Raw genomic sequence first — 62234 nt, 5'->3', positions numbered from 1 at the left:
GTTGGCTTTCCCCTTTGCAGTTTTGAATCTTACGTGTGTGTAGTTTTTCCTAATTTCAGTTGTTGCATCTTTTTTTTTAGTAAAATAAATTTATAAATTAAAATTATTTATAATTTATTAAATTTAATAAAATAATTTTTTTTAATAGATAAATTTATTTATTTATTTTTGCTGTGTTGGGTCTTCGTTTCTGTGCGAGGGCTTTCTCTAGTTGCAGCGAGCGGGGGCCACTCTTCATCGCGATGCACGGGCCTCTCACTATTGCAGCCTCTGTTGTTGCAGAGCACAGGCTCCAGACGCGCAGGCTCAGTAGTTGTGGCTCGCGGGCCCAGTTGCTCCACGGCATGTGGGATCTTCCCAGACCAGGGCTCGAACCCGTGTCCCCTGCATTGGCAGGCAGATTCTCAACCACTGCACCACCAGGGAAGCCCAGTTGTTGCATCTTAATGACTACTTAGTCGTATAAAAATGCATTATTCTCTTTTGGGCTTTTTAAAAACAGGAATCAGACTTTTGAAAAACAATTTTTTTTGCTGTTTCCTTCAGTACATTTATTCCTGAGGGGAGCATTTCCTTGGTTTCTTTTAAGTGGTTCCCTCATTTGTTTAGCTCTAGTACTTTCTCTCTCTCATCCTCATAGAAAGAAATTGTCAACTATTAACTCAGAGTCAAGAGGGAGTTGGGCTGTGTCCTGTCGCTGTAGATGTTGGTTCTTACCTGAATTTGGGGGCTATTTTATACTTCTTGAATATTTGCATTACAGTTTTTAGAATCCCAGCAATCTAGAGACAATTAGCTGGAGCCATAGTTATTGTAGAGAGCTTTGCCTCTGTGCTAAAGATTTCTTTTCCTCTCTCCCTCCCTCCACACTTTTTGTGGGTACCCGTGTCAGTGACAAGGCCTGGATGTACTTAACCTGCCTCAGGGTCTTTCCATGCCTGTCTTTCCTTACTGGTGTCCTGGACTCAGCCAGTTTCCCTCAGAGAAGAATCCTGGAGTTGTATAATGATGCTGATAGGATCCCAAATATTGCTAATTGACACAGAGTGGGGAGTGTGAACAGTGTGTCCCCTGTTGGTTCACCATCCACCCTTGCTTCTAGCACTCACCCCCTTGAATTATGGGTTGTTGGAAGAGGTCTGAATGAGGGAAAGTAGTTTTCTTACAGGAGGGGGAGGAGTTTTCCAGTAGTTTTTATTTGGCTTCCTTTTATTATACCATATCAGTCCAATATCTAGTAGAAATTTGTTAGTCTCTGAAAAATATTGCTTTTTTCTGTTTTCCAGTGATTATATATATTCTATTATGTTCTCTTGGTTGTTTCAATGGAATTTTTTGAAAGTGTGGAAGGCAGTGAACTGTTAAACGCATTTTGTTTCTCTTCATCTTGTCCAGTGTATATAACTTTTGCCAACATGTTCAGTTTGGTAAATGCAGGCATAGAATTGTTTTTAAGATTTGTGTTTGCATACATATAAGGCTAATTTCATTTAATTTTGACAGCTGTCTGTCCAGAAGCTAATAGGTACTTATTATTTGCTTTTTAGAAAATGGATTCTACATCTCTGTTACCAACATTTTTAGATGTGGATCTGACAGTATCACACATAGAATGTTTTCCCAAGGACGTTCTGGTGAAATTTCAAGGCAGAAATAATAGTGAATGTGAGTTTGACTACCACATATTGCAGAGGGAAATACAGCATATTCCAAAAGTAAAAAATAATGTGGACATTGATGAATTTTGTTTGGCAGAAGAAAGAATATCAGGAGAATGGCAGAGAGGAAGAGTTGTGGAAAAGAAAAATGATCTGTATACTGTGCTCCTCATAGATCGCGGAGAAGAACTGAGAGTTGACAGTACGCAGGTTGCTTCAGCCTGTGGCAACTTATTTGATCTACCACCACGGGTAATGTTTGGCATTTTTGCCAACATATTACCAACTGGGCAAAAATGGTCTTCTAAGCCTTTGAATTACTTCAAGTCATTGATAGAACTACAAGTGAAAGGTTGTGTGCAAGCTGTTTTGCCTCTTCAGATGATGATACTTGAAGTGCCAAAAATTATATCCCAGGTTCTTGAATTACAATTAGGGAGACTTATTGGTGGAGATTCATTTTGTCTTATTGTGGAAATGGTAAAAGAATTCCCCAAACAAATGCTAGATTCATTACAACATAAAAGACCTGAATTATCATTAAGTAATAATGATACTTTACTTGATATTCAACATGTTCTGGATAATTTGCAACCATCTTTGTCAGTAGGCAGTATTGAAAGTGTAAGAGTATCATCTGCCGTGAGCCCAAGTAAATTTTATTGCCAACTAATTAAATGGATTCCAGAGTTAGAAAACTTGACAGTGTGTTTGACTTTGCATTATGATATTGTCAGTCAAGAAGGTAGTCCCGCATGTGATAATTTTGGAGTACTTTGTGTTGCCAAAAGGAGAAATGGACAGTGGCATAGAGGAATTCTTCAGCAGCTTTTGCCTAATAATCAAGTGCAAATTTGGTTTATGGATTATGGCAGTAGTGAGACTATACCCTCAGTTCACGTAGAGAAACTTAAACAAGATTTTATTTTAGAACCATTATTTTCATTTCCATGTTCTCGGACATATTTACACAGTCCAGAGATGCAAGAAAATTTCAACTAAGTGTATTTAAACAAGACTTGTTAGGACAAATAGTATATGCATACCTTGATTGGTTCAGTAAGGATGAGCATTTGTATTATGTAACATTACAAACTCAAGAGTCTACAATTACTCCTAAGTGTCTGCTAAAGACCGTAGGCACACAAGTACTTTGTCCAGTGTCTGATTCAAAAATCTAATATGTTGAGGGAGACTAGTGCCTCAGATGTAAACGGCTTTGCAGTTGAGAGTTCTATTGCAAATACTGAATGGTCGATAGATTCTTTAAATAAAAAAGACACTTTGAAAGTAGATTTTCCTATTAAAACTGTAGAAATGGAGATAGAAGCTGTCTACATAGCTTTTGTAGCATATGTATTAAACCCATCAGATTTCTGGGTACGTACTAATGAACATCAGAATGAATTTCAAGATATAATGAAAAATATAAACAAATTTTATGATTTGTGTGAAAATGATGAACTGATTCTAAGAAATCCAGGACCTGGATTATTTTGTTGTGCTAGATACAGCAAGGACAGACGTTTTTATAGAGCTGTCATTACTGAAATTAATGGTTATAAAATTAATGGTTATTTTTTGGATTACGGAAATACTGATTCCATACCATTTTTTGATGTAAAAATTTTGCTTCCAGAGTTTTGTGAGTTGCCTGACTTAGCCGTGTGCTGTTCACTTGCATATATATTTCCCGTTGAAGATTTATGGGTGAAGGCAGCAGTTGATTATTTTTAAAAAATTGTCTTGAACAAAGCAATTTTGCTTCAAGTTATAGCAAAAAAAGATGAGAAGTATACTGTAAATATTCAGAATATTGAAGCCTCAGAAAATATTGATGTTGTCTCTCTTATGTTACAAGCTGGATATGCAGAATATTGGGAAGTAGAACCAGAATGTTGTCCAAAATCTGTAAGTGAATATTCAGTGTTAAATTTAAAATCTAAAAACAAAGTAAATATTAAGAAAGTCATATCTGCCCTTCTTGAAGGACCTAAACCTAAAAAGTACCATTCAGATAAGCTAAAAGGAAGTAACTTTTCTTTGTTAAAGTCCCCAGCTGTTAACTTCCTAGATTTAAAAAACCCTTTCACCTTGTCTGTGAGACGTGAGCCACCATGGCCTTATAAAGAATGTGTGTTTAAACCAGGAACAGTCCTTGAAGTTAAGTGTTCTTATTATTATGGCCCAGGTGACTTCTCATGCCAGCTGCAATGTAAGTTAGAAGACTTAAACTTACTAATGGAACAATTTAAGGATTATTACAGTGTTCATTCTGATCCTTATCAGATTGGGCAGATTGCTTGTGTTGCTAAGTATTCTAAAGATGGGAAGTGGTATAGAGCTGCTATTTTGACTCAAGTATCAAAAAAAAGAATTTGATGTGGTACTTGTTGATTATGGTTACCAGGAAAGAGTTTTAATTAAAGATCTTTGTGCTATTAAACCATGTTTCCTTTTTTTAGAAGGTCAGGCCTTCAGATGTAGTCTTAACCATTTAGTTGAACCCATTAGTTGTATTCAATTGGACGAGAGAAGCATGCAGAGACCTTGGGAATTTTATTTCTTCATTTAGAGGGTTATTGACTTGTGTCATCTATGCCTTGCCTTAGTTCTTATATATCCAAACTGTTTATGTAATTTGGTGGATTTACAGTCTCCATTTGCTAGTGCAAGAGAATTTCTTAATAATCATGGCTCTGCACAGTATAGTACAGTATCAAAGCCATTTCCATCTTCAGTTAGTCTTCACAGTTATTCTTCCTTCAATATAAAAATTGGAAGTGAGGAAGAAATATATATATCTCACATATATAGTCCCCAAAAGTTTTATTGCCAACTTAGTAGAAATAATAAAGACCTAGAGATGATAGAAACAAAAATCACAGAGATTAGTAACCTCAATCAGTGCCGCAAATCTGATTTTAGTAAAATGAGATTGTGCATATCTAAGTATGTAGAGGATGGTCTCTCTTATAGAGCTTCAGCGATGCTGACAGGTTCATTATCTGACTTCCTGGTGTATTTTGTGGACTTCGGAAATAAGCAATTAGTAGAAGAAAGTATGTTGAGGGATGTTTCAGATGAGTTTCCAGAGTTGCTGTTTACACCTATGCAAGCTATTAAATGTTTTTTGTCAGATCTTAGAGATGTAGATATTCCAGAAGAAATCAATAGCTTGTTTGAAGATAATTTTTTGGGAAAACCATTAAGGGCAATAATATTGTCCAAGCAGCCAGATGACCAGCTTGGTGTAGACTTATATGATGGATATCAACATATAATCGGAAAATTAAAATGTTGATTCATGCTTATGGAGAAAAACATTGTGACCAAGCACAATGTGTGGAAAAGCATCCTAAAACAAATAAGAAACTTGCTGTTTCCTTGAAAGGCAAAATAGAAAACAATTATCACCATAGTACAATAAGTAAAACTAGTCTAATAACATATTCTGAAAGCAAAGTAGATCAGTTAATGAATCCCAAAAGTATATATGGCAGGCTTTTGAAACCATCAGTTTGCTATAAAGTTGAACCTGTGTCAAAAAACAAGGTGAAGAAGTCTTTGAATGATGGACTTAAAAATAAAGGTGTAAAAATTGCCCCTGGGTCTGCACATATTATTGATGAAAGTGATGTGGACCAGAAATCAGTAAGGGTTGTATCACAGTCTTTTATCAGAGAATTAAATCAGGCAGCCTCACAAAACACGTATAATCATGCTAGACCACAGATTAAAGACCTTCATTAACCTAAAATTTACTTGAATGCCGAAGTTAAAGGATATGTTTTTAATATAAGTAATCGAGCAAGTTTCCATATTCAGCTTGCTGAGACTGAAAATGTAATCATGAGCCTAGCGGATGGTCTAAATGCAAGAAGAGCCAATATAGTGAAAGAGAGAAAATCAGTCAAACCTGTGGTGGGAGATCTTGTAGTTGCAGAATACTCTGGTGACAATGCCATTTACAGAGCAGTTATTAAGAAAATTTTGCCAGGAAATTCTTTTGAAGTGGAATTTATTGACTATGGTAACACTGCAGTAGTAAACACATCAAAAATTTATGAAATTAAGAAGGAATTCTTAGCTATTCCTCAGCTAGGAGTTCATTCTTTCCTTAGTGGAGTAAAGTGGAATGAGCCTGATGAAATATGGTACAGCAAAACTGTTTTTTATTTTGCTTCAAGAGTAAGTAATAAAACAGCTTCTTGTGAGCTTTTGAAAAAGCATGAACAGAAATGGGAAGTAAATATAATTTGTGATGAAAAATGTGTCATTAATGAACTACTGAAATGGACAGCATGTTCAAAACTACAGAAAACAGTATTGCAAATGCCTAAGGTTGTCTCTCAAAAGTTGAGCCCTATTGATAAAGAAATGAAGGAAGGACTATCAAATGAGTATGAAGGTTCTATGATCCTTCAACCATCCTACCAACAGCTGGTTAATATTCCTTTTGAAGAGTTAAAACCTGGACAACTTGAAAAGGCTGAAATACTTTATGTTGCAAAATGTGGGATTTCTTATGTGAAGTTATCTAAAAATAAAAAGATTTTATCAGATTTAACAGTATTAATTACTAAAGAAGTAAAAAAACCCTCTTTTTTATCAATGGAAAATATTGAAAAAGGCTTAGAATGCTTGGTAAAATCTAAAAAAACTTTGTAGTGGTATCGATCAAAAGTAGAAAAAAAGTGTGTTGATGAGAAAGAGCTTGTTTTTTTAGTAGATCATGGTAGGTATGAAATAGTGCCCTTATGTAATACCAAGGTGCTTACTAATGAAATCAGAAATATTCCAAGACAAGCTGTGCCTTGTAAATGGATTTGGTTTGAAAATTTTAGGAACATGCCATTTGAGTCCATTGTGTGCTTAGTTGCTCATTTGGAAATAAACATTCTTTTTCTGAAATATTTAGACTCTGCCTGGGAAGTAGAAATTTTGATAGATGGCCTGTTACTTCTGGAATATTTAAATTTAAATACAGTTCATGTTGAAGAAAACAAATTTAGATCTTCAGAAGTTATTTTCAGCGTTGAATCTAAGATTCCTGTATCATCATGTACAATAAGATCATTTACTTGGGCAGAACTCCAAAATGGTAGACAATATTCTGGTATTGCCACTGCTGTTTCTGATCCATCAGACTTCTGTGTTCAGTTAGAAGATTTCTTTGACACAATGAAATCTCTCTTTATGTTGCTTTCTGATCTACCAGAAGACTTAGAAACAGTGCCTAAAGAGCACGTAATTCCAGGTTCTAGTTGTTTGTTCAAATATGAATTGGAAGATCAGTGGAATAGGGTAGAAATTTTTAAAGTCTCTGATCAGTCTTTACTTTTTGTATTGATTGACTATGGATTTTCTGTTTACATACCTTATTCAGATATAAAAAATCTTAAAGTTGTTCCTGAGGAACTTCTGAATTTGCCGAGGCTAAGTTATCCTTGCATCTTGTATGGTATCTTACCTGCTAAAGGGAAACATTGGAATGAAGAAGCCAGAAGTTTTTTTCAAGATTTCCTGAGTAAACCAGGCTTAGTTTTTCAGTTTAGGGAATACAGTTTTGAAACAAAACTGAAGGTAGATATCATTCATGAGAAAAATAATTTGGCAGATATGTTAGTTGCCTCTGGTCTTGCAATTTATTCTAAAGATTCAGATCATCTCAATGCAGTTACTGCTACTGGATCTACTAAAATCCAATATAAATCAAAGAGTAAGCCTGTTTGCCAATTTTTAGATCAAAGTTATTACAAAAGAGAAAGTATGAATTGTATGTGCACTGAGAAGCAAAAGCTGAAAAGGCAGAAAACTATAAAGAGGAAAGATGTCTGTAAGAACCCCTTAAAGAAAAGCCATATTAGTAAAAGATTACATTCTAGAAATTTAACACTGAGGAAGAAGGTTGGTAGTGGAAAACATAATCCCCGAAATACCACTGCATTTGATACATGTGCAGCAGCTTCATTTTGGGAACTACCTAATGGTTTGAATGATAACACCAATTGCATTGAAAACATTTCTGAAAAACTACCAAGTGGAGTACAGGAAACTAATACAATAGACTTGAGAACAGCAGAAAAAGCATTGCATGTTAATAAAAAAATTATATCAGAACATTTGAAAGGTAAGTAGCCATTTTTAAAAAAAGATTTTCTGTAGCTTTTGTAGATTTTTGATTCTTTAAAAGTTTGTTATTTACTAAAATTATTCAAGTTGAAAATATCCTGCAAGATTTTACTAAAAATTTTGAATAAATGGATAACTAGAAGTGATCACTTGAATTATAAAATGATGCTTCGCTATTTTTACCTCTTTTGAATGGTTACCTTTGAGAATGTAATGAAAATAGAGGGTTTGAACCACATATGCGTGCACACATGCATGACATTTTACAAATTTCAGGGGTTTCACAAAACTCCTGAAGGTCCATAGATCTCAGGTTGATCTTTCTACTATTAGAGAGCTTCCTGGGCTCATTTTGAAGAATCAATTTTCTATTATGTTTCTTATCAGATTAAATATATCTTCAGGTTTTTTGAGTGTGATTCTCAGCATAATGATAATGCAGTTAAACTTACAGAATAAGCTGACTCCAGCATATTTCATCTGAAAATTTTTAGACATCAAATTGATTCTAAAATACTGTTAAAATTTTAATATTTTACATGCTAGAGTATTGTCGATTTGGCTTATGCACATTGTATTTCATTTTCTGTATGGATTAGTTAGGATTTTGTAGGCTATAAAGAATGTTCTTTGCTTAATGAATGTTTGTTCTGCCTGTAAATTGGTATATTATTCCATATTATAATTAGTATCATAGCCGGTTACATTCTGTGAATGAATGGAGGTGTCTTGTTTTTATTGATGTATTTTAGAAAGAGGATTTCATTTGAATTCATATTAGATGTTTTATATTGAATTGATCAATGCTTTAAAATTGGCCCTTTTTTCTTATTTTTGAATCACTCTTTTATCATAGTGGCAGTTGTGGTAGAGTGCTTATTTACTGTGTTCCAGGTACTGTGTGGTGATTTGTGTGTATTAGCGCATTTAAAGCTTACCACAATTCTATAAAGTAGGTTGATATTAAGGTTTAAAATGTAGTCTAATAACTAGTATCCTACTTCTTTGCCTGAATTCAAAACCACTTTACAGAGAGACAAGGAGAAAGACAATTGATGAGCAACATACCACGTATATTAAAAAAAAAAAAAATTGATGAATGTGGCTTATACCCATGGGCAAATGGGTTTACCAATATTGAATCAATAAACTAGACTTACCCACATAGGCACAGAGGAGAGTTTCTCCATATGGGGGCTTACCCATGTAAACCTTACAGCTTGAGGTAGTTATCTCTATAAAGGGAGAGAGGGAGGAGGAAGAGGCTAATCCAACATAGGTCTTTCTCATTGTAAATGGACCAGTCAGATTGCCTCTACTACTTGTGTATAAGGGAGGAAAGAGACCAGAGAATTGTTATGCTAGGAGTGTCCCTCAATCATGAATACTTCCACATGGAAGGAAGATCGGGAATGGGAAGAAGTACCCCTCTCCCCCAAAGTTATTATCACTATTTTATGGATAAGGCTCAGGGAAATTAAGTAAATTTCCCGTGCATATAAAGCGGTAAGTAAGGAACTGAAAATTTAAACTCAGATTTCTCCAACTCCAAAGTCTACTTTTATTCATTATTTATACTTAAAAAAAATAGTTTATTTGAGGAAGAGTTTTTCTATAAAACTATTGATGATCAGTCCATACATTTTGGCACTTACATACCTTTTATTGTTCCTTTACCTGTGTATGTTTCTGCCTTCTTTGTTTTTCCTATCAAATTCTTTAAGATCCCACTTTTGGTCCCCATTCTATCTCACTTCCTGCATTCCTTAGTACACAGTGAATCAAAAAGTGAATTAAAGTGTGAAAGTAGCAGTTATAAAAGGAGTCAGAGAATCAAACAAATTATACTTCTTAAAACATCTGAAGTCCCATTTAAGGAAAAAGTATAACTTCAGTGAGACAAATAAAAGAAATATGGTTTTACGGACTAAGAATAGACGGATAAATTTGCTATAGTTATAGTTTTAAAACAAAACAAAATAAGAAAACAACATACACTGATTTATTTGCCTTGAGTATCATCCGAGCTCCTTCCACCTGTATTACTTGTCCAAGGGCAGTAGTAACCACTGCTGTTTGCTGCTGTTATTGCCTGCGGGCTCTCTGAGTCTAGAGGAAAATGGTTTTAGTAGTTCTTGTTTGAAGATAATCAATAAATATTATACTTGAGAAACTCTCTCGCCTATTAAAAATGTTACCAGAGGGGCTCTAACAGCAGTGGTTTTCAACCTAGGCTTTGCATTGGCATTAAGAAAGGATGTTTTTTAAAACTCTGATGCCTGGGTCTCACTTTTAGAGATTGTTTTAATTGGTCAGGCTATGGCCTTGCCATTAGGATTTTAAAGCTCCCCAGGTGATTCTAGTGTAGAGCCACTTACTAATACTTACTATTCTAGAAAGTATTATGGATAACTTCCTGAATTATTTTGTGAGTGAAAATAGTAATTCTGGATTTTATGTGGGGAAACTTTTAGAATCTGTCCCTTTCTGTATTTGGAATCCAGACTATACATGATGAGTCACAGTGATCCTCTGCTAAACTTAATTCAGAGTAAAAGACGTTGTGTTAGAAATGGCCTAGCAGCATTATTTTAGTTATAGAAGTTGCTGCCTCTTATATTTAGAAAATTGGCTTAAATTTCTCATAGATTTAGCCTACTATATCAGTATTTAAATATTCAAGGTCATTTTTTTAAACATCTTTATTGGAGTATAATTGCTTTTACAGTGGTGTGTTTCTGCTTTATACCAAAGTGAATCAGCTATACATATACATATATCCCCATATCTCCTTCCTCTTGCGTCTTCCTCCCATTCTCCCTATCCCACCCCACTAGGTGGTCACAAAGCACCGAGCTGATCTCTCTGTGCTATGCAGCTGCTTCCCACTAGCTAGCTATTTTACATTTGGTAGTGTGTATATGTCCATGCCACTCTCTCACTTCGTCCCAGCTTCCCCTTCCTCTTCCCCTTCCCCTGTCCTCAAGTCCATTCTCTACGTCTGCGTCTTTATTCCTGTCCTGCTCCTAGGTTCATCAGAACTTTTTTTTTTTTTAGATTCTGTTTATATGTGTTAGCGTACAGTATTTGTTTTTCTCTTTCTGACTTCACTCTGTACGACAGACCCTAGGTCCATCCACCTCACTACAAATAACTCAATTTCATTTCTTTTTATGGCTGAGTAATATTCCATTGTGTATATGTGCCACATCTTCTTTACCCATTCATCTGCTGATGGACACTTAGGTTGCTTCCATGTCCTGGCTATTGTAAATAGTGCTGCAATGAACATTGTGGTACATGACTCTTTCTGAATTATGGTTTTTTCAGGGTATATGCCCAGTAGTGGGATTGCTGGGTCATATGGTGATTCTATTTTTAGTTTTTTAAGGAACCTCCATACTGTTCTCCATAGTGGCTGTATCAATTTACATTCCCACCAACAGTGCAAGAGGGTTCCCTTTTCTCCACACCCTCTCCAGCATTTATTGTTTATAGATTTTTTGATGATGGCCATTCTGACCGGTGTGAGGTGATACCTCATTGTAGTTTTGATTTGCATTTCTCTGATGATTAATGATGTTGAGTATCCTTTCATGTGTTTGTTGACAATCTGTATATCTTCTTTGGAGAAATGTCTATTTAGGTCTTCTGCCCATTTTTGGATTGGGTTGTTTGTTTTTTTGATATTGAGCTGCATGAGCTGCTTGTAAATTTTGGAGATTAATCCTTTGTCAGTTGCTTCATTTGCAAATATTTTCTCCCATTCTGAGGGTTGTCTTTTCATCTTGTTTATGGTTTCCTTTGCTGTGCAAAAGCTTTTAAGTTTCATTAGGTCCCATTTGTTTATTTTTGTTTTTAGTTTCATTTCTCTAGGAAGTGGGTCAAAAAGGATCTTGCTGTGATTTATGTCATAGAGTGTTCTATGTTTTCCTCTAAGAGTTTGATAGTGTCTGGCCTTACATTTAGGTCTTTAATCCATTTTGAGTTTATTTTTGTGTATGGTGTTAGGGAGTGTTCTAATTTCATTCTTTTACATGTAGCTGTCCAGTCTGTGTTTGATTTGCTTTTCTTTTCTAGCTTCATGAGGTGGAGACTTAGATTATTTTATTTTATTTTATTTTTTATTAATTTATTAATTTATTTTTGGTTGTGTTGGGTCTTCGTTGCTGCGTGTGGGCTTTCTCTACTTGCAGCGAGCAGGGGGTACTCTTCGTTGCAGTGTGCGGGCTTTTCATCTTGGTGACTTTTCTTGTTGTGGAGCATGGGCTCTAGGTATGCGGGCTTCAGTAGTTGTGGCTCGCAGGCTCAGTAGTTGTGGTGCATGGGCTTAGTTGCTCCACAGCATGTGGGATCTTCCCAGACCAGGGCTCAAACCTGTGTCCCCTGCATTAGCAGGTGTATTCTTAACCACTGTACCACCAGGGAAGTATACTTAGATTATATTAAATCTCTTTTTATAGTATTAATCATTTCCATAACAAACTTGTTTTTAAGCATTCTTCAGCTGCAACCTGTAAATTTTGAAGTGTTTTCATTTTTGAAGTTATTTTCTAATATCTTTTAATTTATGTTAATTTGGTTCTAATAGTGAATTTTTTTAGTTTTTGTCTTTGATTTTCATATTTTGCTATTTTAAAAAACAGAGGCATGTTTTCATATCATGTATCCTTTTCAGGTGTGCAATTCAATGATTATTTTTGGTAATTTAAAAAATTGTGGACTATCATCACAAATAATTTTTTTTTTTAAATTTTTTAAACATCTTTATTGAAGTATAATTGCCTTACAATGGTGTGTTAGCTTCTGCTTTATAACAAAGTGAATCAGTTATACATATACAATATGTTCCCATTTCTCTTCCCTCTTGCATCTCCCTCCCTCCCACCCTCCCCATCCCACCCCTCTAGGTGGTCACAAAGCACCGAGCTGATCTCCCTGTGCTATGCGGCTGCTTCCCACTAGCTATCTATCTTACATTTGGTAGTGTATATATGTCCATGACACTCTCTTACCCTGTCACATCTCACCCCACCCCCTCCCCATATCCTCAAGTCCATTCTCTAGTAGGTCTGTGTCTTTATTCCCGTCTTGCCACTAGGTTCTTCATGGCCTCTTTTTTTTTTCCCTTAGATTCCGTATATATGTGTTAGCATACTGTATTTGTTTTTCTCTTTCTGACTTACTTCACTCTGTATGACAGACTCTAACTCCATCCACCTCATTACAAATACCTCCATTTCATTTCTTTTTATGGCTGAGTAATATTCCATTGTATATATGTGCCACATCTTCTTTATCCATTCATCTGTCGATGGACATTTAGGTTGCTTCCATGTCCTGGCTATTGTAAATAGAGCTGCAATGAACATTTTGGTACATGACTCTTTTTGACCTATGGTTTTCTCAGGGTATATGCCCAGTAGTGGGATTGCTGGGTCGTATGGTAGTTCTATTTGTAGTTTTTTAAGGAACCTCCATACTGTTCTCCATAGTGGCTGTATCAATTTACATTCCCACCAACAGTGCAAGAGTGTTCCCTTTCCTCCACACCCTCTCCAGCATTTATTGTTTCTAGATTTTTTGATGATGGCCATTCTGACCGGTGTGAGATGATATCTCATTGTAGTTTTGATTTGCATTTCTCTAATGATTAATGATGTTGAGCACTCTTTCATGTGTCTGTAGGCCATCTGTATATCTTCTTTGGAGAAATGTCTATTTAGATCTTCTGCCCATTTTTGGATTGGGTTGTTCGTTTTTTTGTTATTGAGCTGCATGAGCTGCTTGTAAATCTTGGAGATTAATCCTTTGTCAGTTGCTTCATTTGCAAATATTTTCTCCCATTCTGAGGGTTGTCTTTTGGTCTTGTTTATGGTTTCCTTTGCTGTGCAAAAGCTTTTCAGTTTCATTAGGTCCCATTTGTTTATTTGTGTACTTATTTCCATTTCTCTGGGAGCTGGGTCAAAAAGAATCTTGCTGTGATGTATGTCATAGAGTGTTCTGCCTATGTTTTCCTCTAAGAGTTTGATAGTGTCTGCCCTTACACTTAGGCCTTTAATCCATTTTGAGTTTATTTTTGTGCATGGTGTCAGGGAGTGTTCTAATTTCATACTTTTACATGTTCCTGTCCAATTTTCCCAGCACCACTTATTGAAGAGGCTGTCTTTTCTCCACTGTATATGCTTGCCTCCTTTATCAAAGATAAGTTGACCATATGTGTGTGGGTTTATCTCTGGGCTTTCTATCCTGTTCCATTGATCTATATTTCTGTTTTTGTGCCAGTACCAAACTGTCTTGATTACTGAAGCTTTGTAATATAGTCTGAAGTCAGGGAGCCTGATTGCCCCAGCTCCATTTTTCGTTCTCAAGATTGCTTTGGCTATTCGGGGTCTTTTGTGTTTCCATACAAATTGTGAAATTTTTTGTTCTAGTTCTGTGAAAAATGCCAGTGGTAGTTTGATAGGGATTGCATTGAATCTGTAGATTGCTTTGGGTAGTAGAGTCATTTTCACAATGTTGATTCTTCCAATCCAGGAACATGGTATATCTCTCCATCTATTTGTATCATCTTTAATTTCTTTCATCAGTGTCTTATAATTTTCTGCATACAGGTCTTTTGTCTCCTTAGGTAGGTTTATTCCTAGATATTTTATTCTTTTTGTTGCAATGGTAAATGGGAGTGTTTTCTTAATTTCACTTTCAGATTTTTCGTCATTAGTGTATAGAAATGCAAGAGATTTCTGTGCATTAATTTTGTATCCTGCTACTTTACCAAATTCATTGATTAGCTCTAGGAGTTTTCTGGTAGCATCTTTAGGATTCTCTATGTATAGTATCATGTCATCTGCAAATAGTGACAGCTTTACTTCTTCTTTTCCGATTTGGATTCCTTTTATTTCTTTGTCTTCTCTGATTGCTGTGGCTAGGACTTCCAGAACTATGTTGAATAATAGTGGTGAGAGTGGGCAACCTTGTCTTGTTCCTGATCTTAGTGGAAATGGTTTCAGTTTTTCACCATTGAGGACAATGTTGGCTGTGGGTTTGTCGTATATGGCCTTTATTATGTTGAGGAAAGTTCCCTCTATGCCTACTTTCTGCAGGGCTTTTATCATAAATGGGTGTTGAATTTTGTCGAAAGCTTTCTCTGCATCTATTGAGATGATCATATGGTTTTTCTCCTTCAATTTGTTAATATGGTGTATCACATTGATTGATTTGTGTATATTGAAGAATCCTTGCATTCCTGGGATAAACCCCACTTGATCATGGTGTATGATCCTTTTAATGTGCTGTTGGATTCTGTTTGCTAGTATTTTGTTGAGGATTTTTGCATCTATGTTCATCAGTGATATTGGCCTGTAGTTTTCTTTCTTTGTGACATCTTTGTCTGGTTTTGGTATCAGGGTGATGGTGGCCTCGTAGAATGAGTTTGGGAGTGTTCCTCCCTCTGCAATATTTTGGAAGAGTTTGAGAAGGACAGGTATTAGCTCTTCTCTAAATGTTTGATAGAATTCACCTGTGAAGCCATCTGGTCCTGGGCTTTTGTTTGTTGGAAGGTTTTTAATCACAGTTTCAATTTCAGTGCTTGTGATTGGTCTGTTCATATTTTCTATTTCTTCCTGGTTCAGTCTCGGCAGTTTGTGCATTTCTAAGAATCTGTCCATTTCTTCCAGGTTGTCCATTTTATTGGCATAGAGTTGCTTGTAGTAATCTCTCATGATCTTTTGTATTTCTGCAGTGTCAGTGGTTACTTCTCCTTTTTCATTTCTAATTCTATTGATCTGAGTCTTCTCCCTTTTTCTCTTGATGAGTCTGGCTAATGGTTTATCAATTTTGTTTATCTTCTCAAAGAACCAGCTTTTAGTTTCATTGATTTTTGCTATTATTTCCTTCATTTCTTTTTCATTTATTTCTGACCTGATCTTTATAATTTCTTTCCTTCTGCTGGCTTTGGGGTTTTTTTGTTCTTCTTTCTCTAATTGCTTTAGGTGCAAGGTTAGGTTGTTTATTCGAGATGTTTCCTGTTTCTTGAGGTAGGCTTGTATTGCTATAAACTTCCCTCTTAGCACTGCTTTTGCTGCGTCCCATAGGTTTTGGGTCGTCGTATCTCCATTGTCATTTGTTTCTAGGTATTTTTTGATTTCCCCTTTGATTTCTTCAGTAATCACTTCGTTATTAAGTAATGTATTGTGTAGCCTCCATGTGTTTGTATTTTTTACAGATCTTTTCCTGTAATTGATATCTAGTCTCATAGCGTTGTGGTCGGAAAAGATACTTGATACGATTTCAATTTTCTTAAATTTACCAAGGCTTGATTTGTGACCCAAGATATGATCTATCCTGGAGAATGTTCCATGAGCACTTGAGAAAAATGTGTATTCTGTTGTTTTTGGGTGGAATGTCCTATAAATATCAATTAAGTCCATATTGTTTAATGTATCATTTAAAGCTTGTGTTTCCTTATTTATTTTCATTTTGGATGATCTGTCCATTGGTGAAAGTGGGGTGTTAAAGTCCCCTACTATGATTGTGTTGCTGTCAATTTCCCCTTTTATGGCTGTTAGTATTTGCCTTATGTATTGAGGTGCTCCTATGTTGGGTGCATAAATATTTACAATTGTTATACCTTCCTCTTGGATCGATCCCTTGATCATTATATAGTGTCCTTCTTTGTCTCTTGTAATAGTCTTTATTTTAAAGTCTATTTTGTCTGATATGAGAATTGCTACTCCAGCTTTCTTTTGATTTCCATTTGCATGGAATATCTTTTTCCATCCCCTCACTTTCAGTCTGTATGTGTCTCTAGGTCTGAAGTGGGTCTCTTGTAGACAGCATATATATGGGTCTTGTTTTTGTATCCATTCAGCCAGCCTGTGTCTTTTGGTGGGAGCATTTAATCCATTTACATTCAAGGTAATTATCGATATGTATGTTCCTATTCCCATTTTCTTAAATGTTTTGGGTTTGTTATTGTAGGTGTTTTCCTTCTCTTGTGTTTCTTGCCTAGAGAAGTTCCTTTAGCATTTGTTGTAAAGCTGGTTTGGTGGTGCTGAACTCTCTCAGCTTTTGCTTGTCTGTAAAGGTTTTAATTTCTCCATCGAATCTGAATGAGATCCTTGCTGGGTAGAGTAATCTTGGTTGTAGGTTTTTCTCCTTCATCACTTTAAGTATATCCTGCCACTCCTTTCTGGCTTGCAGAGTTTCTGCTGATAGATCAGATGTTAACCTTATGGGGATTCCCTTGTGTGTTATTTGTTTTTTTCCCCTTGCTGCCTTTATTTATTTATTTATTTATGGCTGTTTTGGGTCTTCGTTTCTGTGCGAGGGCTTTTCTCTAGTTGTGGCAAGTGGGGGCCACTCTTCATCGCGCTGCGCGGGCCTCTCACTATCGCGGCCTCTCTTGTTGCGGAGCACAGGCTCCAGACGTGCAGGCTCAGTAATTGTGGCTCACGGGCCTAGTTGCTCCGCGGCATGTGGGATCTTCCCAGACCAGGGCTCGAACCCGTGTCCCCTGCATTAGCAGGCAGATTCTCAACCACTGCGCCACCAGGGAAGCCCTCCCTTGCTGCCTTTAATATGTTTTCCTTATATTTAATTTTTGACAGTTTGATTAATATGTGTCTTGGCGTGTTTCTCCTTGGGTTTATCCTGTATGGGACTCTCTGTGCTTCCAGGACTTGATTAACTATTTCCTTTCCCATAATAGGGAAGTTTTCAACTATAATCTCTTCAAATATTTTCTCAGTCCCTTTCTTTTTCTCTTCTTCTTCTGGGACCCCTATAATTCGAATGTTGGTGCGTTTAATGTTGTCCCAGAGGTCCTTGAGACTGTCCTCAGTTCTTTTCATTCTTTTTTCTTTATCCTGCTCTGTAGTAGTTATTTCCACCATTTTATCTTCCAGGTCACTTATCCTTTCTTCTGCCTCAGTTATTCTACTATTGATCCCATCTAGAGTATTTTTAATTTCATTTATTGTGTTTTTCATCATTGCTTGGTTCCTCTTTAGTTCTTCTACATCCTTGTTAAATGTTTCTTGCATTTTGTCTATTCTATTTCCAAGATTTTGGATCATCCTTACTATCATTATTCTGAATTCTTTTTCAGGTAGACTACCTATTTCCTCTTCATTTGTTAAGTCCGGTGTGTTTTGACCCTGCTCCTTCATCTGCTGTGTGTTTTTCTGTCGTCTCATTTTGCTTATCTTACTGTGTTTGGGGTCTCCTTTTCACAGGCTGCAGGTTCGTAGTTCCCGTTGTTTTTGGTATCTGTCCCCAGTGGCTAAGGTTGGTTCAGTGGGTTGTGTAGGCTTCCTGGTGGAGGGAACTAGTGCCTGAGTTCTGGTGGATGAGGCTGGATCTTGTCTTTCTGGTGGGCATGTCCACGTCTGGTGGTGTATTTTGGGGTGTCTGTGGCCTTATTATGATTTTAGGCAGCCTCTCTGCTAATGGATGGGGTTGTGTTCCTGTGTAGCTAGTTGTTTGGCATAGGGTGTCCAGCACTGTAGCTTGCTGGTCGTTGGGTGAAGCTGGGTCTTGATGTTGAGATGGAGATCTCTGGGAGATTTTTGCCGTTTGGTATTACGTGGAGCTGGGAGGTCTCTTGTGGACCAGTGTTCTGAAGTTGGCTCTCCCACCTCAGAGGCACGGCCCTGATGCCTGGCTGGAGCACCAAGAGCCTTTCGTCCACACGGCTCAGAGTAAAAGGGAGAAAAAATAGAAAGAAAGAAAGAAAGAGGCTATAATATAGTGAAGTAAAATAAAGCTATTGTAAAGCAAAGCTATACAGACAAAATCTCACCCAGAAGCATATACATATACACTCACAAAAAAAAGGAAAAGGGGAAAAATTAATATCTCCTGCTCCCAGAGTCCCCCTCCTGAATCTGGGATGATTCGTTGTCTATTCAGGTGTTCAGCAGATGCAGGCACATCAAGTTGTTTGTGGAGCTTTAATCCACTGCTTCTGAGGCTGCTGGGAGAGAATTCCCCTTCTCTTCCCTGTTCGCACAGCTTCTGGGGTTCAGCTTTGGATTTGGACCCGCCTCTGCGTGTAGGTCGCCTGAGGGCGTCTGTTCCCCGCCCAGACAGGACGGGGTTAAAGGAGCAGCTGCTTCGGGGGCTCTGGCTCACCCAGGCCGTGGGGAGGGAGCGGTACAGAGGAGGCGGGGCAAGCCTGCGGCGGCCGAGGCCGGCGTGATGTTGCACCAGCCTGAGGCGCGCAGTGCGTTCTCCCGGGGATGTTGTCCCCGGATCCCGGGACCCTGGCAGTGGCGGGCTGCACAGGCTACCGGGAGGGGCGGTGTGGAGAGTGACCTGTGCTCACACACAGGCTTTTTGGAGGCGGCAGCCCCAGCGTCTCACGCCCGTCTCTGGGGTCCACGCTGATCACCGCGGCTCTCGCCCTTCTCTGGAGTTCGTTTAGGCGGCGCTGTGAATCCCCTCTCCTTGCGCGCAGCGAAACAAAGAGGCAAGAAAAAGTCTCTTGCCTCTTCGGCAGCTGCAGACTTTTTCCCGGACTCCCTCCCAGCCAGCTGTGGTGCGCCAACCCCTTCAGGCTGTGTTCACGCCGCCAGCCCCAGTCCTCTCCCTGCGATCCGACTGAAGCCCGAGCCTCAGCTCCCAGCCCCGCCCGCCCCGGCGGGGGAGCAGACAAGCCTCTCGGGCTGGTGAGCGCCGCTCGGCACCGAGCCTCTGTGCGGGAGTCTCTCCGTTTTTCCCTCTGCGCCCCTGTTGCTGTGGGATCCGCGCTGATAGCCGCGGTTCGCGCCCTTCTCTGGAGTTCGTTTAGGCGGCGCTCTGAATCCCCTCTCCTTGCCCGCCGCGAAACAAAGAGGCAAGAAAAAGTCTCTTGCCTCTTTGGCAGCTGCAGACTTTTTCCCGGACTCCCTCCCGCCTAGCTGTGGTGCGCTAACCCCTTCAGGCTGTGTTCATGCCGCCAGCCCCAGTCCTCTCCCTTTGATCCGACCGAAGCCAAGCCTCAGCTCCCAGCCCCGCCCGCCCCGCCGGGGGAGCAGACAAGCCTCTCGGGCTGGTGAGTGCTGCTCGGCGCCGAGCCTCTGTGCGGGAATCTCTCCGCTTTGCCCTCCGCACCCCTGTGGCTGCGCTCTCCTCCGTGGCTCCGAAGCTTCCCCCCTCTGCCACCCGCAGTCTCTGTCCGCGAAGGGGCTTCCTAGTGCGTGGAAACCTTTCCTCCTTCACAGCTCCCTCCCACTGGTGCAGGTGCCATCCCTATTCTTTTGTCTCTGTTATTTCTTTTTTCTTTTGCCCTACCCAAGTACGGGGGGAGTTTCTTGCCTTTTTGGAGGTTGGACGTTTTCTGCCAGCGTTCAGTGGGTGTTCTGTAGGAGCAGTTCCACGTGTAGATGTATTTCTACTGTATCTGTGGGAAGGAAGGTGATCTCCGCGTCTTACTCTTCCGCCATCTTCTCTCCCATAAATAATTTTTATAACATTTTTATCCACCAGTATCATTCCTGCTGCACATTTATTGTTAATCCCTGTATTTCATTGTGTGAATATACTAAGTTTTGGCTCTTTCTAAGTTTCAACTATTATGATTAATGCTGTTAAAACGATGTATGCAAGCATTTATGTGAATATATATGTTCATTTCTCTTGGATATGTACCTGAGTAGAATTATTGGATCCTATGGTAAATTCATGTTTAACATTTAAAGAGTCACTGAACTGTTTTCCAAAGTGACTGTACCATTTTTACATTTCTCCTGGTCATGTGTGTGTACCTGGTTCTCTGTATCCTTGTCAATATTTATTACCTGTCATTTTCTTGCTACATTAGTATATGTGAAATGTTATTTTCTGGTTTTAATTTGCATTTCATTAACGACTAATGATATTGGGCATTTTGTCATGTGGTAATTAGTCATTTTGTATATCTTTTTTGAATAAATATGTCCAAATGTTTTCACCATTAAAGTATTTTTGTCTTGTTGAGTAACAAGAGTTCTTTATATATTCTGGTTACAAGGCCCACATCCTTTATATGGTTTACAAATATTTTTCCCCATTCTGTAGGTTATTTTTTCACTTTCTTGATTGATGCGCTTTTGAAGCATAAGTGTTTTTAATTTTGGTAGAGTTCAGTGTACCTGTTTTTTTCTATTGTCACTTTTGCTTTCAGTGTCATATATAACAAATCATTGTCTAATCCAAGATGGTGAAGATTTACATGGGTTTTTCTAAGAGTTATAATTTTAGCTCTTATATTTAGGCCTTTGACCTAATTTGAGTTAATTTTATATATGGTGTGAGGTGGGGTCTAACTTCACTCTTTTGCAGGTGGATATCCAGTTTTTACAACATCATTTATTAAAAAAAAAAAAAAAAGACTACTCTGTGACTTCCCTGGTGGTCCAGTGGTTACGACTTCGCCTTCCAAGGCAGAGGATGTGGGTTCGATCCCTGGTCAGGGAAATAAGTTCCCACATGCCTCGCAGACAAAAAAACCAAAACATAAAACAGAAGCAATATTGTAACAAGTTCAATAAAGACTTTAAAAATGGTCCACATCAAAAAAAAAAAATCTTTAAAAAAAGACTATTCTTTGTTCACTGAGTTGTCATGGAACCTTTGTCAGAATCAATTAACCAAAAATGTAAGGATTTATTTGTGGACTCTTAATTCTATTCCATTATATATATGACTAGTCTCATGCTAGTACCTCACTGCTTTGATTATTATAGTTTTGGAGTATTTTTGAAATCAGAAAGGTAAGTCCTTTTTGGCTCCTTTGGCTCCATTACATTTCCATATGAATTTGAGGATCATCTGGTAAATTTCCACAAAACAGCCAGCTAGAACTTCTATAGCAGTTGGTTGAATCTGTAGACTAATTTGGAGAGAGTTGCTATCTTAACAGTATTGAGTCTTCCAATTTGTGAACAGGGAATATTTCTCCATTTGTTATTTAATTTCCCTCAACAGTGTTTGTAATTTTTAGTGCACAAGTCTTGAACTTCTTTTATTTCTAAATATTTTCTTCTTTTGATCCTAAAGTTTTTATTTCATTTTTCCAGTTGTTCATTGTTCATCTATAGGAATACAGTTGATTTTTAATTAAGATCTTGTGTCTGGTGACCTTTATGTATTTGTTCATTTGTTCTAATTTGTACATGTGTTTATGGGTGCATGTGTGTGTTCCTTTGGATTTTCTGCATACAGGATAGTGTCATTTGCAAATAAATTAAAAATTTAATCTTCCCTTTCCAGTTTTGATGCTTGTTTTTATTTTTCTTATCAGATTACAGTAGATACAACTTTCAATATATTGTTGAAAAGAAGTTGTGAGAGCAGGCATCCATGTTTTGTAGTCTATATTAGAGGAAAGGTTTTCTGGCTTTTCACCATTATGTATGATATTTGTCATAGGTGTCTTAACTCTTAATCAGGTTGGGAAAGTCCTTTCTGTTCTGAGTTTATTGAGAGTTTTATCATGAATAGAAGCCTGATTTAACTGATTATTTTCTCTTGCTTTATTGATCACTTTTTCCTGCTTTAATTTTTTTTTATAAATTTATTTATCTATTTTTGGCTGCATTGGGTCTTTGTTGCTGTGCACAGGCTTTCTTTAGTTGAGGCGAGCGGGGGCTACACTTTGTTGCAGTGCACAGGCTTCTCATTGCGGTGGCTTCCCTTGTTGCCAAGCACGAGCTCTAGGCATGCGGGCTTCAGTAGTTGTGGCTCGTGGGCTCTAGAGCACAGCAGGCTCAGTAGTTGTGGCACGTGGGCTTAGTTGCTCTGCAGCATGTGGGATCTTCCTAGACCAGGGCTCAAACCTGTGTACTCTGCGTTGGCAGGTGGATTCTTAACCACTGCGCCACCAGGGAAGTCCTTCTGCTTTAATTTTTTAAATTACATTGTGGATGATGTGGATGTATATTGTAGTAGCTTTGGGGTTATGTTGTTTTTTTCTTGAGTTTTTTTTTTCATGTTAATATTTTATTTAAACCAGTACAAACACCATGCTTAACAGAAGACTGTCCAAAATAAACATGCAGTATGAACTCACACAGACTGAAACCACAGCTTCAGAAGTTGTGCCAGCTGTTGATTTTGTCAGACGATGACAGTAAACTGTTAAAATTCCCAAAACTAAACCATTAATGTTTCAAGCCTCCTGAATGAGATTACATTGGATCATCTGAATCAGTGGGAACTACCCTGCCATGTTAGTGATTTCAAACAATATTCAAGTAATTACACGTATATGAACTAGACTCCAAAAAGCAAGAAAGCGGTTTCTTTCACAACCTTAATGTAGTTGTTTTAAATATCATAGGAAGATGATCACTGATCTGAAGTGTCAAATGGCATAATAAGAAACAAATTTCTCAAGAGTATTCAACTTGGGACCATTGATGTTAAGTGGCCTAAAAGAGTTACATTCTTCCAGAAATACAGAATAAGATTTGTCCAGAAATGTTTGAAACACTTCTTCACATAAGATGTAAAGGTTCAAATTCTGTAGATTCCAGTATTATCAGTCTGTTGAACAAATAGGGAGAGCATCCGTACTAAGAATATTTGAATTGATAGATTACGAGTTACTTTCTACTTCCACCGAGGAAGTTTTTGTTCTGGTAGGTACATAAATTGCTAATGGATCACTTGGATTCTATCAAGATTTAGTTTAAGGACATATCTAATTCAGTTTTGTTTTTCCTCTTTATTCATGGTCCCTACTTCTGTGGCATAAGCTTTCTTGGGTCTCGACTGCTGAATGCCCAGGTTGTTTTACAGGGTGCTTATACTCTAGTTTGGCCTGAAATGCAAAATGTTTTAAGCACTTTGTTGCCTCCAGAATTTCTTCTCAATTTTAACCTTTTAACACAACCACACCAACTAGAGTCTTGCCCTATAAATATGCATCTTAGGATTTGGCTAAGGACCTGGGGAATTACCATGCAAGCCAATGGGGTTCACTCTTTCTGGCCCTCACTATGGCATCCAAATTCCAGCTACCACACGGCAGCTTGAACTTTGATTTCCACATCCTTAATTCAGCAAAATTACTGTTCTGTGCTTGGCCTACATTTCTTGAACTGTGGTCCATGTAATTTTCCTAGGGAGAGAACTTGGGTGAATGTAGGGATTCTTTCATGTGTGTCCCCTTTCTCATGGATTACAACCCTTCATGGGTGCTTGCAAACAGTTTTATATATTCTTTCTAGGTTTTGTGTCCAGTTGTTTCTAATAGGAGGGTAAGTCTAATTCCAAGTACTCTCACAGCCAAGCCTGGAATTCCCTTGTTTTTTGTTTTCCCATTGGACAGCTCAGTTTTCTGTGTTTATATGTCTGGTAGGTTAGTTATGTTTCCTGATCTCGGAGAAGTAGTCTGATGTAGCAGATGTGCTATGGGACCCAGCAGCATGTTCCCCTCTGGTCACCAGAGCCATATGCTCTAAGTGTGCTCCCTGTGTGTGCTGCATGGGCCCTTCTGTTGTGGCAGGGCCAACTACTGTGGGCACAGTGGTAGGTGGTGGTGTCCCCTGGCCCAGTGGGCTGCAAGGCTGTGTATCAGGTGGCTCTAGGCCTGCTGGAGGATGGGGTAGGCTTCCTGTGTGGTTGGCTATGTGGCCCAAGGGGGCTTGGGGCTAGTGCTGGTCCACAGGAGGGTAGTTCATGATCCTACACTGTCTGTGTGGCCTGGGGCAGCTTGGGGCCAGGGCAGGCCTTAATCCTTGCAGGGCTTTCTGTGTTGACTGGAGTTTGGGGGCTGGTGCCTGCCTGTCGGTACCTGGGGCTGGCTCCGAAGTAGCTGGCTATGGGACCTGTGGGAGCTCAGGTTTTGTGCTAGCCTGCTGGTGGGCAGGTAAGCCACCAACACTTATAGGCTAGAGGGAGGATCCAAGATGGTGCTTGCTAGCACCAGTGTCCTCGTGGTAGAACAAGGTCTCCAAATGGCTGCTGCCAGCATCTGTGTCCCCAGGAGGAGTTCCTTGTTGCCTCCTATCTCTCTGGGAGACTCCAGGATTAGCAAGTGGGTCCTTTCAGATCATTGCCAATGTGCTGGGATACAGAGCGTGTGAGATTTTGCATGTGACCTTTAAGCATCAAGTCTCTGTTTCCTATAGCTCTCTGGCTCTCCAAACAAAAACCCTGCTGGTTTTCAAAGCCAGGTGTTCTGGGGCCTCATTTTCCCTGTGCAGTACCCTTAGGCTGGGGAGCCCAATGTGGAGCTCAGATACCTCACTCCTCAAGGAGGAGATCTCTGTGATTGTAATATTCCTCTTGTTTGTGGGTTGCTGATGTGGGGGTATGGGTCCTCACTATACCATGTTTCCACTCCTCCTACCTGTGTCGTTGAGTTTCTATCTATATGTCTTTAGTTGTTGAAAATATTCTCTGCTAGTCTTCAGGTTGATACTATAGATGGTTGCTCCTGTAAGTAGTTGTAATTTTGGTGTGTCTGTGGGAGGAGGTGACTTCAGTGTTCTACTCTGCCATCTTAGCTACCTCTCCTGAAGAAATCCCTATCATTCTTTTTTTTTTTTAATATTTATTTATTTATTTTCTTCATATTTTTGGCTGCGTCCAGTCTTAGTTGCGGCATGCAGGATCTTTTCGTTGTGGCATGCAGGTTTTCTCTCTCTAGTTGTGGCGTGCAGGTTTTCTCTCTAGTGGTGGTGCGGGCTCCAGGGTGTGTGGGCTCTGTAGTTGTGGCACACGGGGTCCAGAGCACGTGGGCTTATTAGTTTGCAGCACACGGGCTCTCTCGTTGAGGCATGAGCTCAACAGTTGTAGTGTGCAGGCTTAGTTGCCCTGTGCCATGTGGGATCTTAGTTCTCTGACCAGGGATCAAACCTGCGTCCCCTGCATTGGAAGGCGGATTCTTTACCACTGGACCACCAAGGAAGTCCCCCCATCATTCTTAATGATTATAGTGAACCCAGAATAAAGACAGCACATTTCACTTTAATTCCTGGCATGCTATTAAGTCACTACAGAGTCTTTGCTCCAGTGTATTTCTTAAGTCAGCTGTGAAGAGAATGTTCTTTGGATGTTCCTTGGGGACTAGGGAATCAGTGAACAGGTCACATAATAAATACACGTGATTGTTATATCCCAATGGCTTTGGATTTCTTCTATATCAGGGGTTTTCAAACTTTTACATATATCATATCTCCTGGAGGATTTGTTACAACACAGATTTCTGGGTCCCACTGCCAGAGTTTCTCCTCCTTCTGGAGGTGGCCTGAGAATTTTAATTTTAAGCAGTCCCTAGGTAATGCTGGTGCTGCTGGTCTGGGGGCCACTATTTGAGAATCATTGTTCTATATTATACAAATAGAATTTTGGACATCTCGTTTTCAATGTAGGACACCATTGAGTCCACATTTTACTCAACCTATTGGGCAGGCTGTTAGAAGCACTCTCAGCTACTTGACCTAACACACTGCAGCAATTACACAGGCTGAGATAATTGAATGTGTTCAAAAGACTCTTGTATACTATAAAATACTTCAATAAAGGTTAAAAATACAGTATGGTAGGAAAAAGAAAGTAAAGGCACACATATGAAAGGCTTTTTTCTTTTCTCTGTCCACCAGGACACGCTTCATACTTAGATTGTGTATACATCAGAATACATGATGGTTCACAAGATCCCTTTGACTTAGGAGAGCCACCTACTCATCTGAGAAAGGATCTTTCATCTCGCTATGGTTACTTTTTATAGATCTATGTTTTGTTTCAGTGATGCAAAAATGTTAAGTTTTATTTTGCCCTTTGCACTGTTGGTTTTGTTCTGAGATTTTCCTCAAATACCTTTTTTTTTTTTTTTTTTCTGTCCGCTCATGTTGATTAATGAAGGGACTTAAAACAATGAGTGGAACTTCTCCATTCAAGGGCTGAGGGATGATCTGACAGGAGCAAAGCATTTTGTTATGTTGGTTTCTCTTTGGTCTGTTTTCCCTGCTAACAATCCTCTCATCTACTGCTTGGTGGATATATGCCAGGTTGTCAATCTGGGAGCTAAATTAGGAAACAGGTCGATGGATTCCATGTACAGAATTTCATTTTGTCTCCAAATTTTGAGCACAGTATGTTACCCAGGCCTTCTGTTGCGCTTGGCATTACCAAATTAGGAGCCTCTCTTATTTCTGGTATAATTTCTCTAGAGCAGTGGATTGGAAACTTTTGTTCTCAAGTTCCCTTTATAATCTTAAAAACTATTGCGGATCCCAAAGAGCTTTTGTTTATGTGGATTATATCTATAAAAATTCACTATGTTAAAAAAAATGGAAGATTTAAAATATTCATTATAAAATAATAATCTAATTATATTCTAATTTTATATTGTAATTTTAAGACTAACATAATTCTATGAAAATATTTCTGAAACAAAATAGAAGAATTGGCGTTGTTTTAAATTTTTGTAAATTTAATGCCTGCCTTTGTGGAGGATAGCTGGGTTTCCCTATTTGCTTCTGCATTCAGTCTGTTTCTATATCACATGTCATGTAGTTCTTGGAAAACTCCATTCTGTACTCATGAGAGAATGAGAATGGAAAAGGCAAGTCACATCTTAGTATTATTATGAAAATAGTTCTTACCTTAGCGACTGGTAAGGTAAGAAAGAGTTTCAGGGACCCATTAGTAGTACCCAGACCACACTTTGAGAACTGCTGCTTTAGAGAATAAACGTACCTTCTGTTGAGTAGTGGAGAGATAATCAGCTAGGCATTTGGGATTGGGCTTGGGGTCATTGGTCTAACTTCTTCTATACAGAATCTCAGTAAATCCTGTTTCTTTTCTTTTTTATGTATGTATGTATGTGTTTAGTTATTCCTTATCCACTCACCTCCTCCTTCATAAAAATAAAACCTCACTGTAAGGTATGCACTTGGAGATGCTATTTCAGATATTAAATGATTGGCTCTCATCCTCTACCATGATTCTGTTTTCAGAGCAGTTGGGCTAAAGTTATTATCTTCCTAGAAGAGGAAAGAGAGAAAGGGAAAGTTGGGTGGAGATGGCAGACAAACTGTAACTAGGGCTGAGATCACAGTATGTCTTTATCTCCATGGTCATCTCCTAGCAAAATCTGCCCAGATCAGACCATTGGAATAGGTATCAACTAGTTTTCTCTTTCCATTGCTGATATTTTTCTGCCCTTTGGATTTATCTTTTTATTTTTTCCCTGTTATTTTAATAGGGTTTTGAGAGGCAGCAAAGATATGTGTTGCAGACATTAGTTCTTCCGTCATTATGCGTAGTTGACAATAGTACTTTGGCCTTCTTCACCATTTATTTCTTGATAAATTAGAGGATTTTATTTTCCAAAAATGACCACAGTGCTGTCTCCTGTCCTTATTCTCTTCTTCAAAGAGTGTAGAGAAGTGATGCTGTGTAACTTCCGAGGTTTGGTCCTGAAGGCTGTGTGCCTCTAACTCGTGCGCTGGAATACTTGTGCTTAATGCTGAGGTGCCATGTAAGAGGGCTAGTTACGCTGATGTTGCCACGCTGTGAGGAAACCCAAGCCACATGGAGAAGAAACGTTTAGGCACTTTTTTGGTAGTTTCAGATTAATGACCATTTTAATATCACCTTTATATAAGGCCCAGGCATTGTGAAGCAGTGCTCTATCCTGTCTGAATTTCTGCCTCACAGAATCTGTGAGCATAATAATACCATTATTTTTATCACTAAGCTTTGGAGTAAGTTGAAATCATAACTGGAACAGGTTTTGGTACCAGAAGTGAGAGGCTGCCATAACTTTTGGACTGAGCAGTGGGTAGAAACCAAAGGGCCTTGAAGAGAGGAAACCTGACCAAGCCTCAAGGACGCTGTCAGTGAGGGCTTTGAGGAAGTTGAGGAAAATGTTGGAAGCTGGAGGAAAGGAGACTGGAAATATTTGTCAGTTAAAGAAAATTTAGCAAAATTGTTAACTGCCACAATATGGAAAGCTGAAAATGTACCTAATGAGCTTGAGGAATCCAGCTAGGCTAAAGAGATTTCCCAGCAATCACTGTATTCCTGCTGGTCTCCTTCTTTTGAATGAGAGTGCCTACAGAAGTTATTCTATGCTTGTCCCACAATTGTATGTTAAGTATGTGTGGGGTAACATGCCACTTTGTTTCATTGGTCTTCAGATCAAGAGGAGCTGTACTTGAGGAACTTCCTCTTGGGAGCCTAATCTACCCTTGGACCTGGAGGTTCAAGACTGTCCTGATGCCATAATAGATTGAGATTTTGGAGGTCTTGGGGAAGGGCATAGTGTATTCTGCATATGGGAATGCTGTGAATTGTTGTGGCCAGAGTGAAGACTGTGTTACATTGTATTATCCTGAGATTGTCACAGTAATATTTCCCATCTCACATGCTTTTATCCAGTGTGACCTTGCCATTCTTCACCACTTGGATCTGGACAGGCTTGTGAATACTTTGATCAAAACATAGGGTATAAGTGATGCAATGTGGCCTTACAAGGCTGGGTCATAAACAGTGATGCAGCTTTCACCTTATTTTCTGAAACAGTTGAATGTGGTTGCCTGGACCATCATGAAAGAAATCCAACTTTGGGCTTCCCCGGTGGCACAGCGCTTGGGAGTCCGCCTGCCAATGCAGGGGACACGGGTTCGAGCCCTGGTCCGGGAGGATCCCGCATGCCGTGGAGCAGCTGGGCCCGTGAGCCACAGCTGCTGGGCCTGCGCTCTAGAGCCCGCGAGCCACAACTACTGAGCCCACGTGCCACAACTGCTGAAGCCCACGCACCTGGAGCCCGTGCTCTGCAACGGGAGAGGCCGCCGCAGTGAGAGGCCTGCGCACTGCAATGAGGGGTGGCCCCCGCTCGCCGCAACTGGAGAGGGCCCGCGCGCAGCAATGAGGACCCAACGCAGCCAAAAATTAAAAAAAAAAAAAAAAAAAAAAGAAATCCAACTTTCAGCATCCAGGCTGGGGAGGAAACCCAAGCCACATGGAGAAACCACGTATAAGGATTCCTGTCAACAGTTTCAGAACCCAGCCATTTGAGTTGTCCTTGCTGAGGCCATGGGCATTGTGCAGGGACAAGCCAACTCCATCATGTCCAAATTTCTAAGCTGCAGGATGCACGGACTTGATAAAATAGTTGTTTTATACATTAAGCTCTGAGGTGGTAACTAGAAGCTCTGAGGTAGTAACTAGAACAACTGGATAACGTAAACACATTGTAAGAATCATTAGACCTTTTTTTGGTGTGTATAGATGTGGTAAAGATGCTCAGTAATGTATAAAGTATGAGTTTCAGTGAAAATGTTTATGACACACATTTTAGCTGCCTAATGGCTTACTTATTCATTTATTTGGTTTTGGGATAATAAGTCACGTGACTATATCTGAATTCTAGATAGTTCTTGTGCCATTGTACATTAGTCTGTACTGGTTTATTTGTAAACATTCTATTTAATTTGTAGTTCTAATTGACTAAAAATTGAATAAATATAATGATTCTTTCAATTTGCCTCCATATTTTACACATAATAGATATGAGATAAATGCGTATTGATTAAATATTAAATTTTGTCTTCTTATCAGAGGGCATAATTCATGAATTTTTAAAAATGAAAATGTTTCAGATGACTTAGGAAATAGGGAATTATGTATCAATATCAACCCCTTTATTATATGGGTTATAGTCTGTCTATTAAGGAACTTCATTCCTTGTAATCTCTACATCTAATTTGAATATTTTTTTTGAGGTAAAGAAAAATGTTTAGCAGTTAAGAAAAAGGTTTCTATAATTTTTTTGGAGGGTTTTACTGACATCTAGTGGCATTCAGTCCTATATGGCTTAAATTCCTTTTAGTTTCCTTTGTTTCTATTCATTTTTCCGTGATTGTCTTCTCTTAATTTTAAAGCCTTTTTTTTCTTTTTTAAGGAAAAAGATATTTCAGGTGCCTAAAGTAAGGGTAGCATTTTTTGAGGATGTGTGATGTTATTATACATGTACCTTATATATAATATAACATAAATGAATAAATATAATCATGTCATTCATTTTTAAGTATAGTTGTTTCCTGCACTTTTTCTTTTCCTTCATTTGCTTGGATTCCCCTCCCTTCCTCTTTTCTCTGTTCTATTCATATAATTTCTGTTTATATAATTCTTCCATCCCTGCCCTAAGGTAGGTCATAACAGCCAAATTTTCTCCATGTGCATATAATTCAGTGCATGAATGAATTTAATGATGTTAGCATATAAATACAATGTACACATTTTTGTTATGTTTTAGAAAAAATGTTCATAAAATTTTCTGCATTTTGCTTTTCTCACTTAGCATTTCTCATAGAAATCTAAGATAAGTAACCGACTACTTTTATTTTTTAAAATGTACTCATAATTTTTAAAAATATGGATATATATATTTTTTTCTCTTTTTTTTTTAAACTTTTGGGTTTATTTAATTAATTAATTAATTTATTTATTTATGGCTGTGTTGGGTCTTCGTTTCTGTGCGAGGGCTTTCTCTAGTTGTGGCAAGTGGGGGCCACTCTTCATCGCGGTGCACGGGCCTCTCACCATCGCGGCCTCTCTTGTTGCGGAGCACAGGCTCCAGATGCGCAGGCTCAGTAGTTGTGGCTCACGGGCCTAGTTGCTCCGCGGCATGTGGGATCTTCCCTGACCAGGGCTCGAACCCGTGTCCCCTGCATTGGCAGGCAGATTCTCAACCACTGCGCCACCAGGGAAGCCCTAAAAATATGGATATATTTTAATTCTGTTTTCAGCAACTTTATTGATAGACATTTATCTTTGCAGTTTTTGCTACCTTGAATACAGCTCTCATACACATCTGTGAGTGTATATCCTTACATAGGCGTAACTTTGTTTCTCCGAGATAGCTTTTTAGCAGTGAGATTGCTAATTAAAAGAAGGTATCTTTAATTTTAATAGTTGTTACCATATTGCTTTCAAAAACAGCTGAAATATCAGTGAATATTTTATGAGAATACCTTTTCCCTACATTACCATTAGTAGATTTTATAGCATTTTAAACATTTTTGCCTGTATGAGGGGTATAAAGTGATTTATTATTTTAATTTGAATTTCCTTATTACTAGAGAATTTAACAACTTTATATGTGTTGACTCTGAATTTATTCTTCTATGAAATTTCTAATTTTAACTTTTGTAGTTTGTATATTATGTTAACACTTTGTTTATCATCCAATTTACAGATATTTTGTATGGAAAAAGATATAACACAGTTTTAACTCTTCATACAATTGAATGTGTTTATCTTTTGTTTTTGAGATTGAGTTTCCCAGATGTAGTTAAGAAAGTCTCCCTTACATGTGGATTGTATTCTTCCAGGTTCCTTCCCCCTTTTTATTTTGCAAAGTTTTCATTTTCTGAGTGTTAACATTTAAGCCTTAATCCAGCTTAAATGGCATTTAATGATAGCGTATAAATACAATGGATACATTTTTGTTATGTTTTAGAAAAATAAGATAATATAATTTTCTGCATTTTGCTTTTCTCACTTAGCATTTAATTATTTTAATAAACTTTTAAAAATTGACAGATAACATGCACAGTCAAGTACAGTATTAATTATCACAAAGGGAACAGACCCATCAACCAGTCAGAACAATTCTTTTTTTTTTTTTTTTTTTTTAAAAGGATTTTCTTATTTATTTATTTATTTATTTATTTATTTTTGGCTGTGTTGGGTCTTCGGTTCGTGCGAGGGCTTTCTCCAGTTGCGGCAAGCGGGGGCCACTCTTCATCGCGGTGCGGGGACCGCTCTTCATCGCGGTGCGCGGGCCTTTCTCTATCGCGGCCCCTCCCGTCGCGGGGCACAGGCTCCAGACGCGCAGGCTCAGCAATTGTGGCTCACGGGCCCAGCTGCTCCGTGGCATGTGGGATCTTCCCAGACCAGGGCTCGAACCCGTGTCCCCTGCATTAGCAGGCAGATTCTCAACCACTGCGCCACCAGGGAAGCCCCCAGAACAATTCTTATGCCTTCTCAATTACTAAGTCTGCAGTATCATATCACTATCCTGATATCTATGATAATCACCTTCTTGCTGTGTTCTGTATTTTTACCTCCTAAGCTGGGTCCCTAAACATTATCCTTCGGTTAGTTGGTCATTGACCTTAATATAAATATGTTCATATAATATGTATATTTTTATTTTCAGTATCTTTTGCTTAATATTTTGTTTGTGAGTTTTATCCATGTTAAGATGTGCAGCAGTTCATTCTTTTTGCAGTATCGTATTCCATTGTATGACTCTGTGACTTTTCTGTTGATGGCTATTTGGATTGTTTTCAGTTTATGGCTGTATGGAATAATGCTGCTATGATCCTTCTTGTGTATTACTCTGATGCTTTTGTGCATACAGTTCAGTTGGATATATATTTCAGAGAGAAATTGATGGCATATAATATATATATGTTTATATATAATTTCTGAATACAGGCCGTTTGTTGCAAATATCTTTTCCACTTAGTGGCTTTTTTACTCTTTGTGGTAGTTTATTTTTTTGATTAACAGAAACTCTTAATTAGTTCAATTTATACATTTATTTTCTTTTTTGTTTAGTACATTTTTCTGTCCTGTTGAAGAAATCTTTACATGTTCCAAGCTCATGAAAAAAGTTTCCTAGAATAATTTTATTTGCTTTCAAGTTCTGTCTATAATGCGCTTAAAATTAAATTTTATATAAGGTATGAGAAATGAGTGAGTATTCATTTTTTTTTACATATAGATATCTGGTTGGCCCAGTAGCATTTATTGAAAAAGGCCATACTTGCTGCACTGCACTGACATATCCCCTTGGCCATAAAAATGTTTATCTATGCTAGGGTATTCTGGACTTTGTTTCTTTCATTGGACAGTACTATACAACAAGTCAATACCATACTTAATTTTACACTAAGTCATGATCTGCCAGGTATAAATCTACTAGCCTTTTTATTCTTTAAGATTATCTTAGCTGTTCTCTGGTTTTGCATTTCCCTGAACATTTTAAAGTTAAGTTTTTGTCACTACCTCTCTGTGGAGGGAGTATCTACATAAATTAGTTGGGATTCTTCTGTACAAGATATTTGCCTACTCACCCCCATTTAATTATTTATTTGATCGTTTATATCAGTATGGACTCGTGTATTTATTTCATACTTTCGATTATAATCTAATAACTTCATTGCTCAAATTGTTCCAGCTTTGGCATTAGGAGCTCTTTCAGTTGACTCTGTTCCTTTGATATAATCTCATTGTTTTGTTTTTGAACGAAACCCCTGTCCCAGCCCTAGAATCAGCCATTTCTCCATAGTGCCCTGGTTTCTTTTATTTGAGAATGCTGTATTAGACACCAAGATTTGGGTGCTGGATGAGTACATTTATTTTTATTAAATTCTGTTCTTTATTCCTTAGTTCTAATTTCTTTGGGTTTAATTTTCTATCTTTTTCTAACTTCTTGAGATATGTTAAATTTTCAGTATTTGGCTTAGAATGTTTTCTAATTTCCGTTTCTTTTTTGAACACTGAAATGTTTAGAAGTGTATTCATTTCCAAACATTTGGGTATTTTCAAGTTAGTTTCTTTCTATCTTAATTTTATAATGGTCAGAGAATATACTTGAATAATTTAGTCTTTCAAGCCACATGTAATCAATTTTGTTAATCTTTATGTGTATTTGAAAATACTATGCACTAAATGATTGTTGGATGCTGTGTTCCACATGTGTCATTTAGGTCATTTTTGTTAATTGTGCTGAGTGTTCTACATCCTTACTAATTTTCTTCAGATTTTTATATTAGTGAGAGGGATATATTACAGTCTCTCACTTTGATAGTGGATTTGTCTGTTTCTCTTTTAGTTACTGTTATGATTTGTATAGTTTGAAGATATAAAATGAGGTGCATGTACATTTGAATTATTTTACCTATCTGGTGGTTTCATCCTTTGGTCATTATAAAAGACTTCTTTTGACCTCTAATAGTGCTTCTTGCCTTAATGCCATCTTTGATGTTATTATAGTTACACCAGTTTTTGGCTTTTGTTGGGTTAGTGTTTGGATGATTTTCCATGTTATGCTTTTTCTCTTCTTCTACTTTCAAACTTACTTTGTCGTTCTATTTAAGGTGTGTATGTCATACACAGTTTAGTTATTTTTCTCCAGTCTGACTATATTTTTCTTTTAAATGGAGTATTTATTCCATTGACATTTATGTAGTTAAGGATGTATTTGGTTTGTATATACTGTCTTACCATTTATTTTTTATGTCTATTTTTTTCTTGTTTTCTTTTTAATAAAAAATCATTTATTTTCATTAGATTTTTCTATTAGCTTTATTTTTTTAATGCAAAAAATTTAAATGTATATTTAGTAAGTTCTAATTTAGTAAAAACGCAAGTGTACAGACAGAGATTGGAAGGAAATACAATTCAGCCAAGGGTTATTTGTCTCATCTCTGAGCGGTGTGATTCTTAAACAGATTTTTTTCCTTTTCTATTAGCTTTAGTTATACATTATTTCAGAATTTCTTTAATGGTTATCCAGAGGTTAACATGTGCATCCTTGATTTAGTAGAGTCTAAATTATTGTTTCTATTTCCTAGACAATGATAGTATCTTAGAACATCTTAATGCCACTTACCACCTTTACTTTTTGTTTTTGCTGTCATACATTTTAATCTCATGAAATATTATTTTGATAGTATTTAACAATTTTAGATGTATTTACATATTTACCATTTCACTTGGTCTTCATTTCTTCCTGTATTTTCATTTTCCTTCTGGGATCTTTTTACTTTCTGAAGAACTTGTTGATGTTTCCTTTAATACATGCCTTATGATGAGGACTTCTCTCATTTTTGCCTGAAATATATTTTGCCTTCAATTTCTAAGGGAATTTTTATTGGATATAGAATTTTAGAATAGTTATTTTCTACGTAGAATTTTAATAGCATTTTAGGATTCTAGAATACTTATTTTCTTTCAGACTTTTAAAGATGTCTTTCTGTTATCTTGAGACTTCCATCTTTTTTTTTAATAGATCTTTATTGGAGTATAATTGTTTCACAATACTGTGTTAATTTCTGTTGTACAACAAAGTGAATCAGCCATATGCACACATATATCCCCATATCCCCTACCTCTTGAGCCTCCCTCCCACCTTCCCTATCCCATCCCTCGAGGTCTTCACAAAGCACCGAGCTCATCTCCTTGTGCTATGCGGCTGCTTCCTACTAGCTAACTGTATTACATTTGGTAGTGTGTATATGTTGATGCTACTCTCACTTATCCCCAGCTTCCCCCTCCCCACCCCTCAAATCCATTCTCTATGGCTACATCTTGATTCCTGCCCTGCCACTAGGTTCATCAGTACCATTTTTTTTGTTTTTAGATTCCGTATATATGCGTTAGCATATGGTATTTGTTTTTTTTTTTTTAGATTCCGTATATATGCGTTAGCATATGGTATTTGTTTTTCTCTTTCTGACTTACTTCACTCTGTATGACAGCCTCTAGGTCTGTCCACCTCACTACAGATAACTCAGTTTCGTTTCTTTTTATGGTTGAGTAATATTCCATTGTATATATGTGCCACATCTTCTCTGTCCATTCATCTGTTGATGGACATTTAGGTTGCTTCCATGTCCTGGCTGTTGTAAATAGTGCTGCAATGGACATTGTGGTACATGTCTCTTTTTGAATTATGGTTTTCTCAGGGTATATGCCCAGTAGTGGGATTGCTGGCTTATATGGTAGTTCTATTTTTAGTTTTTTAAGGAACCTCCATACTATTCTCCATAGTGGCTGTATCAAGTTACATTCCCACCAACAGTGCAGGAGGGTTCCCTTGTCACCACACCCTTTCCAGCATTTATTGTTTCTTGATTTTTTGATGATGGCCATTCTGACCAGTGTGAGGTGATATCTCATTGTAGTTTTGATTTGCATTTCTCTAATAATTAGTGATGTTGAGCATCTTTTCATGTGCTTCTTGGTCATCTGTATGTCTTTGGTGAAATGTATATTTCGGTCTTCTGCCCAATTTTAATTCGATTATTTGGTTTTCTGTTATTGAGCTCCATGAGCTGTTTGTATAGTTTGGAGATTAATTCTTTTTCCATTGTTTCATTTGCAAATATTTTCTCCCATTCTGAGGGTTGTCTTTTCATCTTGTTTATGGTTTCCTTTGCTGTGCAAAAGTTTTTAAATTTCATTAGGTCCCATTTGTTTATTTTTGTCTTCATTTTCATTACTCTAGGAGGTGGGTCCAATAAGATCTTTCTGTGGTTTATGTCAAAGAGTGTTTTTTTTCCTCTGTTTTCCTCTAAGAGTTTTATAGTGTCTAGTCTTACATTTAGGTCTTTAATCCATTTGGAGTTTATTTTTGTGTATGGTGTTAGGTGGTGTTCTAATTTCATTCTTTTACATGTAGCTGTCTACTTTTCCTAGCACCACTATTGAAGAGGGTGTCTTTTCTCCATTATATGTTCTTGCCTCCTTTGTTTTAAATTAGATGACCATATGTGTGTGGGTTTATCTCTGGGTTTTCTATCCTGTACCATTGATCTATATTTCTCTTTTTGTGCCAGTACCATTCTGTCTTGATTACTGTAGCTTTGCAGTATAGTTTGAAGTCGGGGAGCCTGATTCCTCCAGCTGCGTTTTTCTTTCTCAAGATCGCTTTGGCTATTCAGGGTCTTTTGTGTTTCCATATGAATTGTAAAATTTTTTGTTCTAATTCTGTGAAGAATGCCATTGATAGTTTGGTAGGGATTGCATTGAATCTGTAGATTGCTTTGGGTAGTATAGTCATTTTCACAATACTGATTTTTCCAATCCAAGAACATGGTATATCTCTCCATCTGTTTGTGTCATATTTGATTTCTTTCACCAGTGTCTTACAGTTTTCTGAGTACAGGTCTTTTACCTCCTTAGGTAGGTTTATTCCTAGGTATTTTATTCTTTGTTGCAGTGGTGAATGGGATTGTTTCCTTAACTTCTCTTTCTGATCTTTCTTTGTTAGTGTATAGGAATGCAGGAGATTTCTGTGCATTAATTTTGTATCCTGCAATTTTACCAAATTCATTGATTAGCTCCAGATGTTTTCTGGTGGCATCTTTAGGATTATCTATGTATAGTATCATGTCATCTGCAAACAGTGACAGTTTTACTTCTTCTTTTCCAATTTGTATTCCTTTTATTACTTCTTCTTCTCTGATTGCTGTGGTTAGGACTTCCAAAACTATGTTGAATAAGAGTGGCAAGAGTGGACATCCTTGTCTTGTTCCTGATCTTAGTGGAAATGCTTTCAGTTTTACACCATTGAGTATGATGTTTGCTGTGGGTTTGTCATATATGGCCTTTATTATGTTGAGGTAGGTTCCCTCTGTGCCCATTTTCTGCAGAGTTTTTATCATAAATGACTGTTGAATTTTGTCAAAAGTTTCTTCTGCATCTGTTGAGATGATTGTATGGTTTTTATTCCTTAATTTGTTAATATGGTGTATCACATTGATTTACCTATGTTGACGAATCCTTGCGTTCCTGGGATAAATCCCACTTGATCATGGTGTATGATCCTTTACTGTATTGTTGGATTCTGTTTGCTTGTATTTTGTTCAGGATTTTTGCATCTATGTTCATCAGTGATATTGGTCTATAATTTCTTTTTTTGTGTGATATCTTTGTCTGGTTTTGGTATCAGGGTGATGGTGGCTTTGTAGAATGAATTTGGCAGTGTTCCTCTCTCTGCAGTTTTTTTGGAAGAGTTTGAGAAGGATTGGTGTTAGCTCTTCTCTAAATGTTTGGTAGAATTCGCCTGTGAAGCCATCTGGTCCTGGACTTCTGTTTGTTGGAAGATTTTAAATTAAAGATTCGATTTCATTACTTGTGATAGGTGTGTTTATATTTTCTAATTTTTCCTGGTTCAGTCTTGGAAAATTGTACCTTTCCAAGAATTTGTCCATTTCTTTGTGGTTGTCCATCTTATTGGCATATAGTTGTTCGTAGTAGTCTCTTATAATCCTTTGTACTTCTGTGGTGTCAGTTGTGATTTTTCCTTTTTTCATTTCTAATTTTATTGATTTGCATCCTCTACTTTTTTTCCTTGATGAGTCTGGCTAAGGGTTTATCAATTTTGTTTATCTTCTCAAAGAACCAGCGTTTAGTTTTATCGATCTTTGCTATTTTCTTCATTTCTATTTCATCTATTTCTGCTCTGATCTTTGTGATTTCTTTCCTTTTACTGACTTAGGGTTTTCTTGGTTCTTCTTTCTCTAGCTGCTTTAGGTGTAGGGTTAGATTTTTTATTTGAGATTTTCCTTGTTTCTTGAGATGAGATTGAATTGCTATAAACTTGCCTCTTAGAACTGCTTTTCTGCATCCCATAGGTTTTGGGTTGTCGTGCTTTCATTGTTATTTGTGTCTATGTATTTTTTAATTTCTTCTTTGATTTCTTCAGTGATCTCTTGGTTATATGGTAGTGCAGTGTTTAGCCTCCATGTATTTGTGTTTTTTACAGTATTTTTCCTGTAATTGATTTCCAGTCTCATAGCGTTGTGGTCAGAAAAAATGCTTGATACGATTTCAGTTTTCTTAAATTTTCCAAGGCTTGATTTGTGACCCAAGATGTGATCTATTCTGGAGAATGTTCTGTGTGCTCTTGAGAAGAAAGTGTATTCTGCCACTTTTGGGTGGAATGTTCTTTAAATATCAATTAAATCTATCTGGTCTCTTGTGTCATTTAAAGTTTCTGTTTCCTTATTTTCTGTTTGGATGACCTGTCCATTGGTGTAAGTGGGGTGTTAAAGTCCCCTACTATTATTGTATTACTGTCGATTTCCCCTTTCATGGTTGTTAGCATTTACCTTATGTATGGAGGTACTCCTATGTTGGGTGCATAAACATTTATAATTGTTATATCTTCTTCTTGGATTGATCCTTTGATCATTATGTAGTGCCCTTCCTTATCTCTTGTCTTTATTTTAAAGTCTATTTTATCTGATACGCTTATTGCTTCTCCAGCTTTCTTTTGATTTCCATTTGCATGGAATATCTTTTTCCATCCCTTCACTTTCATTCTGTATGTGTGCCTAGGTCTGAAGTGGGTCTCTTGTAGGCAACATATATATGGGTCTTGTTTTTGTATTCCTTCAGCCAGTCTGTGTCTTTTGTTTGGGGCATTTAATCCATTTATGTTCAAGGTTATTATTGATATGTATGTTCCTATTACCATTTTCTTAATTGTTTTAGGTTTGTTATTGTAGGTCTTTTTCTTCTCTTGTGTTTCCTGCCTAGAGAAGTTTCTTTAGCATTTGTTGTAAAGCTGGTTTGGTGGTGCTGAATTCTTCTAGCTTTTGCTTGTCTGAAAAGCTTTTGATTTCTCTGTCAAATCTGAATGAGATCCTTGCTGGGTAGAGTAATCTTGGTTGTAGATTTTTTTTTTTCTTATTTATTTAATTTATTTTTTTATTTATTTTTGGCTGTGTTGGGTCTTTGTTTCTGTGCGAGGGCCTTCTCTAGTTGTGGCGAGCAGGGGCCACTCTTCATCGCAGTGTGCGGGCCTCTCACTGTCGCAGCTTCTCTTTTTGCGGAGCACAAGCTCCAGACACGCAGGCTCAGTAGTCGTGGCTCATGGGCCTAGTTGCCCGGCGGCATGTGGGATCCTCCCAGACCAGGGCTCAAACCCGTGTCCCCTGCATTGGCAGGCAGATTCTCAACCACTGCGCCACCAGGGAAGCCCCTTGGTTGTAGATTTTTTTCTTTCATCACTTTAGGTATATCCTGCCACTCCCTTCTTGCCTGTAGAGTTTCCACTGAAAAATCAGTTTATAACCTTATGGGGTTCCTTTGTATGTTGTATTCTGTTTTTCCCTTGCTCCTTTTAATATTTTTTCTTTGAATTTGATTTTTGTTAGTTTGATTAATATGTATCTTGGTGTGTTTCTCCTAGGGTTTATCCTGTATGGGATTCTCTGTGCTTCCTGGACTTGGGTGACTATTTCTTTTCCCATATTAGGGAAGTTTTCGACTATAATCTCTTCAAATATTTTATCAGACCCTTTCTTTTTCTCTTCTTCTTCTGGGACCCCTATAATTCGCATGTTGGTGTATTTAATATTGTCCCAGAGGTCTCTGAGATTGTCTTCGATTCTTTTCATTCTTTTTTCTTGATTCTGCTCCTCGTCAGTTATTTCCACCATTTTGTCTTCCAGCTCACTTATTCATTCTTCTGCCTCTGTTATTCTGTTATTGATTCCTTCTAGTGTGTTTTTCATTTTAGTTATTGTGTTATTCATCTCTGTTTGTGTGTTCCTTAGTTCTTTGAGATCTTTGTTAAATATTTCTTGTATTTTCTCAATCTGTGCCTCCATTCTGTTTTCCGAGATTCTGGATCATCTTTACTGTCATTACTCTGAATTCATTTTCAGGTAGATTGCCTATTTCGTCTTCATTTATTTGGGCTTGTAGGTTTTTACCTTGCTCCTTCATCTGTTACATATTTTTTTGTGGTTTCATTTTTTTTTTTTTTTTGGATGAGTGGGATGGTATTCCTGTCTTACTGGTTGCTTGGCCTGAGGCTTCTAACATTGGAGTATGTAGGCTGTTGCGTAGAGCTGGGTCTTGGTGCCAAGATGAGGACCTCTGGGAGACCTCACTGATAAAATATTCCCCAGGGTCTGAGGATCTCTATTAGTCCAGTGGTTTGGACTCAGAGTTCCCACTGCAGGAGCTTTGGCCCCACTTCCAACTCGTGAACCCAGATACCACAAGTTGTGTGGGGTGGCCAAAAAAAAAAAAAAAAAAAACGGAAAACAAAAAGTAAAAAATAAAATTAGACTAGGAAAGTAACAGATATGTTAGAAAGTATATAAAAATATAGATGGGACAACACCTTGAAGGTAAAACAGAACCAGAATAGTACAAAAGGGGAGGAGAAAACAAACAAAAAATAAGGTGGAAAAGGCCTTGGCTGTGGTGGGCGGGGCTTAACGAGGGGTGGGGTTTGAACAGTGGGTGGGGCCTATTCTTAGGACCCACAGGGCTGGAAAAGGCCCTGGAGGATGTGTGGGGTGGGGCTTAGGCTCAACAGAACAGAAGGGGTCCAGGCGTGTCTCTCGCCTCTGGTCTTAGAGGGTGGGGGTCAGCCTGGTAGATCAGTAGGTTTCTGGGGTTCCAGTGGGTGGGGCTAACACCCTCCCTTCCTCTCCTGCTCCTCTGGTCCTGGAGGGCCCCTCCCACCTGCCTTTCCTGTCCCCCCCCCACCTCCCTCCTATGCCCCCAGGACCCATGCAGCCTGGAGGGGGCTTTGGAAGGTGGGGGACCAGCCTGGGAGCTCAGTAGGTTTCCCTGGGCTCTAGTGGTTGGGGCCAACACCCTCCGTTCCTCTCCTGCTTCTCCTCTCCTGGAGGTCCCCTCCTGCCTGCTTCTCCTTTTCTTCCCCTGGTGTCGGTCCTACGCCCCTGGACCAGTGTGGCTGAGGGGAGGCCTCTGTGGGCGTAGGACCTGGTCTGAGAGCCGGGCAGACTTCCCTGGCTGACTGGGGAGGGGATACGCTGGGCGCGCTCTCCCCTGATCCAAACCCCCGAGGGTCCCTCCAGGCGTGGGAACCCCTCCCCACTCTCAGCCACCCCTCAGGGGCACCGGTCCTGTCCAGCCTCCACTTCTCCTCATCCCTCAGTCCCTCCACATCCTACTGGTTCACTTGGGGGTTCCCTCCTGTCTCCTTGGACGTCGAGGTCCCCCACCACCGTCCTGGAGGCACCCTAGTTGTGGGGAGATGTGAACTCTGTATCTTCCCACAGTGCCATCTTTGACTTGAATCTTTTTAAGTCAGCTCTAAGTATTATTGGTTTTCCCTTGACTGCTTTTATATATATATATTTTGTTTGTTTGTTTGTTTTTTTAAGAAAATTTGTGATGTACCTGGAACATTTTTGTTTGTCGCTTGTAATTACCCTGTTTGGGATTTGTGCCACTTTTTGAATCTTTAGCTAGAATTTTTTGGGGTCACTTTTAATAAATTCTCAGTCACTATATCTTTAAATATTTCTTTTACCCATTATATCTCTTCTCTTTAAAATCTGCTTGCTATTTATTATTTTTGATATTCTCTTTTATTCCTTTTGCTCTGTCACACCTGTCTTCATCTTTTACCATTTCCATTTCTTCACTTGTCTTCATCTCTTTTCCTGTTTCTGTCTCTATTCCTCCATCTCCTTTTCCTCATCTGCCCCTTTTTTTTCCTTCCGTTTTCCACAGTGCTTCAATGAATGTTCTCTTATATGTTCCAGGGGTGGTCTTTGTGATAATTTTTAATATATGTCAATGAATGAAATTTCTGAAAAAGAGAATACTTGTATTTAATCTCACCGAGAAGTGTTAGATTGCTTTCCAGAATGGCTGCACCAGTCTACACACCCAGAAGCAGTAAATTACCATTATTGTGCCTTAACATTCCCACCAATACTTGACATTGACTAACTTTCATTTGGGTAGTCTTAATGGTATAATAGTGATGTAATGTTTTCATTTTTATTTCTCTTATTACTACTTTTGAGCATACGTTTTATGCTTGTTATATATATACTTGTCCTATTTTACTATTGGGCTTCCTGCTGCCCCTTATTGGTTTGCATGAGTTCCTTGTATATTCTGGATCAGAAATATCCAGTAGAACTTTCTATGATGATGGAAATTTTACTTTGTGATGTCCAGTATAGGGACCACTAGCCACATGCAGCTATTGACTACTGTGATTGAAGAATTGACTTTTAAATTTTAATTAATTAATTAGTCACATGTGGATAGTGGCTCATGCATTGGGTAGTGCAGCTCTAGATATTCTTTGTCATTTTGGGGCACTTGCAAATATCTTCTTTTTGGATGGTATCCTACATTGTACAAAATTTATTAAATTTTGTTTAACAAGTATATTTTGTTTTATGGTTTATGCTGAAGAATTTTATCGTGTCTCCTTTAGTTTTTTTACTTAAGATTGTCTAGTGGATACACACATAAATGGAATTGCAGGATCATGAAGTATGGGCATGGTTAATTTCAGAAAGCAGTGCCAGATTGCTCTCCAGATGGCTGCGCCAGTTTATACTGTCAGGTTTCCTTTCCTCCGTATCCTTGATAGCCCCTGACATTATTTGACTTCCTAATTTTTGCTTTTAAACATAAAAAAAAAGCATCACTTTTTTATATGGAGAGCATAGTGATGGATATTTGCAGGGATACCTCAAAGTCATTTTGTTTACATATTATTCCTTATATCCCATTTTAGATTTTTGTTGGGAAATGAGGTAACTTGCACCTTTTGGGAAGGCACAAAAGAAATAAAAGTTTTATTTTGGAGACTTTGGATCAGTAAGCCTTCATGCAAATATTTCTGAACTGTTTGAATCAGGAAGGCAAAGAAAAACAGTATCAGACTGCCTGATTGCTGCATCTTTGTCCTGCTGACTAAACCCATCATGATAAGGTTCCTCAGTCCCATGCTGGAAATTATCTGCACACTTATTTAAAAACCCTCCTCCTGTACACTTGTGAATATCACTGTAAACTGAAGGAAGAGGCTTCATTCCTTATTAAGGACTAAGAATCTTTTAAAAAATTAACTGTTTATTCAAAAAACATTTGTTAATTAAAGTCCTACATCCACCCCACCCCAGATCTCAGACTGCAATTTAATTTATTTGTTGATATATCTGATTATATGTTTATTTCTTGAGCATAGATACTATCATCTCAGCCCTTAATACTTAAAAAGTATCATGGCTTCCCTGGTGGCGCAGTGGTTAAGAATCTGCCTGCCAATGCAGGGGAAATGCGTTCGATCCCTGGTCTGGGAAGATCCCACATGCCATGGAGCAACTAAGCCCGTGCGCCACAACTACTGAGCCTGCGCTCTAGAGCCCGTGAGCTACAACTACTGAAGCCCTCATGTGTAGAGCCTGTGCTCCACAACAAGAGGAGCCCATCCATGCACCCCAGTGAAGAGTAGCCCCTGCTCAACGCAACTAGAGAAAGCCTGCGTGCAGCAACGAAGACCCCACGCTGCCAAAAATAAATAAATTAATTAATTTAAAAATTAAAAACTATCACTTCTTTCTGACTTACTTCACTCTGTATGACCGATTCTAGGTCCATCCACATCTCTAAAAATAACCAAATTTCTTTCCTTTTTATGGCTGAGTGATATTTCATTGTATATATGTACCACATTTTCTTTATCCATTCATCTGTTGACAGACATTTAGTTTGTTTCCAAGTCCTGGCTATTGTAAATAGTGCTGCAATGAACATTGGGGTACATGTGTCTTTTTGAATTATGGTTTTCTCAGGGTATATGCCCAGTAGTGGGATTGCTGGGTCATGCGGTAGTTCTATTTTTAGTTTTTTAAGCAACCTCCATACTGTTCTCCATCGTGGCTGTATCTATTTACATTCTCACCAACAGTTCAAGAGGGTTCCCTTTTCTCCACACCCCCTCCAGCATTTGTCGTTTGTAGATTTTTTGATGATGGCCATTCTGACTGGTGTGAGGTGATACTTCATTGTAGTTTTGATTAACACATATCTGTGGAATCTAGAAAAATGATACAGATGAACCTATTTGCAGGGCAGGAATAGAGATGCAGATGTAGAGAAAGGACGAGTGGACATGGCACCGGGGGTAAGGGGAAGGTGGGATGAACTGGGAGATTAGGATTGACGTATATACACTACCATGTGTAAAATAGGTAGCTAGTGGGAACCTGCTGTATAGCACAGGGAGCTCAGCTCGGTGCTCTGTGATGACCTAGATGGGTGGGATGGGGGGTGGTGGGAGGGAGGTCCAAGAGAGGATATATGTATACATATAGCTGATTCACTTCGTTATACAGTGGAAACTAACACAACATTGTAAAGCAATTATACTCCAATAAAAAAAATAAAGAGCTCTGGCACCCAGAAAAAAAAACTGTCACCTGAATTTTTAATACTTAATACAGCGTTAAGTGTATAGTAAACATTCAACCAGTATGTGTTGACCTAAACATATACTCTGTACCAGGAATTAGCCACAATATCTGTATCTTTCTTTGTTGGCAAACAGACCTACCTTAACTCCAAAGAAGAAATCATCACACCGTGTGCTTAAATTTTCAGTATAGAGTATAGCTTTTATCATGCATTAACTGCTGATATTTTATCAGTACATAAGTTTGTCATGAGTGTGATAGCAGCCAACTAGGATAACAGATGTGACCAAGTTCAGAAATACCAGTCTCAAGTCATTTAAAAATTCACTTATCTGGAAGATGTTTTTCTTGACTACTTTACATAATTGAGATATTAACTCATTGACCAGGGGATTTTTGCAGAAACAAACACCTGTGGCTGGCGATTTTATTTTGGCTGGCCAAAAATTAATCCTGTTATTTCACTAACACTTTGTGGGTTATTACATTTAATAGTTATACCTGCCACACCTGTAAAGTCTTCTGATTTTCATGAAATGTCTTCAGTACACTCTTCTGTAGAAGCGAAGGAGCATTCTCTAGCACCGTGAGTTTCATTTTCACTTTCCATATCAGAATCAATCACTGAGGTTTTTTTTGTCTTTTTGTTGGTCTAATATTCACATCGTCTGAATCAGAACTATATTATGAAGAAGTATCATCTTCTGAGACACTAGTATATATGTTGCTTGGACAATCAGAGAAAGTATCTGCATAAAATTCACCAAAAAAACTCTTCTTCATTCAACATTTCGCATTGCGTCATTTTTGAAAATATTACCTTTATAACATACACAAGATTGGAACAAAAACCTAACGGAGCAAAATGTGAATGATAACAACAATCGTAAGTTGTATAATGAACCCTTGATCAATTTTAAGCTCTAACAGCTTCTGATGGTGATGTTAATTGTATCACTCTCTAAAAATGTATTGATATGTCTCCAGTCAGTAACGTTCAAGTAACAAAAGACGTATTAATACGTCTCCGGTCAATGATGTGTTAATATTTAATATTTGGAATAATTTTCCTACAAATGAAATTATTAAATATAGTTTTGGGGAAAATCGCAAGTTTTGTTTTATACTTTAGCTTTCTGGTCATGTCATCACCATTGTCCTTCTGGCCTTTGTCACTTTACATACTTTCTGGTTATTTTCACTGATTCTTTTCCCCTCTTCCAGTTTTCCCCTGCTACCCTGTTCATTCTCGCATATTGCTTGTTTCCTGTTAAATTCTTTGTCTTGTCACTCTACCAGAAGTGAAAGTGTCTGTGAAGTGACAAATTTTTATTTTCTTTGTACATCATATTGCCTGGGATGTTATGGTCAGCACCTTGGAGCTTTGAAACTAATCGATTGTAAAATTTGCCTTCACGTTCTGAATTATTCTGCCATCAATTTAACACGTGTTCAACTCATATTGGTAGAGTGTATTGAGTGAACCATCCACATTTTCTTGTTGATCAACAGTACAAGTTACAAAACACTTGTTTGGAGTTTATATCTTCATTTCTTACATTTCACTGGAATTGCATACCTGTATATCCTTGAAGTTTTCAGCTGGATGCCTAATAGTAGCCAATTCAGATTTAACTTGTCTAAAATTAAATTCTTATTTTTCCTACCCAAATTTACTCTTTCCCCAGTGTTCTTCATCTTAGGAATTGGTTTCCTGTTCACCTGGTTGTCATGACAAAACCCTCGATGTTATCCTCGATTGCTCTTTTTCTCTCATATCCCACAAACATTCCTATTGGCACCGCCTTTAAAACATAATCTCTATGACTTTTTACCCCTTGCATTGCTATCATCAGAGTGTAAGCCACCACCATTTCTTCCCTGCAGCAGACTTCTCAGTGCTGCCCCTTTTTCCCTCCTCCGAATATATACCCAGTCTGTTCTTCACATAGCTGAGTGAGCCTATTAAAACCCAAATGTGTTTCTGTACAAAACCTCCAGTGGTTTTCTTCCACATTTAGATTAAAATTCAAAGTCCTTGAGTGGCTGTAAGGTCCTGCATGATTTGACCCATTGCTACCTCTCTTACCTCATCTTTTACTTTTCCTGTCACTTAGTATTCTCCAGCCACATTGTTCCACTTACTGATCTTTAAACATGTTTAAAGGTCCTTTATATGTACTAGCCTAAAATGTTTTTCCTTAGGAATGCATAAATTTCTCACTTTATTCAAGTCTCTTATTTAAATATTGTCTTATTATAGAGGCCAATCCTGACCATTCTTCATAAAGTAAGTATATTTTCACCTCTATAACTCCCTATCCTATTTTTCTACTTTATTTTACTTCCTTACATTGGTTACAACTGATACTATGGTGTGTATTTATATTTATTTCCCTTCACTAGAATGTAAGCTCTTTGAAGGGAAGAAATTTGCTTATCTTGTTCACTATAGCCCCTGCACTGAGGGCATTTGTTCACATATAACATGTGCTCAATAAATATTTGCTGAATAATGATTATATAAATTCAATTTCTGACTGTGACAGAATTTCTCTTTGTGCTCAATTCAGAACATATTTGCTTTTTTGTTTTTCTTGCATGAGGTTTGGCTCTAAACATTGGAATTTCTGTAAGTATGACTTTAATTTATGCATTATCAAACTTAAAATTTTCTGAGTTAATTAAATGAATATGCATTCTTTTTAGGATAATGCATCATGTTTTTTATCTTTTGTGATTCACTCTCAGGGTGATGGACCAGAAAATAATGAGGTCCTTTAGAATTTACAAGTAGAAATTTTGGCCACCAGATGGAGACCCAGTACTGACTTTTTATGATAGGCTGACTATCGAAGAAGTAATCATAAAAATAAAAATGCCTTTTTCTCTCCTATTTTGTATATTTCTAACAAATTTTACTCTTTAGATATAGTCTTACCTATATTCAGGATGGTTTGGTGTGGTTAGCAAGTTGTAGTAAAAAGGAGGCATTAGAATATGATTCATTCAAAGATCAAAGATCCAAACAAAGATCAGGGTACTTGGCTAATTCTGTTAAGTAAGGTTGGAGGAGCACAGGCTGTTGAAAAAAGTTAAAATGTGTGAGTTATGCTGAGTTGATTAGATTTTAGGAGTGAAAGGATTTGTATCAGTAGGAAAAAGGGCAGTCAGGGAAGAGTATAAAAGGGAAAATGACTCATGATAAAATAGAAATAGGTGTAACTGAAGTGTGCTTTCTTGATACAGCAGGGTAGAGCAGCAGTGAAGGTCACAAAGTAGGAGGCTTCCAGAGATTTGTCAGCGGCAGGATGGTCTGGGGAATTTTCTAACTGGCCATGCAAATTGGATTCTGCTTGTTCTTTCCTAAATAAATGGAGAAGTTAGCTAGTTAGAAGTTAGTTAGTTTTATCACTTTATCCCTTTATTTTTGATATCATCTTTCCATAGTGCCATGCAATTTGGAGACTGCATGTGCCACATATGAGATAACTAAAGCAGTAAATATGTTTTCCGTGAACTTCTTAGAGAATATGATTTCCTCATAACTAAAAGACAAAAGATCCCAGAAGGGAAATGTAAAATAACTTTTCCATATTTGTTCACTAGGTTTCATCTATGAAAGTCTTTTTATGACAATGCTAGGAGAAGAAAAATATTTCATGGCCTGTATGCTATTTGACCTGAACATTAGAGGAAAAGTTGCTTTTTGTTTCACTGTCACCTCACGAGAGGTTGGTGAACTTTGTTCTAGTTTCCTTTTATTCCCTGCAAATGGCAGTCACCTTTTAACTGAACTCTCTGCCTCTGCTCTCTCCTCTGTCCCATTGGCCTTCTGTAATCCTGTCAGGCTAATGTACCTAAAACAAAAACAAAGATGACCATGTCTGCCCATATCTATCAAAGACTGCATTCAGTGCAGGGTAAAATCCAAACTGTTTAGCATGATGGGGTCTACCTGCCCCTGCCTATATTTTAGACTGATGGCTCAGCTCAGGTGTAACTTTTGGAGCCTTTCTTAATTTTTCTGAACAAAAATCAGATAGCGCCCTCCTTTGCGTTCATGCTTTTTGTTTGTACTACTAGTATATACCTTATCACTTACGTTGTATTTAACTTTATTTATTTTTCACCTTGCATAGATTTTTGAGTTCCTTGAGTTCTGGAATCCTCTCTTATTTCCTAGGGTTTTCAGTGCCAAAATAAGAGCAATTAGTAAATTTTTTGTTCAACCCTTCAATTTTGTTTTTGTAGAAACATGTAGAATCATTTATTTCCTGCCATGACATACTAAAGATTTTAGTTAACTTTAGTTTGATTTTTAAAATTCATGCTCAAAACCAAAATAGCCTGTTGGGCAAAATGACAAACCGAAGAGGGTATTATCATTTTAACCTTTTAAAATGTAGATAGTTTGTCACCTTTATATTACATTATGGATAATATTTAATAGAACTTATTTCTCTTTTGAAAATTATATGCAAATCACACCAATAAAGTCAATTCATAACCTTGTAGGATTTACCAAAATGAAGAATTAGTTCTTCCTTGCACCCTCCTGTCAAAAATACCTGTACCAAACACATGCAAAACAATGTATACAATAGTAACAGAAGTATAGTGATACTCTTATTAGTAAACCTAATGTTGAAGAGTGCTTTAGAATTCATTTATTCATTAATGAAAAAAATTTTAACACCTACTCTTTGTCAGGTACCATCCTAGGTCCTGGAAAGTATAAGTAAAAAGGTCAACTCTTAACGCTCATGGAACTTACTGACTTATGAGGAAGATAAACAGTAAGAAGTAAACAGTGAAAGAGCAAACATGATTCTGGATAGTGGTGATTGCTATTAGGAAAATCAGAGCAATAATTTATCAAATAGAAAGTCAAAGAACATTTTTACTTTTTTTCCTCATTTAAAAGATTATGTGAGCAATGATGATAGCTTAGATTACAGGGTAGTGCTAAATACCAGAAAAAAGTATATGTATGTGGGATGTATTTTGGAAGTTGAGCCACCAAGACTTGATGATGGATTGGATGTGAGAGGTAAAGAAGAATCAAGGGTGATTTAAAGTTTGTTTTTTCTTTTGCTTGAGTGCCTACAGACTTTAGAAAAGTAATCTGATTTTGAAATTCTTGCATTTTTATGCTCGAAACTATGAGGATGTAGGGGTTGTTAACTGGGAGGACATTCCTAGAGACATGGAGTGAATAGGAGTGGAAGATCCAAAGTATTCCTCAGCCCTAAATGCTCTTGTTCACTCTTCAAAACCATTTTGTGGCTCTTACCTAGGCAATGCTATATCTTTGTGGCATTATCAAATAATATTATAAATTTTGACATCTTAACCCTAATAACTATTGCCATTCAAACCTGGAAATGAACTGAGTGAGTAATAAAAGAGGATATCACTGTTAGAGTGTGGTAGATATTTTCTGTTTTTCCCTCTAAATTTATTCTCCACTATTCTTCAACCTGCTCTGTTTCCCAGAGGATGACCTTTATGGACTGCGTCAATAGGCTGTCTTACCCTCTGGCTTTTGTTTAGGTTTGGTTAGTGGGATGCATTGGTAGGAGATTAAAAGGTGAGAAGAGTGAGATTGGCATATTTATTTACCCTCTTCCTTCACTACCATCTTGCCACGAGCTGGCTGTGTGTCTCTACCAAAGGCCACAGCTCCAACTGAATGGTCTTCTCCTTCAGCTACTCCTAATTATATCGTAATCCTTCCAGAGCCTATGCTACATCCACTCAGACTGCATCACAAGGTATTGCCTTTTGCTGGAATGAAAAGTGGGTCTTTAATAAATGAATTTACTATTTTTATGAGCAGTTGCATTTAAGTGATGAGGTACCTTTTAAGACCAACAAATCCCATGAACAACAGCAACTATTCTTACTTCTTTCACTTTTAAAATGAGTTGTTAGAAACAAGGTGTGTGGGATATTGCGACAGTAAATGACATATTTGGTAAATTCACAGATGATAGAGTTGATGGCAGAAGAGCAGCAAACAGTGAAAATAAATCCAAATCCAGAGGGCATGTTTTTTTGGTAAGGACAAATTATTGGTCTTCCATGATGGGATATTTCAGTGTAATTAGCTTGCCACCATGTGGCGGATTGGTTCCCTGGGATATGGTCCCTTCTTGGAAATTTGGTATCAGTTTTCTGTTGCTTGCAAATTTCTCAGCAATGAGATCATCCTAGGTGAGGTGAAATTGAAACATTGCAAATCTCTGTTTTTGCCATTGTGGCCATTTTGTTCATAAGTTTATTAAGCAAGCACTGGACTGTCTGAGAAAGGAAATTGACATTCACAGATTGCCATATCTTTTCTGTATTATTATGAAGAGGTGCCCCCCCACCCCCTCCCCGGTGATCATCACTTGGGACACATATTGTCACATTCTTTGCTCATTCTGAGAGGTCTATGTGCCTTTTTTTCAATACTCTTAATGTCTAATCCTCTAGTCATCTTATTTCAGAGATTCTGATCATCCATGTGGGCATTTTAAATTTCTCAGTTGGTGGGATTTTACAACCTTCTTGTACTCTGCAAGGCTTCTTGAGTTGCGTAGTAATGCTGCAGCAATCTGAGCTTCCTCAGTCAGCTGGTCACTGGGAACTCTCCATGAAGCCATAGATGCTGGTTAAGAAGGAGGTGGCAATGTGGCATACAATGTGCGTTGTCTCCAGAATCCAAGGAAGCTCTCCAGGCAATGTACATTTATTTCTTGGCATGGAGACAAAAGGTATGGAAATTTGCCCTTTGAAGGGAATGTCCTAACATGCCTCAGATCACTGGAATTCAGAATCTTCAATGAGATTCAGGTCTCTGTATTTTCATGGAATTTATCTCAGGTTTCTTGCCACACAAGTGTCTTATCAAGGTATCTAGTTTACCTGATGCTTTCTACTCTCTATATTCTATCAATGTGATTCTTTTAGTATACTGCACCAGCATCATGCTCTGTGGAATAGGGAAACAATCAAGATCTATATAGATTAATTTGTTTTATAGAGCCTGAGAGTTGGCCTACTTTGAGGCAAAATAGTGAAAGTTACTTCTGTCATTGCTAAGTGAGAGCAAGCTGCTTTGAGTATTCTTTGTCTGTTGGATGGTAGAAAAAGAATTCACCAGAGCAGTAGCTGCATGCCAGGTGCTAGGAGTTGGATTGATTTACTTTAGTGAAGTGGGCACATCTGGACCAGCAGCTTCAATTGGCATAATTACTTGATTAGGCTATCCTTCTTTAAGACATATCTTGGAGTTAAACAGGGATATGTTAGGAATCCTTACCTCAGCAGCTTTCAAAAATTTGGTGGTAGCACTAATCTCTATGATTCTCCAGAGATATCTGGTGTTCCTATAAATGTATTATTTAGGTAGAGAGATGGCACTCCAGAGCCTTCCACTTGGTCCTTCCTACCATAAAAGAAGTAAACTTGAGTTAATGTGAGGATTCTTCTATTTTCTAGTGTATCTGTTTCAACTGTATACTAAGGATCTGGGGAAACGACCATAGGATGAGTCCATTGTCACACTGAGCTGTCTGAAAGACTGATTTAAGGCTGAACTCCATTCGTCTTTGACTAGATGACCACAGTGTCTTTCTAGATTCATAGGGTTTAACATTAACTCAAAGCTAATGTGCAATAATCCTCCAAAGATCTAGGTATTTCTATACCCACAATGCCTCACATTCCGTCCCCTTGGGGAAAATTAGGAGGATTTATGGAACGTACTTGAGATAGCTAATCGTCCCTTCACTTAAGGGGCTCAGGGTCTCTGAACTAACTCAGAATTAAGTATTATGTGAAGGGCTGTTACTCTGTTTCGGTGGCTCATGTCATGTATGTTCACCGGACTCAGAGGTTTTTGAGTTATACAAATCATGTTGAGTCTTAGAAGGCTGCCCATTCATCTCAGTCCTCTCATCAATTTTTTAGTATCAAAGGTCACTACCACTCAGAACATCCTGACTATAACTATGTTCTTTTTTCTTTGGGTGGTTAAGTGTGGCTCCTAGGCTTATACCATCCGGAGAACTGAGCATTCCATAGCAGTCATGGTACCTATGTCACTTGTGAGCACCATCACCAGTATCTTTGCCCTACAAAGAACAGACACCATGACACTTTTCAAAGATGCTAGCATTCCCCTCAACATTCTTATTTCTAAATTCTTTGATTAAGTGAATATCTTGTAGGTTTTCTGAGGGGTATAGAAGGATGGGAGAGTAGATAATTTATCATGAACTACAGTATTCCTATCTCCCCAAGTTTTTGGATTCCTCCCTTGGTATACCAAAAATTTTCTGACATTTCAACTTCATTTAAGATAGTCACATTGTGAACAGTTTTGTTTGCTTGTTTGTTTTGGTTTTTGAGGGTTAGAAGGGGCCCAGCTAGTACAGTTAGATGAAAATCACATATAAATGGAAGGTACACAGAGTACTGGGAAAATGGGTGGGGAGGGTTTGGAGGATTCCACACTGGACAAGTATTCAACAGCTAAAATTGATAGCCTCTGGCTGTCACTCTTTCTTTAGACTGTGTGAAATTTTAAAGGAATAAATATTTAAGTAAGCCACATGGAATGATTTTAATGACAGCCATTTCAAAATAACTGGATTTGGATGAAATCTGAGGTTCATTCTAGGTTATTTTTAATGTTAAAAATTATTATAAAAATAAATCCAACTATTCATTTGAGTTGATCTGCAACTTAATTTTTTTTTTTTGACTTACTGTATCATGGACTTCTTTCCAAGTCATTGGATGAAATGGAAGAGAATAGATAAAAAGGACCTGGTCTTTGGCAGAAGCATGGCTGACTCCTACATACCTTGAAATCTAATATAATCTTTGGCTCACTTCTGAACTTCGTTTCCTTGACTATATTTCTATCTTGCAACCCATACTATCTTATGTTAATTAGTGTAGATTTGTTTATTTTGTTTGTTTTAATGAGTGGTAGTATAAATATTATCTTTTATTGGAAGATTTTAATGCTTATTCTTACTATTTATGTTTCCAGATTAAATTTAAAATTTGATTCAACTTCAAAAAATTGGAATCCTTATTGAGATTAAATTAATTACAGAAATTTCATATGAGGATAGTTTTTCACTTTTCCTCTCTTTTGTGGCTATCAGGTAGAAAGAATTGAATTTATATTACTTCTCAGTTCATAGTATATTATTATCAATCCATCCTTTTCTTGTTTGATTTTCTGTTTTTTTCTCTTTTTGCTTTCCTTATTGTTACTTTCTCCTGATAGGTATCCATCCTTATATATTTGAAATATGTCCTCAAATACCTGTATTTCCTTGTATATTTCTAGTGACATCATAGCTGTATGTATGTTTAATTTACATAAATAATAGTGTACTCTAGACACCTTTTTTTACTCATGACAATACCTTTGTGATGGATGCATGTTGCTAGATGTACATCTAGTTTGGCATAGCTACTTGTAGAACATCTAATTCTAACTACTGGATAGTATTTTATTTTATACATCACCACATTTCATTCCTTCATTTCCCTGCTAGTAGACACTCAGCCTCCATTTTTCTGCTCTCTGAAGTACACTGCAGTTAAGAACCATGTATACATGTCCCTTCATGGAACTCTGTGAGCAAGAATCTGTGATATGTAGTCAGACATGCAATTGTTAGGTCATAGGGCAAATAGATACTGCCAGACTATTTTTGGGTAACACCTATCAGTGGTACATGAGGCCTCTATTTCGTCTAATAGCTTTGCCAATACTTGGTATTTGCCTCCTTTGAAATTTTTGTAAATCTGATTGTATAAATTGGTATTTCATTGTTGGAATCTGCACTTCTCTGGTTACTAGTTTAAGCATCTGTTCATTTATTTATTAGCCATTCTGTCTTTGTTTTCAGGGAATTCTTTATTATTCTTTGCCCTTCTATAAGTTTTCCTTTTCCTTCCTTCTTGATGTATACATATTCCTAGATATTAATTCATTATTGGTTTTAGAAGTTACAGTTATTTCCTCCCACTCAGTTAATGTTGTCCATGACGTTCTTTGTTGAGTAGAGTCTAATCCATAATTTTTTTTGATTTTTTAAATTGGAGTATAATTGCTTTACAGTTTTGTGTTAGTTTCTGCTGTACAATGAAGTGAATCAGCTATATGTATACATATATCCCCTCCCTCTTGGACCTCCCTCCCCACCCCCATCCCACCCATCTAGGTTGTCACAGAGCACTGAGCTGAGCTCCCTGTGCTATACAGCACCTTCCCACTAGCTATCTGTTTTACACATGGTAGTGTATTTATGTCAAACCTAATCTCCCAATTCATCCCGCCCTCCCCTGCCCCACCTGTGTCTGCACGTCCATTCTCTACATCTGCATCTCTGTTCCTGCCCTGCGAATAGGTTCATCTGTACCATTTTTCTAGGTTCCACATATATGCATTAATATATGATATTTGTTTTTCTCTCTCTGATTTACTCCACTCTGTATGACAGACCCTAGGTCCATTCACATCTCTACAAATGACTAAATTTCTTTCCTTTTTATGGCTGAGTGATATTCCATTATATATATGTATCACATCTTCTTTATCCATTCATCTGTTGATGGAAATTTAGGTTGTTTCCAAGTTCTGGATATTGTAAATGGTGCTGCAATGAACATTGGGGTACATGTGACTTTTTGAATTATGGTTTTCTCAGGGTATATGCCCAGTAGTGGGATTGGTAGGTCATATGGTAGTTCTATTTTTAGTTTTTTTTTTTAAATGTATGATTTGTGCTTTTTGAATCTTAAGGAATCTTTATCATTAGTTCACATAGATATTAACATTTTCTTCTATTATAGTTTTTATGTTTTACATTTTTATTTTTGCCCTTCACATTTAGATCTTTGATCCATCTGAAGTTCAGCTTTGATTATGATATAATGCAGGGGGCTTTTTCTCTATATGTTTTCTCCTTTAATTTCTCTACTCTTTTGTGGTTGTACCAATTTATACTCCCATTAAACCTTACCTGCACCATGCCAACATTTGGTGGTATTTTTAACACCTTTTTCTGTCCGTTCATTAGATGACAAATGATGCTTTGTTGCAGTTGAACATTTTTCCTTTGTTTATTGAGCATTTCGAATTCTTTAAAGTATGTGTGATGTACCATTCATTTCTTTTGCCCATCGTTGTTAAAATGCCATCTACTCAGTGAGGCATACCTTGACTATCCTATTTTAAAACTGCAACCCCCCCCACCATGTATTTTTGATTCTCCTTAAACTACTCTCTTTTTAGTTTTTTCCATAATGCTCATCACCTTCTGATATAATTTTGTTTATCATGTTTACTGTTTATTGTCCACCTCTCATGGACATCTCTATGGAATGTCAAGTCTATAAGGCAAGGATAGTTGTCTGTTTTGTACATCGATGTATCTAGAATAATGCCTGGCAAATAGTAGGTATTTGAGCAGGTATTCCCCGCTCTCCAAGAGTAGAGCATTCCTATGAAATATTTTGTAAGCCAAAATGGCATCAAGTGAAGAAGAAGTTACCTTAGGACATATCTTGCTAATGGATGCACAAAATGAATTGAGGTAAAGCACAGATGCTCACAGACACAGCTCAAAGCTATGGTGGCTTGATGCTGAGATGGTGAGTATACTTCCATGCATGGAAGGAGCTTGGTGGTGCTACTCTTGTTACTCCAGATGTGCACTGCCTCTATAAAAGTTCTTTGCAAAACAAACGCTGAAGGCTATTTTCACTTTTCACCTTTTTTTTTATGAAATCGAAAATCCTCTTGGAATTTCTTTTGGTTAGCAAAAACGGGTACTAATGCAGGTCTTTTGTAAAAGCGAAGTGGCATAGAGCAAACTTTCAAAAGGTGGGGGATACCTGTACTTGTTACAAACTTCCCTCCTTTCCCTCCCGCTCCCTCCCCCTCCCCCCTGAGTCATATGCTGAAGTCCCCAGTACATTAGAATGTGACTATGTTTGGAAAGAGGGTCTCAAAGGAGGTAATGAGGTTAAAATGAGGTCATTAGGGTGGGTCCTAAATCCGAGATGACTAGTATCCTTATAAGAAGAGGGAATTTGGACACAGACATAAATAGATAGAAGTCTATGTGAAGACACAGGGAAAAGACAGCCATTTATCTACAAGTCAAGGAGGGAGACCTCAGAAGAAACCAACTCTGCTGAAACCTTGATTTTGGACTTCTAACCTCTAGAATTGTGAGAAAATAAATTTCTGTTGTTAAAGCCACCCACTCTGTGTTACCTTGTTAGCATCCCTAGCAAACTAATACAGTGTTCAATATATATTTGTTGAGTTATATATTTTTCCTATTGGAATGTTTGCTTTCTGTTTTTTAGGAGCTCTCTATGTTGTAAGGATATTTACTTTCTCATGTAGAAAATCTGTTTTCTTAGTTTCTCTCTTGCTGTTTAGCTTTGTTTACATTTGATTACATTTTAACTTTGTTTACAGTTGAAATTTTAAAGTTGTATACAAATTCTTAATATCAGTTTAGTGAAATCAATCATTTCTTAATATATTTGGTGTTATTTCCAGGATTTTTTGTGTTTATTTCCATTATCTGTTTATTCTGGTGCCAGTATCATATTTCTTAATTGTTGCAAATTTATAGTATGTTTTAATATCTATCTCTATTATTTTCTTCTTTATAGATGCAATATCTTCAAATTTGCTGAGAATACTGTTACGATTTAATGTCTTAATTTATGCTGTAAATCTGATAGATAAAATTGTATTTGTTTTAATACCTTTAAATTGGTCATTTTCTTTCAAACTACAAAATTATCTCATATGAGTCCATTTTTTAAAAATTACTGATCTTCATCCTCTTACTAATTGTTGCATTTGGGGTGGGAGAAGTGTATATTTTTCTAATATTGGAAGTCACATAATTCCTTATAAGTGAGAATGAAAAGATTAGGTTTATATTATTTTTATTTAGATTAGAGATCTGTTTTTATTTTATTATTTTATTTAGATTAGAGGCGTGGCCTCTTGGCAATATCTTACCCATTATGTTGATGGGCATCTTTTCAGAGTGTTTGTTTTTATTTTATTTATTAATGCAACCCAACTAGTTAGACCCTTGCAGATTGGTGTGAGGCAAGTGAGTAGCCTAGCAGGGTTCTAGGACCCTGAGAATGGGTGCCTCTTTAAATTTTGTTCCCTTGGAGCTTCTCTTGTTTCCCTCTTGGCTCTTATAAGGGTAGGTTGGGTGTATCAAGGGCCACTTCCAAGTGCATGCAAATACCCTGTAGGTGCCTTTCCTTGGAGCCGCTGGCAGAATTTGCTCCCTACATGTTACTTCACAGTTCATTCTCACCTACGGTTGCCAAACCCCAGGTTTTGTTAGAGGAGGTTTCGCTTGAGATATTAGTGCCATCCACTTACTTCCAAGTTAGGAATTTTCTTTACTTATAATAATTTAGAATTTGCCTTTTCCTTAGTTTGCTCTCTCTTGTGGTATGTTTTACAGAAATTTCTGACATGTGGATGTACTCCCCTCCCTCCTTCAGGACTGAAATGGGGGAATCTGTTTACGTTTAGTCATTTCAATTTCAAAGAGGAGTTAAATATATTTGATCATTTTATGATCTTGAAGGCTATGGTTAATACTTTAGTGTATTTCCTTCCAGAATTTGTTTACAAATATATATTTTATACATAGCTGAAATCAAAATTCTGTACAATTTTCTGCTTTATTTTTTTACCTGACATTATATCAGAATATTTCCCCAACTTTTGGTGAACATGTGTTTTAATGGTTGCATAATACTCCATTAAAAGGATATAATAAGTTTTGCTCAGCCATTTGACTTCTGATTGTTTCTGTATAAGAGATCTTATAGGCTTACTGACAATTTAGTTTGCTATAAATGTGCATCTACCGTATGTAACGCTGTGTTTTATAACACCGGTGATGGTGATGGGGAGGTGTGTAAATGGAGGGTTTGGATGATAAATTATAATGAACTGTATAAAAAGTTCTTTTGGAGTACTAACGAGGGAGTAATTTACTTGGCCTTGGTATTTGTGGGTATAGTTTCACTGATGAGTGGCATTTGAAATGACCTTGAAGGCTTAGGAGAATTTTTACAGAGTAAGGAAGAGTGAGCATTCAAAGTAGAAAGAACAGTATAAATAAAGGCATAAAGTAAAAAAAGAAATGGAATTCAATGCTGACCTGTTTATCTGTGCTTATAGTAATTCACTGATAAGTCTAGTCTATATTCTAGCAAATACTTGAACCATATCCCTTTTTAGACCCCTATAGCTGCTTTTAAGAAAATCTAGTTATGTTTTTTATATGTCTACATATTTTTGCTTCTCTCCTTTCTTATGTCAGCTGTGAAGAATAAAATAGGCAGCTGGTTTGATATGTTTTCTGTTTTCTTCTATTGAGTTTAAATTCATTAGTCTTCTAAGAAATTATTTTGGGAAAAGACAACAGCCATAGAAAGATAGGAACCAACTTGGAAGTGTCTGCAAGATCTTTTGTGGAAAGGAACGAATAGTTTTTCAAGAAATAATTATGGTGTTCTTAGCTAGTGTAAAAACCTGAACATAATGAAGGAGAAAATCACTTTTTGACTTTCCACCCTTACTTGTTTGTGTGCACTTCTCAACATTGAGTATATTCAAGAACTGCTGAGTATAAAGAATTCTGAGAACAAAGGATTTATATCATACATATTATAAGCTTTAAGTGGCCATTTTATATGTGTTTTAATGTTGCCAGAATATATATTGGGGGTGGAAATCACCAACTCTGGAAACAAGGAGGCCTTTTATCAAATTAGTAAAAGGGCAGTGAGACTTGTTAAGGCCAGAGATGTAATGGTTAGATAATATGTCAAGTCTGTGGAGAGCACTAATTGCAGCAAGAGATTAAAGTCTGTTGAAATCACTTAAAGCTCTAAAGATTTGCTGAAGTAAATCAGAACAATGCCCCGTGTCACGGCGCTATCAGCACCCAATGTTCATTCATCATGTGCTTCTGCTTTTTGCCTTGAGTGTTTCCACAATTGTCCTTAGGACAGTGTGACTGTAGTTATCATACTGAGGAAGATTAAGAGCTTTGCACCTCTAATAGCAAACCTACAATTACCCAATGGGGGAAGATACTGCAGGTTAAGTGCAACAAAAGGGAGATCTACATCACCGTAATTTATCCAAGCCACCAACCTAGTGAAGCTCCTTAATAAAATAATTCTGAACTTTGCCCAAGACAAAACTTTATGGCAGTTATCTTTTAATTTGAAAATTAGTAAATTAGCCTTTCTAGTATAACCATGGCTGTGACTCAAATCTAAGAGCATTTAGATGTCCTTTCCCCCCTTTTCTTACTCAAAGATGCGTTAGAAGAGCGATGCTCTTTAGAGTTAAATATACGTGGTTGGCTCTTAGGTGAATTCCATCCACTCTCTGGTAGACAGAGTGACTAAGAATAATTTTCCTATACTCAAGGACAATACAAGGCTGTTGAAAATCACACTCTGAAGTTAAGGTGCTGGTAGTACAAATGTTAGGTGTTCTTTGATTTTGAGCTTTGTGGTTCAGAGGCTACTGTGACAGGATTTTTAGGATCAGAGGTGTAGAATGGCACTCAACTTGAGAGATGTGGGGAGAAATGGATTTTTTAAAGCAAATTTTGGATAAAATATAAATATATGAAGTTTTAATATTAAGAACTTATTTAGGTTTGAAGATTTTTGTGAGTTTGTGAACACAAATATATTCTGTTAGAACATGGCTTATAAAATTATCATTTTTTTCTCTGTAGATATGTAAAGTCCTATAAAAATACTTCATGTGTTTTTTTTTTTTTTTTTTTTTTTTACAAATTTCTCTTTATATAAAACACAAATGTTCTTTCATGATTTTTACCTAATAAAGGTTTTTAAAGGTAGGGACACCATTCTTAATAAAACAAGACTCAGAATTTAAGAAAAAAAAAAACAAAAAACTTGAAAGATCTTGGGTATGGTGTGGTGGGGATTAGATTTATTGTCCCTAATTTTGTCCCTAAAATATTTTTTTCCCTTGGGATTCTCTCACTTGGACACTGTCACCATGCTGGTTAAAAATGGTCTGTCCCTAGGGCCACATTAAGACTTTAGAGGCCATAAATGCTAAAAGGGGTAGTAGTACATGGATGGTTTTATGTCATTATTAAAAAATACTGAAGAGTGAGAATAGTAAAGGTGTCTTAATTATTTTTGTTCTTCTAATGATGACTACTCCAGTGTGCTCCATTCACACACACATACATATGTTTATTCATTTAAAAGATTCATTTAAAAACATTTTTGATGCCCTTGCATGCACTTAATCCAATACTGGCTGCCTCATTAGAACTCAGGCATCGAATTTTTTTTCATATAACTCCTTCTGCCTAAAAATTTCTCAGACATTATGGCCAACATCATACTGATACTCTTTAAGCTA

At 37.4% G+C, this 62234-nt stretch overlaps 1 protein-coding gene across 1 annotated transcript; it reads left to right on the top strand.

Annotated features, from left to right (window-relative positions):
• The first annotated feature begins 1550 nt into the window (after window positions 1–1550).
• Window positions 1551–7799, top strand: TDRD15 (tudor domain containing 15). Its single transcript, XM_007198517.2, is given in 7 exon segments — window positions 1551–2634; window positions 2637–2832; window positions 2834–4028; window positions 4030–4175; window positions 4177–4261; window positions 4264–4936; window positions 4939–7799. Coding segments are annotated over 7 exon segments (6240 nt in total).
• Window positions 7800–62234: the final 54435 nt, after the last annotated feature.

This window comes from Balaenoptera acutorostrata, chromosome 12 (assembly GCF_949987535.1).
Source record: "Balaenoptera acutorostrata chromosome 12, mBalAcu1.1, whole genome shotgun sequence".
Classification (NCBI taxonomy): Eukaryota; Metazoa; Chordata; class Mammalia; order Artiodactyla; family Balaenopteridae; genus Balaenoptera; species Balaenoptera acutorostrata.
This window is presented reverse-complemented; position numbering and strand designations above follow the sequence as displayed.